Source organism: Larus michahellis, unplaced genomic scaffold, assembly GCF_964199755.1.
Source record: "Larus michahellis unplaced genomic scaffold, bLarMic1.1 SCAFFOLD_414, whole genome shotgun sequence".
In the NCBI taxonomy this organism is placed as follows: domain Eukaryota; kingdom Metazoa; phylum Chordata; class Aves; order Charadriiformes; family Laridae; genus Larus; species Larus michahellis.
Window position 1 is genome coordinate 1 of NW_027436430.1, and position 56118 is coordinate 56118.

Consider the following 56118-nt stretch of genomic DNA (forward strand, 5'->3'; position numbering starts at 1 on the left):
GGGGCGGGGGGGGCAGAAAGAGTTTGGGGGCTCCTGGCCCCATTTTTGGGGGGGCCCCTGAGGGTCTGGGGGGGCTGTCGTGACTTGGGGGGGGGGGGGGGGCAGGTCCCCGCTGGGGGGGTGCTCTCCAGCCCCCAAAGTAGGGGGGGGGGCAGTTTTGGGGGGCAGCAGCTCCTGTGTCCACCCCCCCGTCACCCCACGGCGGGTCCCCCCCCACCCCGTCACGACAGGACCCTCCCCCCCATCACGACAACATGACACCCCACCCCCCCCGCAACAAGACCCCCCCCCGCCCAAATCACACCAGCCCTTCCCAACACACTGACACCCCCCCCCCGAAATCACGACACCCCCCTCCTCTGTCACGACATGCCCCACCCCTATCCCCCCCCCCCCCCCGCTTTGTTCCCGCGGTGGCGGGAGCCGCGTGGCGGGGGCGGGGCCGACCCCCCCCCCACGTGGCCCCGCCGCCACGTGGCCCCACCCCCACGTGCGCGTGGGGCCGCCCCCATTCCCCCCCCCGGGACCCCCCCCAGCCCCATAGAGCCCCCCCCAGCCCCATAGAAACCCTCCCCCGCCCAGCCTCATTGTGGCCTCCCCAGCCCCCCCCCCAGCCCCACTACAGGCCCCCCAGAGGCCCCCCCAGCCCCATTACGACCCCCCGAGCCCCCCCCAGGCGCAGTACGGCCCCCCCCCCCGACACCATTATAAGCCCCCCCAGCCCCACTATTTGCCTCTCAGAGTCTCCCCCCCCCGCCCAGCCCCGTTAGAGACCCCAAGAGCCCCCCGGGGCCCTCAGAGTCCCCCCGGCCCCATTAAAGCCCCCTCAGAGCCCCCCCAGCGCTCCCCCCCCGCCCCCGGCGCCATTATAAACCCCCAAAAGCCCCCCGGCCCCACTACGCGACCCCCCCCCCCTTTAATTCACCGACCCCCGGCCCATTTCAGGCTCCTCAAAGCCCCCCCAGCCCCATTAACCGACCCCCAGCCCCCCCCCGGCCCCATTACGGGCCCCTCAGAGGCCCCCAGGCCCCATTGTAGCCCCCCAGAGCCCCCCCCGTCCCCCTCAGGCGCCATTACAGCCCCCCCGGGCCCCTCAGAGCCCCCCCGGTCCCCATCACTGCCCCCCCGGGCCCCATTACAGGCCCCTCAGACGCAATTACAGCCCCTCCAGGGCCCCTTCAGAGCCCCCCGGGCCCCATCACGGCCCCCCCCAGCCCCATTACGGGCCCCTCAGAGGCCCCCAGGCCCCATCGTAACGCCCCCAGTGGCCCCCCGCGGCGCCATTACCGCCCCCCCGGGCCTCTCTGAGCACCCCCAGGGCCCATCACGGCCCCCCCCAGCCCCATTACGGGCCCCTCAGACCCCCCCGGGGCCCCTCGGAGCCCCATGGCCCCATCACGGCCCCCCCCAGCCCCGTTATGGGCCCCTCAGAGGCCCCCAGGCCCCATTGTAGCCCCCCAGAGCCCCCCCGTCCCCCTCAGGCGCCATTACAGCCCCCGCCGGACCCCTCAGGGCCCCCCCGGCCCCATTCAGGCCCCCCAGGCCCCCCCCCCGGCGCCGCTCACCTCCATGATGCAGTTCGCCGCCTCCGCCATCTTGTGAGCGCCAGGAGCGGCCCCCGCCCCGCCGCCCGCAGCCTTTTATAGCGGGGGCGAGGCGGCGCGCGCCCCCCGCGCTCCCCCATTGGCGCCGCTCGCCGGCGGCGCGGTCCATTGGGCGGCGCTCCCGCCCGTCACCGCCCGTCACCGCCCGCCCCGCGCGGCGCCGCGAAGGGGGCGGGCCCGCCGGGCTGCCATTGGGCGGCGGCAACGTCAGTCATGCGGGGGGAAAAGCCACGCCCACCCTGAGGTAAAGCCCCGCCCACGGGGCGTGCTGATAGGCGGGGAGAGGCGCCCGTCACCGCGGGACACGCCCACCGGAGGCTCCGCCCCCGCGTAGCGGGACCCATAGAGGACCCAGGCGTCCGCGCCCCATAGAGGCCCCAATTCAGGCCCCATAGAGAGACCAATTCGGGCCCCACAGCGGACCCAGGCGTCCAGGCCCATAGAGAACCTGGTTTAAACCCCATAGAGGACCCACTTTGGGCCCCACAGCGGCCCCAGGTGTCTGGGCCCCATAGAGAGCCCAGTCCAGGCCCCATAGAAGACCCAGCTGTCTGGGCCCCACATTGCCCCATAGAGGACCCAGGTGTCTGGGCCCTACATTGACCTATAGAGGCCCCAATTCAGGCCCCATAGAGGACCCAGGTGTCTGGGCCCCATAGAGAGCCCAGTCCGGGCCCCATAGAGGCCCCAATTCAGGCCCCATAGAGGACCCAGGTGTCCGGGCCCCACATTGCCCCATAGAGAGCCCAGTCCAGGCCCCATAGAAGACCCAGGTGTCTGGGCCCCACATTGCCCCATAGAGAGCCCAGTCCAGGCCCCATAGAGGCCCCAATTCAGGCCCCCATAGAGGCCCCAGGTGTCTGGGCCCCACATTGCCCCATAGAGAGCCCAGTCCAGGCCCCATAGAGGCCCCAATTCAGGCCCCATAGAAGCCCCAGTCCGGGCCCCACAGGGGACCCACAGCGCCCCAGGCGTCCGCGCCCCACGGCGTCCCCAAACCTCCGCGTTCACGGACTTTATTGACGTAGAAAAGCCCCCGAAACGGCCCGAACGGCCCCAACCCGGGGGGGGGCAGCCCCAGGCGTCGGGGTGTCGTGTGTCCCCCCCCCCGTCCCCCCGTCACCAGCTGGGGGGCCCGAACCGCGCCAGGAGCCCCCCCTGCGCCTCCAGGTCCTTCTGCACCTTCCGCCGCATGTAGAAGATGGGGCAGTCGCGGCTGGGGGGAGACGGGGACGGGGTTGGGGACGTCGGGGACGTCGGGGACAGCGTGGGGGGGCACGGGGACGGGGTTGGGGACGTTGGGGACACTGGGGACACCGTGGGGGGACGGCGTGGGGGGCACGGGGACAGGGTTGGGGACGTTGGGGACATTGGGGACACCGTGGGAATGTTGGGGACAGTGTGGGGGGGCACGGGGATGGTCTTGGTGACGTTGGGGACATTGGGGACACTGTGGGGATGTTGGGGACAGCGTGGGGGGGCACGGGGACGGTGTTGGGGACATTGGGGACAGCATGGGGGGACAGTGTGGGGGGGCATGGGGATGGTGTTGGGGACGTTGGGGACATTGGGGACAGTGTGGGGGGGCACGGGGACGGGGTTGGGGACATCGGGGACGTTGGGGACAGTGTGGGGGGACAGCGTGGGGGGGCACGGGGATGGTGTTGGTGACATTGGGGACATTGGGGACAGCATGGGGGGGCACGGGGACAGGGTTGGGGACATCGGGGACGTTGGGGACAGTGTGGGGGAGCACGGGGACGGTGTTGGGGACATTGGGGACAGCATGGGGGGACAGCGTGGGGGGGCATGGGGATGGTATTGGGGACGTCAGGGACGTTGGGGGACACCGTGGGAATGTTGGGGACAGTGTGGGGGGGGCACGGGGACGGGGTTGGGGACGTTGGGGACAGTGTGGGGGGGACAGCGTGGGGGAGCACGGGGATGGTGTTGGTGACATTGGGGACACTGGGGACAGCGTGGGGGGCACGGGGACGGTGTTGGGGACATTGGGGACAGCATGGGGGGACAGCGTGGGGGGGCACGGGGATGGTATTGGGGACGTCAGGGACGTTGGGGACACCGTGGGAATGTTGGGGACAGTGTGGGGGGGCACGGGGACGGGGTTGGGGACATCGGGGACGTTGGGGACAGTGTGGGGGGACAGCGTGGGGGGGCACGGGATGGTGTTGGTGACATTGGGGACATTGGGGACAGCATGGGGGGGCACAGGGACAGGGTTGGGGACGTCGGGGACGTTGGGGACACCGTGGGAATGTTTGGGACAGTGTGGGGGGGCACGGGGACAGGGTTGGGGACATTGGGGACATTGGGGACACTGTGGGGATGTTTGGGACAGCGTGGGGGGGGCACGGGGACGGTGTTGGGGACGTTGGGGACATTGGGGACAGCGTGGGGGGGCACGGGGACAGGGTTGGGGACATTGGGAACATTGGGGACAGCGTGGGGGGGCACGGGGATGGTATTGGGGACGTCAGGGACGTTGGGGACACCGTGGGAATGTTGGGGACAGTGTGGGGGGGCACGGGGACGGGGTTGGGGACATCGGGGACGTTGGGGACAGTGTGGGGGGACAGCGTGGGGGGGCACGGGGATGGTGTTGGTGACATTGGGGACATTGGGGACAGCATGGGGGGGCACAGGGACAGGGTTGGGGACGTCGGGGACGTTGGGGACACCGTGGGAATGTTTGGGACAGTGTGGGGGGGCACGGGGACAGGGTTGGGGACATTGGGACATTGGGGACACTGTGGGGATGTTTGGGGACAGCGTGGGGGGGGCACGGGGACGGTGTTGGGACGTTGGGGACATTGGGGACAGCGTGGGGGGGGACAGGGTTGGGGACATTGGGAACATTGGGGACAGCGTGGGGGGACGGTGTGGGGGGGCACGGGGACGGTGTTGGGGACATTGGGGACATTGGGGACAGCATGGGGACGTTGGGGACAGCGTGGGGGGATGGCGTGGGGGGGCACGGGGACAGTGTTGGGGACGTTGGGGACACTGGGGACAGCGTGGGGGGGCACGGGGACGGCGTTGGGGACGTGGCGGGGACAGGGGGTGGGGGCCCCTCGACAAGGGGATGGGAGGGGACCCGGGGGGGGGGGTGACAAGGGGGTGACAGAGGTGACAGGGGGGTGATGGGGGGGGTCAGGGGGTGACCCGGGGGGTGGCACAGGGGGGTGACAGGGGGTGACCCAGGGGGGTGATGGGGTGACAGGGGGGTGACAGAGGGGGGTGATGAGGTCGGGGGTGTCAGGGGGGGTGTTGGGGGGGTTGTGGGGGGTTGTGGGGGATGACAGGGGGGGTTGTGGGGGGTTGTGGGGGGTGTTGGGGGGTTGTGGGGGGTTGTGGGGGTTGTGGGGGGTGTTGGGGGGGTTATGGGGGGTTATGGGGGTTGTGGGGGGTGTTGGGGGGGTTATGGGGGGTTGTGGGGGGTTGTGGGGGGTGTTGGGGGGGTTATGGGGGGTTATGGGGGGTTGTGGGGGGTTGTGGGGGGTGTTGGGGGGGTTATGGGGGGTTGTGGGGTGTTGGGGGGGTTTGTGGGGGGTGTTGGGGGGGTTATGGGGGGTTGTGGGGGGTGTGGGGGTGCGGGGGGTTATGGGGGGTTGTGGGGGGTTATGGGGGGTTGTGGGGGGTTGTGGGGGTTGTGGGGGGTTGTGGAGGGTGTTGGGTGTTGGGGGGTTGTGGGGGGTTGTGGGGGTTATGGGGGGTTGTGGGGGGTTGTGGGGGGTGTTGGGGGGGTTATGGGGGGTTGTGGGGTGTTGTGGGGGTTGTGGGGGGTTGTGGGGGTTATGGGGGGTTGTGGGGTGTTGTGGGGGGTTGTGGGGGGTGCCGGGGGTGCCGGGGGGGCCGTGGGGGTGTCACCTGGTGCAGAGCACGTCCTCGTGCAGGGAGCCCTGGCAGCGCTGGCACTGGCTCCACAGCTGGGAGAAACGGCGCTCCAGGGCCCACAGGTGGCTCACCTGGGGGGCAGGGGGACCCACGGCCTGACCCACGGACACGCAGACCCACGGACAGACCCACACACCCACGGACAGACCCACGGACCGACCCACAGACACACAGACCCACGGACAGACCCACGGACACGCAGACCCACGGACAGACCCACGGACCCACGGCCTGACCCACAGACCCACGGACAGACCCACGGACAGACCCACACACCCACGGCCTGACCCACGGACACGCAGACCCACGGACAGACCCACGGACCCACGGCCTGACCCACAGACCCACGGACAGACCCACACACCCACGGACTGACCCACGGACCGACCCACGGACACACAGACCCATGGACTGACCCACGGACACGCAGACCCACAGACAGACCCACGGACCCACGGCCTGACCCACAGACACACAGACCCACGGACACACAAACCCACGGACACACAGGCCCCACGGACCGACCCACAGACACACAGACAGACCCACGGACACACAGATGGACCCACAGACACACGGACAGACCCATGGACCCATGGACTGACCCACGGATCCGCCCACAGACTGACCCACGGACACACAGACCCACGGACACACAGACCCACAGCCTGACCCACAGACACACAGACCCACGGACAGACCCACGGACTGACCCACACACCCATGGCCTGACCCACGGACACACAGACCCACGGATAGACCCACAGACCCATGGCCTGACCCACGGACACACAGACCCACGGACACACGGACCAACCCAGGACCCACAGACAGACCCATGGAGGGACCCACAGACCGACCCAGGACCCACAGACAGACCCACAGACCAACCCACGGACGGACCCACAGAGGGGACCCACAGACCCAGGACCCACACGTCCCCAGGGGACCCAGGCGACCCGGGACCCACAGACAGACCCCGGTGTCCAGGACCCACATAAAGCAGACCCCAGCATTTGGGACCCACATCTATAGGGCACACAGGTGTCCACCCCACGTCTATAGGGCACCCAGGCGTTCGGGACCCACATAAAAGCAGACCCAGGCATCCACCCCACATCTATAGGGACTCGGGCATCCGGGACCCACATAAAAGCAGATCTTGGTGTCCGCCCCACATCTATAGGGCACCCAGGTATTTGAGACCCACATCTATAGGGCACCCAGGCATCCGCCCCACATCTATAGGGGACCCATGTGTTTGAGACCCACATCTATAGGGCACCCAGGCATCCTCCCCACATCTATAGGGGACCCAGGCATCCTCCCCACATCTATAGGGCACCCAGGTGTTTGAGACCCACATCTATAGGGCACCCCAGCGCCCGCCCCACATCTATAGGGCACCCAGGTGTTTGAGACCCACATCTATAGGGCACCCAGGCATCCTCCCCACATCTATAGGGCACCCAGGTGTTTGAGACCCACATCTATAGGGCACCCCAGCGCCTGCCCCACATCTATAGGGCACCCAGGTGTTTGAGACCCACATCTATACGGCACACAGGTGTCCACCCCACATCTATAGGGCACACAGGCGTCCACCCCACATCTATAGGGCACCCAGGCATCCTCCCCACATCTATAGGGCACCCAGGTGTTTGAGACCCACATCTATAGGGCACCCCAGCGCCCGCCCCACACCTATAGGGCACCCCGGCGCCGGCCCCCCACCTCCTTCTGGTAGATCTCGGACTCCCGCTGCCGGCAGAAATCACACACCGCACCTTTTGGCGGGGGGGGGGGGGGAAGAGAAAAACGGGGGGGGGGGGCAATTAGGGCCCGATCCCACCCTGCCGTGGGGCGGGGGGGGCGGTTGGGGGGGGGGGTTGGACTCACCGCTGTGGGGCAGGACGGCCCGGCACCCCACGCAGGTGCTGCGCTTGGTGGCGAAGGCCATCAGCCCCCCCACCTTGGCCGTCAGCACCGTCTTGCAGCGCGTGTGCTCCCCCCCTGGGGGGGCAGGAACAAAGCCGGGGGGGGGCGAGGTCAGCGGGGGGGGGTGGCCCCAAATCCCCCCAACGGACCCCCACAAATTCCCCAGGGATAGCCCCCGGGGGGGTCCCCTAAGGGGGGGGGCTTGGGAGGGTTTTTTGGGGGGAGGCTGGGGGTTTGGGGGGGGGGTTTGGGGGGTCCTAGAGGGGTTTTGGGGGGGGCCCGGAGGAGTCAGGGGGGGCAGAGGGGTTTTGGGGGGGCCCGGAAGGATTTGGGAGGGGCCCAGAAGGGTTTGGGGGGGGCCCAGAGGAGTCGGGGGGGGGGGCAGAGGGGTTTTGGGGGGGCCCAGAAGGGTTTCGGGGGGGCCCGGAGGAGTCGGGGGGGGGGCAGAGGGGTTTTGGGGGGGCCCGGAAGGATTTGGGAGGGGCCCAGAGGGGTTTGGGGGGGGCCCAGAGGGGTCGGGGGGGCAGAGGGGTTTGGGGGGCCCAGAAGGATTTGGGGGGGCCCAGAGGGGTTTGGGGGGGGCCCAGAGGAGTCGGGGGGGGCAGAGGGTTTTGGGGGGGCCCAGAAGGATTTTGGGGGGGGCCCAGAGGAGTCGGGGGGGGGGCAGAGGGGTTTTGGGGGGGCCCAGAAGGATTTTGGGGGGGCCCAGAGGAGTCGGGGGGGGGCAGAGGGGTTTTGGGGGGGCCCCGAAGGATTTTGGGGGGGGCCCAGAGGAGTCGGGGGGGGGCAGAGGGGTTTTGGGGGGGCCCAGAAGGATTTGGGAGGGGCACAGAGGGGTTTGGGGGGGGGGCAGAGGAATTTGGGGGGGGCTCGTAAGGATTTTGGGGAGCCCCAGGGGGATTTGGGGGGGCTCAGAAGGAGTTTGGGGGGGGGCATTGGGATTTTGGGATGCGAGGGGGGTTTTGGGGTCCCGGGGTGGGGGGGGTCCCGGGGTGGGGGGGTCCCGTGGGGGGGTGTATTTTCGGGGTGTCTCAGGCAGGAGGACGCCCTCGGCCAGGCTGGGACCGAGGGGTCTGGGGGCATTTTGGGGGTCTCTGGATGGACTTTTGGGGTCCCAAGGGGGGTTTTGGGGAGCGAGGGTGGATTTTGGGGTCCCGGGGGGGTCCCGGGGTGGGGGGGGGTCCCGGGGGGGTGTATTTTTGGGGTGTCTCAGGCAGGACGCTGCCCTCGGCCAGGCTGGGACCAAGGGCTCTGGGGGGGATTCAGGTGGCTGTGGGCGCGTTTTGGGGGTCTCTGGGTGGGTTTTGGGGGTCCCAGGGGGGGTTTTAGGGTCCCAGGGGGGGTCCCGGAGTGGGGGGGTCCCGGGGGGGTGTATTTTCGGGGTGTCTCAGTCAGGAGGACGCTGCCCTCGGCCAGGCTGGGACCGAGGGCTCTGGGGGCATTTTGGGGGTCTCTGGGTGGGTTTTGGGGGTCCCAGGGTGGATTATGGGGAGCAAGGGGGGGTTTTGGGGTCCCAGGGGGGGTCCCGGGGTGGGGGGGTCCTGGGGGGGGTGTATTTTCGGGGTATCTCAGGCAGGAGGACGCCCTCGGCCAGGCTGGGACTGAGGGCTCTGGGGGCATTTTGGGGGTCTCTGGGTGGGTTTTTGGGGTCCCAGGGTGGATTTTGGGGTCCCAGGGGGGGTCCCGGGGTGGGGGGGTTCCGGGGGGGTGTATTTTTGGGGTGTCTCAGGCAGGAGGACGCTGCCCTCGGCCAGGCTGGGACCAAGGGCTCTGGGGGGATTCAGGTGGCTGTGGGCGCGTTTTGGGGGTCTCTGGGTGGGTTTTGGGGTCCCAGGGGGGGATTTTGGGGAGCGAGGGGGGGTTTTGGGGTCCCGGGGAGGGTCCCGGGGTGGGGGGGTCCCGGGGGGGGTGTATTTTTGGGGTGTCTCAGGCAGGAGGACGCCCTCGGCCAGGCTGGGACCGAGGGCTCTGGGGGCATTTTGGGGGTCTCTGGGTGGGTTTTTGGGGTCCCAGGGGGGGTTTTAGGGTCCCAGGGGGGGTCCCGGGGTGGGGGGGTTCCCGGGGGGGGGCGGGTTTTCGGGGTAACTCACTCAGGAGGACGCTCTCGGCCCGGCCCTCGCCCAGGATGGGCTCGAAGATGCGCAGCAGGGGCCGCGCCAGCTGCTGCTCCAGGTAGTAGCGGGTGTCGATGGGCAGGTCGTGCTCCAGCGCGTAGATGGGGTCCTGGGGACACCCCCGGCACCCCCCCGGCACCGTCACCCCCCCGGCACCCCCCCGGCACCTCCCCCCCCCCCCGGCACCCCCCCTGCCCCGCTGCCACCCCCTGCCGTCCCCCCATCGCCCCCCGCCACCCCCGGCACACCGCCCCCCATCGCTCCCCCGGCACCCCCCTGGCACCCCCCAAACCCCCCCCCCCCAACTGTCACCCCCTGAACCCCCCCCGGCACCCCCCTGTCACCCCCAAACCCCCCCCCAACTGTCACCCCCTGTCACCCCCAAACCCCCCCCAGCTGTCACCCCCTGAACCCCCCCTGTCACCCCCCTGTCACCCTCCAAACCCCCCCCAACTGTCACCCCCTGTCACCCCCCTGTCACCCCCAAACCCCCCCCAACTGTCACCCCCTGAAGCCCCCCTGTCACCCCCCTGGCACCCCCAAACCCTCCCCCAACTGTCACCCCCTGAAGCCCCCCTGTCACCCCCCTGTCACCCCCAAACCCCCACCCTCACCGCCACCCCCTGAACCCCCCCTGTCACCCCCCAAACCCCCCCCAACTGTCACCCCCTGAACCCCCCCTGTCACCCCCCTAGCAGCCCCCAAACCCTCCCCCCACCAACTGTCACCCCCTGAACCCCCCCCATCACCCCCCCGTCACCCCCCCCCCCACCCCCACTGCCACCCCCCTGCCATCCCCCCATCGCCCCCCGTCACCCCCCTGTCACCCCCCAAACCCCCCCCCAACTGTCACCCCCTGAACCTCCCCCGGCACCCCCCTGTCACCCCCCAAACCCCCACCCCCACTGCCACCCCCGTCACACCCCCCCCATCGGCTCCCCTGTCACCCCCCCATCACCCCCCCCACCACTGTCACCCCCTGCCACCGCTGTCACCCCCCATCACCCCCTTGTCACCCCCCGCTGTCACCCCCTGGCACCGCTGTCACCCCCCTGTCACCCCCCAGCACCCCTCTGTCACCCCCCCCATCACTCCCCCCCCCACTGTCACCCCCCTGTCACCCCCTCCATCACCCCCCCCCACTGTCACCCCCCCGTCGTCACCCTGTCACCTCCTGAACCCCCCCTGTGACCCCTGTCAAGGCGTCCCCCACCCCGAGGCCCCCCCCGTGTCCCCACAGCCCCGTGTCACCCCAGCGTCCCCCCCCCCCTTGTCCCCCACACCCCAAGGTCCCCTCGGGTCCCCCTGTGTCCCCCCCATGTCCCCCCCACTGTCCCCCACCCCCACCCCAAGGTCCCCTTGTGCCCCCCCCCATGTCCCCACAGCCCCACGTCCCCCACTGTCCCCCCAGTGTCCCCCCCCCTTGTCCCCCACCCCCATGTCCCCCCCGTGTCCCCCCACCCCAAGGTCCCCTTGTGCCCCCCCCATGTCCCCATAGCCCCGATGTCCCCCCATGTCCCCCACCCCAAGGTGCCCCCGTGCCCCCCCCATGTCCCCACAGCCCCACGTCCCCCAGTGTCCCCTCCATGTCCCCATGTCCCCCCAGTGTCCTCCCCACTTGTCCCCCACCCCAATGTCCCCCCATGTCCCCCCCGTGTCCCCTCACCCCAGGGTGCCCCCGTGCCCCCCCCATTTCCCCATAGCCCCGATGTCACCCCAGCGTCCCCCCCTTGTCCCCACCCCAATGTCCCCCCCGTGTCCCCCCCCCAAAAGGTGCCCCCATGCCCCACCCCCGTCCCCATCTCCCCGATGTCCCCCCGTGTCCCCCCATGTCCCCATAGCCCGAATGTCCCCCCCGTGTCCCCCCACCCCAAGGTCCCCTTGTGTCCCCCCCATGTCCCCATAGCCCCGATGTCCCCCCAGTGTCCCACCCCAATGTCCCCCCCGTGTCCCCCCCCCAAAAGGTGCCCCCATGCCCCCCCCCCCGTCCCCATCTCCCCGATGTCCCCCCGTGTCCCCCCATGTCCCCATAGCCCGAATGTCCCCCCTGTGTCCCCCCACCCCAAGGTCCCCTTGTGTCCCCCCCATGTCCCCATAGCCCCGATGTCCCCCCAGTGTCCCACCCCAATGTCCCCCCCGTGTCCCCCCCCACAAGGTGCCCCCGTGCCCCCCCCCGTCCCCATCTCCCCGATGTCCCCCCGTGTCCCCCCATGTCCCCATAGCCCGAATGTCCCCCCCGTGTCCCCCCACCCCAAGGTCCCCTTGTGCCCCCCCATGTCCCCATAGCCCGAATGTCCCCCCAGTGTCCCACCCCAATGTCCCCCCCGTGCCCCCCCCCCCAAGGTGCCCCCGTGCCCCCCCCCCGTCCCCATCTCCCCGATGTCCCCCCGTGTCCCCCCATGTCCCCATAGCCCGAATGTCCCCGTGCCCCCCCCCCCAAGGTGCCCCCGTGCCCCCCCCCCGTCCCCATCTCCCCGATGTCCCCCCCCCGTGTCCCCACCTCGGACTTGGTGTACGCGGCCGCCCCCTTGGTGCCGGTGACGATGACGTAGGGGACGCGGTCGCCCAGGGCGGGGGCGCTGCCGGGGTCCCGCTGCCGCATCCTGGGGGGGGGGGGACACCGTGGGGGGGGGGGCACCCGGCGACCCCCCGCTTTGGGGGGGGGGCACTCGGGGTCCCAAGGGGGTCCCCAACCCCCCCGGACACCCCACTTTGGGGACACCCCCCGGGTTTGGGGACACCCAGCACCTCAATGGGGTCCCCAACCCCCCCTTTGGGGACACCCCCCGGCGGGGGGGGGGGCACCCGGGGTCCCAACGGGGTCCCCGACCCCCCCGGACACCCCACTTTGGGGACACCCCCGGGGGGGGGGGGGGGGCACCCGGGGTCCCAAAGGGGTCCCCGACCCCCCCGGACACCCCCCCTTGGGGACACCCGTGGGAGGACCCATTGCCGGAAGGGGGGGGGGGGGGGCAGTTTTGGGGCCCCATTTTTGGACCCCCCCCCCCCCGTTTGGGGGTCCCCCTTTTGGGGGTCCCGCTTTTGGGGGTCCCTGTTTGGGGGTGCGGGGGGGGGGCCCACGGGGGGGGGGGGTGTCCTGGTTTTTGGGGTCCCCATTTTGGGGTGCCCTGGGGGGCTGCCCACGGGGGGGTCCTGTTTCGGGGTGCGGGGGGGTCCCCGTTTTGGGGTGCCCGGGGGGTGCTCACGGGGGGGGGTCCCTGTTTCGGGGTTCGGGGGGGTCCCCATTTTGGGGTCCCAGTTTCGGGGTGCGGGGGGGAGGTGCCCACGGGGGGGGGGCCCGGTTTTGGGGTGCGGGGGTGCCCATGGGGGGGGCGCCCCATTTCGGGGTCCTGGTTTGGGGGTGCCCACGGGGGGGGTCCCGGTTTCGGGGTGCCCATTTTGGGGGGGGGTGTCCCGGCTTCAGGGTGCGGGGGTGGGGGGGGGTGTCCTCATTTTGGGGTCCCGGTTTTGGGGTGCAGGGGGGGTCCCCGTTTCGGGGTGCCCACGGGGGGGGGGTGCCCACCGGGGGTGCCGGTTTCGGGGTGGCCATTGGGGGGGTCCCCATTTTGGGGTCCCAGTTTCAGGGTGGGGGGGGTATGTGCCCACGGGGGGGGGCCGGTTTCGGGGTGTGGGGGTGGTCCCCATTTTGGGGTGCCCACGGGGGGGGGGGGTGCCCACGGGGGGGTGCCAGTTTCGGGGTGCGGGGGGGGTCCCTATTTTGGGGTCCCAGTTTCGGGGTGCAGGGTGGGGGGTGCCCACAGGGGGGGGTGCCAGTTTCGGGGTGCCCATTTTGGGGGGGGTTCCCAGTTTCAGGGTGGGGGGGTGGGGGGGTGTGTCCTCATTTTGGGGTCCCGGTTTTGGGGTGCAGGGGGGGGTCCCCATTTCGGGGTCCCAGTTTCGGGGTGCAGGGTGGGGGGTGCCCATGGAGGGGGGGTCCGAGTTTCAGGGTGCCCATTTTGGGGGGGGGTTCCCAGTTTCAGGGTGGGGGGGTGGGGGGGGTGTCCTCATTTTGGGGTCCCCGTTTCAGGGTGCCCACGGGGGGGGGGGGTACCCACCGGGGGGTGCCAGTTTCGGGGTGCCCATTTTGGGGGAGGGGGTCCCGGCTTCAGGGTGCGGGGGTGGGGGGTGTGTTCTCATTTTGGGGTCCCTGTTTTGGGGTGCGGGGAGGGGAGGGGGGGGGGTTCCCGGGGGGGGGGCCCCCACCTCTGGGCCAGCTGGACGTGGGCCTGGGGGGCGGCGTAGGCGGAGGCCGCCCTCGTCAGCTCCTTGGTGATGACGAGCTGGGAGATGTCGACGCGGTCGCAGAGCAGGTCCGAGATCACCTCCTGCGCGTGCGCCACCGCCCCCGCCGGGTCCCTGGGGGGGGGAAATGGGGGTCAGGGACCCACACGTCGCCCCACATCACCCCACGTCGCCCCACGGGGTCTCTAGGGGGGGAAAAGGGGGGACATTGGGACCCCCAAACTGCCCCAGGAGGTCCCAGATCACCTCCTGCGCATGTGCCACTGCCCCCGCCAGGTCCCTGGGGGGGGCAAAATGGGGGTCAGGGACCCACACCTCGCCCCACGTCGCCCCACATCACCCCACAGGGTCTCTAGGGGGGGAAAAGGGGGGACATTGGGACCCCCAAACCGCCCCAGGAGGTCCCAGATCACCTCCTGCGCATGTGCCACTGCGCCCCCCGGGTCCCTGGGGGGGGAAATGGGGGTCAGGGACCCACACGTCGCCCCACATCACCCCACGTCACCCCACATCACCCCACGGGGTCTCTAGCGGGGGAAAAGGGGGGACATTGGGACCCCCAAACCGCCCCAGGAGGTCCCAGATCACCTCCTGCGCGTGCGCCACCGCCCCCCCCGGGTCCCTGGGGGGGCAAAATGGGGGTCAGGGACCCACACGTCACCCCACGTCGCCCCACATCACCCCACAGGGTCTCTAGGGGGGGAAAAGGGGGGACACTGGGACCCCCAAACCGCCCCAGGAGGTCCCAGATCACCTCCTGCGCGTGCACCACCGCCCCCGCCGGGTCCCTGGGGGGGGCAAAATGGGGGTCAGGGACCCACATGTCGCCCCACATCACCCCACGTCGCCCCACATCACCCCACGGGGTCTCTAGCGGGGGAAAAGGGGGACATTGGGACCCCCAAACCGCCCCAGGAGGTCCCAGATCACCTCCTGCGCGTGCGCCACTGTGCCCCCCGGGTCCCTGGCGGGGGGAAATGGGGGTCAGGGACCCACACGTTGCCCCACCTCGCCCCACCTCGCCCCACATCACCCCACAGGGTCTCTAGGGGGGGAAAAGGGGGGACATTGGGACCCCCAAACCGCCCCAGGAGGTCCCAGATCACCTCCTGCGCATGTGCCACTGCCCCACCCGGGTCCCTGGGGGGGGCAAAATGGGGGTCAGGGACCCACACGTCACCCCACGTCGCCCCACATCACCCCACAGGGTCTCTAGGGGGGGAAAAGGGGGGACATTGGGACCCCCAAACCGCCCCAGGAGGTCCCAGATCACCTCCTGCGCGTGCGCCACCGCCCCCGCCGGGTCCCTGGGGGGGGCAAAATGGGGGTCAGGGACCCACACGTCACCCCACATCACCCCACGTCGCCCCACGGGGTCTCTAGGGGGGAAAAGGGGGGACACTGGGACCCCCAAACCACCCCAGGAGGTCCCAGATCACCTCCTGCGCATGTGCCACTGCCCCCGCCGGGTCCCTGGGGGGGGCAAAATGGGGGTCAGGGACCCACACGTCACCCCACGTCGCCCCACATCACCCCACAGGGTCTCTAGGGGGGGAAAAGGGGGGACATTGGGACCCCCAAACCGCCCCAGGAGGTCCCAGATCACCTCCTGCGCATGTGCCACTGCGCCCCCCCGGGTCCCTGGGGGGGGCAAAATGGGGGTCAGGGACCCACACGTCACCCCACATCACCCCACGTCGCCCCACATCACCCCACGGGGTCCCTGGGGGGGGTAAAAGGGGGGGCTGGGGGACCCTGACATCACCCCTTGGGGTCCCCGGGGGGGAAAATGGGGGTCAGGGACCCACACGTCGCCCCACATGGTCCCCGGGGGGGACACGGGGGGGCCATCGGGACCCCCCAAACCGCCCCAGGGTGTCCCCGGGGGGGGGGGGACGGGGGGGTCACAGAGGGACCCCCCCACACACCCCAGGGTGTCCCCGGAGGGGACGGTGTGTCCCCATCCCCCCCAAAGCCCCTCCAAAACCCCCTAAAACCCCCCAAAACCCCACCCAAACCCCCCCCAGGGAGCCTGGCCCCCCCCCCCCGCGCCCCCCCCGCGCTGTCCCCCCCCACCGGTGCAGCAAGAGGCAGCGCAGGCAGAAGGTGACACCCCGGGGTGTCCCCATGCCCCCCAAAACCCCCTCCAAAACCCCGTCCAAAACCCCCTAAAACCCCCCAAAACCCCCCCCAGGGAACCTGGCCCCCCCCCCCCGTGCCCCCCCCGTGCCCCCCCCACGCTGTCCCCCCCCCCCGGTGCAGCAGGAGGCGGCGCAGGCAGGCGGTGACACCCCGGGGTGTCCCCATGCCCCCCAAAACCCCCTCCAAAACCCCGTCCAAAACCCCCTAAAACCCCCCAAAACCCCCCCGAGGGAACCTGGCCCCCCCCCCCCGTGCCCCCCCCGTGCCCCCCCTGCGCTGTGCCCCCCCCACCGGTGCAGCAGGAGGCGGCGCAGGCAGGCGGTGACACCCCGGGGTGTCCCCATGCCCCCCAAAACCCCCTCCAAAACCCCCTCAAACCCCCTAAAACCCCCCCCCAGGGAACCTGGGCCCCCCCCCCGTGCCCCCCCGGTGCCCCCCCGCGCTGTGCCCCCCCACCGGTGCAGCAGGAGGCGGCGCAGGCAGGCGGTGACACCCTGGGGTGTCCCCATCCCCCCCAAAAGCCCCTCCAGAGCCCCCCAAAACCCCCTAAAACCCCCCAAAGCCCCCCCAGGGAGCCTGAGGACCCCCCCAGAGCCCCCCCCCAGCGTCCCCTCTGGTGTCCCCCCCCCAATCGGTGCAGCAGGAGGCGGCGCAGGCAGGAGGTGACACCCCGGGGTGTCCCCAGAGGGGACAGCGTGTCCCCATCCCCCCAAAGCCCCTCCAAAATCCCCTAAAACCCCCCAAACCCCCCCCCGGGAGCCTGGGGTACCCCCCCGTGCCCCCCCGTGCTGTTCCCCCCCCCCGGTGCAGCAGGAGGCGGCGCAGGCAGGAGGTGACACCCCGGGGTGTCCCCATGCCCCCCAAAACCCCCTCCAAAACCCCCTAAAACCCCCCCAAACCCCCCCCAGGGAACTTGGGCCCCCCCCCCCCCGTGCCCCCCCCGTGCCCCCCCCGCGCTGTGCCCCCCCCCCGGTGCAGCAGGAGGCGGCGCAGGCAGGAGGTGACACCCCGGGGTGTCCCCATGCCCCCCAAAAGCCCCTCCAGAGCCCCCCAAAACCCCCTAAAACCCCCCAAAGCCCCCCCAGGGAGCCTGAGGACCCCCCCAGAGCCCCCCCCAGCGTCCCCTCTGGTGTCCCCCCCCCGATCGGTGCAGCAGGAGGCAGCGCAGGCAGAAGGTGACACCCCGGGCTGTCCCCATGCCCCCCCAAACCCCCTCCAAAACCCCCCTCCAAAACCCCCTAAAACCCCCAAAAATCCCCCTCAGGGAACCTGGGGCCCCCCCCCGTGCCCCCCCCGTGCCCCCCCCCACCCTGTCCCCCCCCCCCGGTGCAGCAGGAGGCGGCGCAGGCAGGAGGTGACACCCCAGGCTGTCCCCATGCCCCCCCAAACCCCCTCCAAAACCCCCTCCAAAACCCCCTAAAACCCCCAAAAATCCCCCTCAGGGAACCTGGGCCCCCCCCCCGTGCCCCCCCCGCGCTGTGCCCCCCCCACCGGTGCAGCAGGAGGCGGCGCAGGCAGGCGGTGACCAGGTTGGCGGCCAGGGGACAGTTGTCGCGTCTGACGGCCTCCAGCCCTTGCAGTCCAGGCCGTCGGGGGCCTCGGGGCGCGAGGAGAAGCAGAGCCCCGCGTAGCGCTTCTTGCTGATCAGCAGGTAGGGCCAGTACACCTGGGGGGGGGCCACCTGGGCTGGGACCCCCCCCCGGCACGGGGGACGCCCCCAGGGACCCCCCCGGGACAGGGGACACCCCCCCTTGGGGACAGGGGGACACCCCCGGGGACGTGGGGACCCCCCCAAGGACAGCCCTGGGGAGGGAGCAGTGCCCTAAGGGACGCCTGGGGGGGGGCACTTCGGCTGGGACCCCCCCCCGAGACAGGGGATGCCCCCAGGGACCCCCCCGGGATGGGGGACACCCCCTTTGGGGACAGGGGGACACCCCCGGGGACGTGGGGACCACCCCAAGGACAGCCCTGGGGAGGGAGCAGTGCCCTAAGGGACGCCTGGGGGGGGCACCTCGGCTGGGACCCCCCCCCCCGACACGGGGGACGCCCCAGGGACCCCCCCGGGACAGGGGACACCCCCCTTGGGGACAGGGGGACACCCCCGGGTACATGGGGACCCCCCCAAGGACAGCCCTGGGAGGGAGCAGTGCCCTAAGGGACACTTGGGGGGGGCACCTGGGCTGGGACCCCCCCCCCGGCACGGGGGATGCCCCCAGGGACCCCCCCGGGATGGGGGACACCCCCCTTGGGGACAGGGGGACACCCCCGGGGACGTGGGGACCCCCCCAAGGACAGCCCTGGGGAGGGAGCAGTGCCCTAAGGGACGCCTGGGGGGGGGCACCTCGGCTGGGACCCCCCCCCGAGATGGGGGACACCCCCAGGGACCCCCCCGGGACGGGGGACACCCCCCTTGGGGACAGGGGGACACCCCCGGAGACGTGGGGACCCCCCCAAGGACAGCCCTGGGGAGGGAGCAGTGCCCTAAGGGACGCCTGGGGGGGGCACCTCGGCTGGGACCCCCCCCCCCGAGACAGGGGACACCCCCAGGGACCCCCCCGGGACGGGGGACACCCCCCTTGGGGACAGGGGGACACCCCCGGGGACGTGGGGACCACCCCAAGGACAGCCCTGGGGAGGGAGCAGTGCCCTAAGGGACGCCTGGGGGGGGCACCTCGGCTGGGACCCCCCCCCGAGATGGGGGACACCCCCAGGGACCCCCCCGGGACGGGGGACACCCCCCTTGGGGACAGGGGGACACCCCCGGAGACGTGGGGACCCCCCCAAGGACAGCCCTGGGGAGGGAGCAGTGCCCTAAGGGACGCCTGGGGGGGGCACCTCGGCTGGGACCCCCCCCCGAGATGGGGGACACCCCCAGGGACCCCCCCGGGACGGGGGACACCCCCCTTGGGGACAGGGGGACACCCCCGGAGACGTGGGGACCCCCCCAAGGACAGCCCTGGGGAGGGAGCAGTGCCCTAAGGGACGCCTGGGGGGGGCACCTCGGCTGGGACCCCCCCCCGAGACAGGGGACACCCCCAGGGACCCCCCCGGGACGGGGGACACCCCCCTTGGGGACAGGGGGACACCCCTGGGGACGTGGGGACCACCCCAGGGAGAGCCCTGGGGACACAGGGACCCCCCCGGGACAATGGGACCCCCCCAGGGACCCCCTTGGAGACACATACCCCCCCCCTTGGGGACATGGGACCCCCCTGGGGACACCCTTGGGGACACTGGGGCCCCCCCGGGGCAATGGGACCCCCCCAGGGACACCCTTGGAGACATGAACCCCCCCCCCTTGGGGACACGGGACCCCCCCAGGGACACTCTTGGGGACATGTTCCCCCCCCTTGGGGACACTGGGGCCCCCCCCGGGGCAATGGGACCCCCCCAGGGACACCCTTGGGGACACCAGGACCCCCCCGGGGCAATGGGACCCCCCCAGGGACACCCTTGGGGATGTGTCACCCCCTCCCTTGAGGACATGGGACCCCCCTGGGGACATGGGGACCCCCCCGGGGCAATGGGACCCCCCCAGGGACACCCTTGGGGACACTGGGGCCCCCCCGGGGCAATGGGACCCCCCCAGGGACACCCTTGGAGACATGAACCCCCCCCTTGGGGACACGGGACCCCCCCAGGGACACTCTTGGGGACATGTTCCCCCCCCTTGGGGACATGGGACCCCCCCCGGGGCAATGGGACCCCCCCTGGGGACATGGGGACCCCCCCGGGGACCCCCTTGGGGACATGGGACCCCCCCGGGGACGCGTGTCGTGTCGTGTCGTGTCGTGTCCCCCCCCCCGCGGCCCCCCCACCTTCTCGAACTCCAGGCGGATGGGGGGGGGGAAGTGGCCCGAGACCCAGGCGGCCGCTTCCCGGCCCAGGGCCATGGCCTCGGCCACCGAGGGCACCCCCAGGCGGCACATCACCGAGTCCGTGTCCCCGTACACCACCTGGGGGGGGGCAGCGGGTCACACCCCCCCGGGACCCCCAACACCCCCCCCGGGACCCCCAGATCCCCCCCCGGGACCCCCAACACCCCCTGGGACCCCCAACATCCCCCCCGGGACCCGCAAATCCCCCCCCGGGACATCACCGAGTCCGTGTCCCCGTACACCACCTGGGGGGGGCACAACGGGTCACACCCCCCCGGGACCCCCAACACCCCCCCCCGGGACCCCCAACACCCCCTGGGACCCCCAACACCCCCCCCCGGGACCCCCAGATCCCCCCCCGGGACCCCCAACACCCCCCCGGGACATCACCGAGTCCGTGTCCCCGTACACCACCTGGGGGGGGGCAGCGGGTCACACCCCCCCGGGACCCCCAACACCCCCCCGGGACCTCCCCAACCCCCCCCCCGAAACTTCCCTGGGACCCCCAAACTCTCCTGGGGACCCCTCTGAGACCCCCCAGGACCCCCCAAAACCCCTCTGAGACCCCCCAGGACCCCCCCAGCCCCTTGTGACCCCACCCCCCCCGGACCCCCAAACCCCCCTGGGGACCCCCTGCGGGATCCCCCCCCAGACCCCCCTGGGGACCCCCCCCCCAGACCCCCCCAGGATCCCCAAAGCCCCTAAAACCCCCCTGCGAGCCCCAAACCCCCCAGCCCAGGCAGCGTCTGCTGGATCGGGCTCCCCCAGGGACCCCCAAAACCCCCTGGGGACCCCCCCCGGGACCCCCCCCGAGACCCCCAGGACCCCCCAGACCCCCCCGTGTCCCCCCCACCTTGGCGTCGGCGGGGAAGCCCTGGGCCAGGCAGTATTTGCTCTCCACCAGCTGCTTCGTCCGCTCGATCATCTGCCGCCCGAAGGCCGTCACGCTCTGGGGGGACACGGCGTGTGGGGCAGGGGCGTGGGGCAGGGGAGGCACAGGACCACGGGGGACGCCATGGGGCAGGAGGGGGATGTGGGGCAGGGGGGGACGTGGGGACACAGCCATGGGGCGCCACGGGGCAGCCGTGAGGCTCACCTGGGAGATCTCGAGGCAGGACTGACACCCTGCTGCCCCACAGCACTCTGGGGCCATGCCACGGGGCAACACCATGGGGTGCTGTGGGGCGCTGTGGGGTGCCATGGGGCGCTATGGGGCAGCCGTGGGGCTCACCTGGGAGATCTCGAGGCAGGGCAGGCGCCCTGCTGCCCCACAGCACTGTGGGGCCATGCCACAGGGCAACACCATGGGGTGCTGTGGGGTGCCGTGGGGTGCCGTGGGGCGCTGTGGGGTGCCGTGGGGCGCTATGGGGCAGCCGTGGGGCTCACCTGGGAGATCTCGAGGCAGGACTGACACCCTGCTGCCCCACAGCACTCTGGGGCCATGCCACAGGGCAACACCATGGGGTGCTGTGGGGCGCTGTGGGGTGCCATGGGGCGCTATGGGGCAGCCGTGGGGCTCACCTGGGAGATCTCGAGGCAGGGCAGGCGCCCTGCTGCCCCACAGCACTGTGGGGCCATGCCACAGGGCAACACCATGGGGTGCTGTGGGGTGCCGTGGGGTGCCGTGGGGCGCTGTGGGGTGCCGTGGGGCGCTATGGGGCAGCCGTGGGGCTCACCTGGGAGATCTCGAGGCAGGACTGACACCCTGCTGCCCCACAGCACTGTGGGGCCATGCCACGGCCACGGGGCAACACCATGGGATGCTGTGGGGTGCCGTGGGGTGCCGTGGGGCGCTATGGGGCAGCCATGGGGCTCACCTGGGAGGTCTCGAGGCAGGACTGACACCCTGCTGCCCCACAGCACTGTGGGGCCATGCCACGGGGCAACACCATGGGGTGCTGTGGGGTGCCGTGGGGCGCCGTGGGGCGCCGTGGGGCGCTATGGGGCAGCCGTGGGGCTCACCTGGGAGATCTCGAGGCAGGGCAGGCGCCCTGCTGCCCCACAGCACTGTGGGGCCATGCCACGGCCACGGGGCAACACCATGGGATGCTGTGGGGTGCCGTGGGGTGCCGTGGGGCACTATGGGGCAGCCGTGGGGCAGCTGTGGGGCTCACCTGAGAGATCTCGAGGCAGGACTGACACCCTGCTGCCCCACAGCACTCTGGGGCCATGCCACGGGGCAACACCATGGGGTGCTGTGGGGTGCCGTAGGGTGCCGTGGGGCGCTGTGGGGTGCCGTGGGGCACTATGGGGCAGCCGTGGGGCAGCTGTGGGGCTCACCTGAGAGATCTCGAGGCAGGACTGACACCCTGCTGCCCCACAGCACTCTGGGGCCATGCCACAGGGCAACACCATGGGGTGCCGTGGGGCGCTGTGGGGTGCCGTGGGGCGCTATGGGGCAGCCGTGGGGCTCACCTGGGAGATCTCGAGGCAGGACTGACACTCTGCTGCCCCACAGCACTCTGGGGCCATGCCACAGGGCAACACTATGGGATGCTGTGGGGTGCCGTGGGGCGCTGTGGGGTGCCGTGGGGCGCTATGGGGCAGCTGTGGGGCTCACCTGGGAGATCTCGAGGCAGGACTGACACCCTGCTGCCCCACAGCCCTGTGGGGCCATGCCACAGGGCAACACCATGGGGTGCTGTGGGGCGCTGTGGGGTGCCATGGGGCGCTATGGGGCAGCCGTGGGGCTCACCTGGGAGATCTCAAGGCAGGGCAGGCGCCCTGCTGCCCCACAGCACTGTGGGGCCATGCCACGGGGCAACACCATGGGGTGCTGTGGGATGCCGTGGGGCGCTATGGGGCAGCCGTGGGGCTCACCTGGGAGATCTCAAGGCAGGGCAGGCGCCCTGCTGCCCCACAGCACTCTGGGGCCATGCCACGGGGCAACACCATGGGGTGCTGTGGGGTGCCGTGGGGTGCCGTGGGGCGCTATGGGGCAGCCGTGGGGCTCACCTGGGAGATCTCGAGGCAGGACTGACACCCTGCTGCCCCACAGCACTGTGGGGCCATGCCACGGGGCAACACCATGGGATGCTGTGGGGTGCCGTGGGGTGCCGTGGGGCGCTGTGGGGTGCCGTGGGGCGCTATGGGGCAGCTGTGGGGCTCACCTGGGAGATCTCGAGGCAGGACTGACACCCTGCTGCCCCACAGCACTCTGGGGCCATGCCACAGGGCAACACCATGGGGTGCTGTGGGGTGCCATGGGGTGCCGTGGGGCGCTATGGGGCAGCCGTGGGGCTCACCTGGGAGATCTCGAGGCAGGACTGACACCCTGCTGCCCCACAGCACTGTGGGGCCATGCCACGGGGCAACACCATGGGGTGCTGTGGGGTGCCGTGGGGTGCCGTGGGGCGCCGTGGGGTGCCGTGGGGCGCTATGGGGCAGCCGTGGGGCTCACCTGGGAGATCTCGAGGCAGGACTGACACTCTGCTGCCCCACAGCACTCTGGGGCCATGCCACGGGGCAACACCATGGGATGCTGTGGGGTGCCGTGGGGCGCTATGGGGCAGCCGTGGGGCAGCCGTGGGGCTCACCTGGGAGATCTCGAGGCAGGACTGACACCCTGCTGCCCCACAGCACTCTGGGGCCATGCCACGGGGCAACACCATGGGGTGCTGTGGGGTGCCGTGGGGTGCCGTGGGGCGCCGTGGGGTGCCGTGGGGCGCTATGGGGCAGCCGTGGGGCTCACCTGGGAGATCTCGAGGCAGGGCAGGCGCCCGGCCTGGGCCCCGGTGAAGCCGTACACGGAGTTTGCGCTGACCTTCAGCGCCAGCTGCCGCCCGTTCAGGACCTGCCTCCGGAACTCGTCCTGCTCCTGCGCCAGCTCCTCCTTCACCCTGCGCGACCCACAGCGACCCATAGCGACCCACAGCGACCCATAGCGCCCCACGCCCGCCCCACGCCCGCCCCTGCTTCCCCACTGCCCGTGGGGCAGCCCCGTCCCCGTGGCGCCCCGCTCCTGCGCCAGCTCCTCCTTCACCCTGCGCGACCCACAGCGACCCACGGCCGCCCCATAGCCCCAGCCCCACGGGACCCTGCTCCCCACAGGGAACGTGGTCCCCCCCCATGTCCCCCCCTGCTGCCCCCCATCTGCCCCCTCTGTGTCCCTCCGTGTCCCCCCCGCGTCCCTGTGTCCCCCCCATGGCCCCCGGCCCCATTTTCCCCCTCGTGTCCCTCCCTGTCCCCATGTCCCCCCCTCCGTGTCCCCCCGTGTCCCCTCCCGTCCCTGTCTCCCCCCTGTCCCCGTGCCCCCCCAGTGTCCCCCCCATCCGCGTGTCCCCCCCGTCACTGTGCCCCCCAATGTCCCCCCCATCCCCAGTGTCCCCCTGTCCCCAGTGTCCCCCCCGTCCCTGTGTCCCCCCCCGTGTCCCCCCAGTGTCCCCCCCCGTCCCCAGCGTCCCCCTGTCCCCAGTGATCCCCTCCCCTGTTCCCAGTGTCCCCCCCCGTCCCCAGTGTCCCCCCTGTCCCCAGTGTCCCCCCCATCCCCGTGTCCCCCCTGTCCCCATGTCCCCCCCCACGTCCCTGTCCGTGTCCCCCCCCCGTGTCTCCCCGTATTCCCTCCCATCCCCGTGTCCCCCCGTCCCCATGTCCCCCCAGTGTCCCCCCCATCCCCGTGTCCCCCCAGTGTCCCCCCGTCCCCAGCGTCCCTCCCGTCCCCATGTCCCCCCCATCCCCGTGTCCCCCCAATGTCCCCCTGTCCCCAGTGTCCCCCCCCGTCCCCAGTGTCCCCCCCCGTTCCCAGTGTCCCCCCCCATCCCCGTGTCCCCCCTGTCCCCATGTCCCCCCCCATGTCCCTGTCCGTGTGTTCCCCCCCCGTGTCTCCCCGTGTTCCCTCCCGTCCCTGTGTCCCCCCCTGTCCCCATGTCCCCCCAGTGTCCCCATGTCCCCCCAGTGTCCCTCTGTCCCTGTGTCCCCCCAGTGTCCCCCCGTCCCCAGTGTCCCTCCCGTCCCCATGTCCCCCCCATCCCCGTGTCCCCCCAGTGTCCCCCTGTCCCCAGTGTCCCCCCCTTGTCCCCAGTGTCCCCCCAGTGTCCCCCCGTCCCCGTGTCCCCCCCGTCCCCGTGTCCCCCCAGTGTCCCTCCCGTCCCCATGTCCCCCCCATCCCCGTGTCCCCCCAGTGTCCCCCTGTCCCCAGTGTCCCCCCCTTGTCCCCAGTGTCCCCCCAGTGTCCCCCCGTCCCCGTGTCCCCCCCGTCCCCGTGTCCCCCCAGTGTCCCTCCCGTCCCCATGTCCCCCCCATCCCCGTGTCCCCCCAGTGTCCCCCTGTCCCCAGTGTCCCCCCCTTGTCCCCAGTGTCCCCCCAGTGTCCCTCCCGTCCCCATGTCCCCCCCATCCCCGTGTCCCCCCAATGTCCCCCTGTCCCCAGTGTCCCCCCCTTGTCCCCATGTCCCCCCAGTGTCCCCCCGGCCCCGTGTCCCCCCCGGCCCCACCTGCTCCGTGCCGCCAGCAGCCCCCGCAGCACCCGGGGGAGCAGCCCCGCCCGCACGCGGGGGGTGACGAAGAGCTGCCCCGAGGGGGTGCGGGTGACGTCATCGGGGCCCAGCCTGGGGGGGGAGGGGGGGGTCACTGGGGGGAGGGGCTGGACCCACGGCCGCCCCACGGCCCCCCGTCCTGCCCCACAGACCCCAGTTCCTCCCCGTGCCCCCCTGGTGTCCCCCCACCCCTCCCACCCCCTCCCAGTCCCCCCCAGTGTCCCCCCCATCCTCTCCCAGTCCCCCCCAGTGCCCCCCAGTGCCCCCCCATCCCCTCCCAGTGCCCCCCCATCCTCTCCCAGTCCCCCCCAGTGCCCCCACAGCTCCCCCCAGTGCCCCCCATCCCCTCCCAGTCCCCCCCAGTGCCCCCCCAGTGTCCCCCCATCCTCTCCCAGTCCCCCCCAGTGCCCCCCAGTGCCCCCCATCCCCTCCCAGTCCCCCCCAGTGCCCCCCCAGTGTCCCCCCATCCTCTCCCAGTCCCCCCCAGTGCCCCCCAGTGCCCCCCATCCCCTCCCAGTCCCCTCCAGTGCCCCCCCAGTGTCCCCCCATCCTCTCCCAGTCCCCCCCAGTGCCCCCCAGTGCCCCCCCATCCCCTCCCAGTGCCCCCCCATCCTCTCCCAGTCCCCCCCAGTGCCTCCCCATCCCCCCCCCAGTACCCCCCCATCCCCCCCAGTGCCCCCCCCATCCCCTCCCAGTCTCCCCCCATGGCCCCCCAGTGCCCCCCATCCCCTCCCAGTCCCCCCCAGTGCCCCCACAGCTCCCCCCAGTGCCCCCCATCCCCTCCCAGTCCCCCCCAGTGCCTCCCCATCCCCCCCCAATTCCCCCCAGTGCCCCCTCTCCCCCCCCAGTGCTCTCCATCTCCTCCCAGTTCCCCCATCCCCTCCCAGTCCCCTCCAGTGCCCCCCCAGTGGCTCCCCATCCCCCCCCAGTTCCCCCCAGTGCCCCCCATCCTCTCCCAGTGCCCTCCATCCCCTCCCATCCCCCCCCCAGTTCCCCCCAGTGCCTCCCCATCCCCTCCCAGTCCCCTCCAGTGCCTCCCCATCCCCCCCAGTGCCTCCCCATCCCCTCCCAGTCCCCTCTAGTGCCCCCTCAGTGCCTCCCCATCCCCCCCCAGTTCCCCCCAGTGCCCCCCATCCCCTCCCAGTGCCCCCCCAGTGCCCCCCAATTCCCCCGCAGTTCCCCCCAGTGCCCCCCATCCCCTCCCAGTGCCCCCCTAGTGCCCCCCCATCCCCACCCAGTTCCCCCCAGTGCCCCCCATCCCCCCCCAGTGCCCCCCCAGTACCTCCCCATCCCCCCCAGTTCCCCCCAGCCCCCCCCAGTGCCTCCCCATCCCCTCCCAGTATCCCCCCAGTTCCCCCCCATCCCCTCTCAGTCCCCTCCAGTGCCCCCCCAGTGCCTCCCCATCCCCTCCCAGTTCCCCCCAGTGCCCCAACATCCCCTCCCAGTCCCCCCCAGTTCCCTCCCATCCCCTCCAGTCCCCCCCAGTGCCCCCCATCCCCTCACAGTCCCCCCCCCGTGCCCCCCCATCCCCTCCTAGTCCCCCCAGTTCCCCCCCAGTTCCCTCCCATCCCCTCCCAGTCCCCCCCAGTTCCCCTCCAGTTCCCTCCCATCCCCTCCCAGTCCCCCCCAGTTCCCCCCCAGTTCCCTCCCATCCCCTCCCAGTGCCCCCAGTGCCCCCCCCGTGCCCCCGCGCACCCGAGGCGGGGGGCGGCGCCGGGGGGCAGCAGGGTGGTGTAGCAGAGGTTGTGGGCCATCATGATGGAGGGGTAGAGGGAGGAGAAATCCAGCGTCACGATGGGCACGTCGTAGTACCTGCGGGGGGGCGGGGGGGTCACACGGGGCGCGGGGGGGTCACACAGGGCGCGGGGGGGGGCACACAGGGCACAGGGGGCACGGGGGGGTCACACAGGGCACGGGGGGGTCACACAGGGCACGAGGGGGTCACACAGGGCGCAGGGGGGGGTCACACAGGGCGCGGGGGGGGTCACACAGGGCGCGGGGGGGTCACACAGGGCACGGGGGGGGTCACACAGGGCACGGGGGGGGCACACAGGGCATGGGGGGGGGGCACACAGGGCACAGGGGGGGGTCACACAGGGCACAGGGGGGTCACACAGGGCGCGGGGGGGGGCACACAGGGCACAGGGGGGTCACACAGGGCACGGGGGGGGCACACAGGGCATGGGGGGGGTCACACAGGGTGTGAGGGGGTCACACAGGGCACAGGGGGGTCACACAGGGCGCAGGGGGGGTCACACAGGGCACGGGGGGGGGCACACAGGGCACGGGGGGGTCACACAGGGCACGGGGGGGGCACACAGGGCACGGGGGGGGCACACAGGGCGCAGGGGGGTCACACAGGGCACGGGGGGGTCACACAGGGCACAGGGGGGTCACACAGGGCATGGGGGGGGTCACACAGGGCACGGGGGGGTCACACAGGGCATGGGGGGGGTCACACAGGGCACGTGGGGGTCACACAGGGCGCGGGGGGGGGCACACAGGGCACAGGGGGGGTCACACAGGGCATGGGGGGGTCACACAGGGCACAGGGGGCACGGGGGGGTCACACAGGGCACAGGGGGGAGTCACACAGGGCGCGGGGGGGTCACACAGGGCGCGGGGGGGTCACACAGGGCACGAGGGGGTCACACAGGGCGCGGGGGGGTCACACAGGGCACAGGGGGGGCACACAGGGCACGGGGGGGTCACACAGGGCGCGGGGGGAGTCACACAGGGCACAGGGGGGGTCACACAGGGCACGGGGGGGTCACACAGGGCACAGGGGGGTCACACAGGGCACGGGGGGGTCACACAGGGCGCGGGGGGGGGCACACAGGGCACAGGGGGCACCGAGGCCGGGGGGGCACGGGGCCTCTGAGGGTCACAGGGGTCACGGGGGGGCAGGGGGTCACAGGGGTCACGGGGGGTCACAGGGGTCATAAGGGGGATCACAGGGGTGACGAGGGGTCACAGGGCCACGGGGGTCACAGGGGTCATGAGGAGTCAGGGGGGTCACGGGGGGTCACAGGGGTCATGGGGGTCACAGGGGGTCACGGGGGTCATGGAGGGTCACAGGGGTCATAAGGGGGGTCACAGGGCCACAGGGGTCACAGGGGTCATGAGGAGTCAGGGGGGTCACGGGGGGTCACAGGGGTCGTGGAGGGTCACAGGGGTCATAAGGGGGGGTCACAGGGGTGACAAGGGGTCACAGGGGTCATGAGGAGTCAGGGGGGTCACAGGGGTCACGGAGGGCCAGGGGGGTCACAGGGTTTATGAGGGTCACAGGGAGTCACGGGGGTCACAGGGGGTCATGGAAGGTCACAGGGGGTCACAGGGGTCATGGAGGGTCACTGGGGGTCACAAGGGGGGGTCACAGAGGGGTGACGAGAGGTCACAGGGGGTCAGTGAGGTCAGGGGGGTCACAGGGTTTATGAGGGTCACAGGGGTCACGGAAGGTCACAGGGGTCATGGAGGGTCACAGGGGTCATGGAAGGTCACTGGGGGTCACAGAGGGGTGATGAGGGGTCACAGGGTCCTGGGGGTCACGGGGTCATGGGGTCACAGGGGTCGTGGAGGGTCAGCGAGGTCAGGGGGGTCACAGGGCTTATGAGGGTCACAGGGGTCATGGAAGGTCACTGGGGTCATAAGGGGGGTCAAAGAGGGGTGACGAGGGGTCACAGGGGTCACGGAGGGTCAGGGAGGTCACGGGGCCCATGAGGGTCACAGGGAGCCACAGGGGTCACAGGGTCACAAAGGGGTCACAAAGGGGTCACAAGAGGTCAAGGGACTACAAGGGGTCATGAGGGGTCACAGGGGGGTCAAGGGGGGTCATGGGGGTCACCAGGATCATGGGGGGGGTCACAGGGGGGGTCACGAGGGGTCACAGGGGGCATCATGGGGGCCAAAATTGGGGGGGGGGGGTGTCAGGGGGACCATGAGGGGTCACAGGGGGGTCACGAGGGGTCACAGGGGGGTCCCGGGGGGGGGCAGGGCAGGTGCTGACCCCTTGAGGGGCTCGATGACGGTGGCCCCCTCGTAGTCCTCCCCCCCCTCGGCCTTCACCACCGGCATCAGCAGGTCCTCGTGCATGGCCTGGCACGGGGGGGACAGCGGGGACACCCCCGGTGTGGCACCCGGCGTCACCCCCGGCGGCGTCACCCCCCCCCACGTCCCCCCCCGGCAGCCACACGGACCCCCCCCAGGGCCCTCACGGTGGCCACATCCCCGCGTCCCTCGGCCAGGGCCCTCCTGGTGGCCCCGTGTCCCCCCACGTGTCCCCCCCCCGCGTCCCCCTGTCCCCATCCCTGTGCCCCATGTCCCCCCCATGTCCCTCCTGGTGGTCCCTGTCCCCACCCCCGTGTCCCTTGATGGCCCCCTGTCCCCACCCCTGTGTCCCTTGTCCCCCCTGGTGGCCCCCTGTCCCCATCCCCGTGTCCCCTGTCCCTCCTGGTGGCCCCATGTCCCCCCCATGTCCCCCCTGGTGGCCCCTGTCCCCATCCCCATGTCCCCTGTCCCTCCTGGTGGCCCCATGTCCCCCCCATGTCCCTCCTGGTGGCCCCTGTCCCCACCCCCATGTCCCTTGATTGCCCCCTGTCCCCACCCCTGTGTCCCTTGTCCCCCCTGGTGGTCCCTGTCCCCATCCCCGTGTCCCCTGTCCCTCCTGGTGGCCCCCTGTCCCCATCCCTGTGTCCCTTGATGGCCCAGTGTCCCCATCCCTGTGTCCCCTGTCCCTCCCTGTGTCCCTCCCGGTGGCCCCCTGTCCCCATCCCTGAGTCCCTTGTCCCCCCCCCATCCCTCCCGGTGTCCCCCCGTCCCCTCTGACCTGCCGCAGGAGCTGGGACACCACCTTGACCTGTTGTCCCCGGGCCAGCAGGTAGCTGAGGGGGACGCCGGTGACACGGGCCATCTCCACCTGCGTCACCACCACCATCAGCTTCTCCAGCAGCCGCAGCGGCAGGAAGGCGTCCTTCAGGCAGTACACGGCCAGGCGGCGGCGCGTCTGCTCCGACCCGTTCTGGGGACAGCGGGGACACGTTGGGGACACTGGGGACACCTTGGGGACATTGGGGACATGGGGACATGGGGACACAGGGCTGGGACGGGGGGCACACGGGGACACACGGGGGGACAGTGTCCTTCAGGCAGTACACGGCCAGGCGGCGGCGCGTCTGCTCCGACCCGTTCTGGGGACAGCGGGGACATCGGGGACATTGGGGACACCTTGGGGACATTGGGGACATTGGGGACATTGGGGACATGGGGACGTGGGGACACAGGGCTGGGACAGGGGACACATGGGGACACACGGGGGGACAGTGTCCTTCAGGCAGTACACGGCCAGGCGGCAGCGCGTCTGCTCCAACCCGTTCTGGGGACAGCGGGGACACGTTGGGGACATTGGGGACACCTTGGGGACATTGGGGACATTGGGGACATGGGGACGTGGGGACACAGGGCTGGGACAGGGGGGACACGGGGACACACGGGGGGACAGTGTCCTTCAGGCAGTACACGGCCAGGCGGCGGCGCGTCTGCTCCGACCCGTTCTGGGGACAGCGGGGACACGTTGGGGACATTGGGGACATGGGGACATGGGGACACAGGGCTGGGACAGGGGACACATGGGGACACACGGGGGGACAGTGTCCTTCAGGCAGTACACGGCCAGGCGGCGGCGCGTCTGCTCCGACCCGTTCTGGGGACAGCGGGGACATTGGGGACATTGGGGACACCTTGGGGACATTGGGGACATGGGGACATGGGGACACAGGGCTGGGACAGGGGACACATGGGGACACACGGGGGGACAGTGTCCTTCAGGCAGGCGGTGCCACGTCTGCTCCGACCCGTTCTGGGGACATTGGGGACACTGGGGACACCTTGGGGACATGGGGGGGACACGGGGGGGACACGGAGGGGACACGGGGACACAGGGCAGGGACGTGGGGGGGGCACAGGGGGACACGAGGGGACTTCGGGGACAGGGGGGGACATTGGGGGGAGCACATGGGGGCCACGGCAGGAGACACAGCCCCCCAGGACCCCCCCGGCCCCACACCTGGGGGTCGGTGACGATGCCGTGGGGCACCCCCGGCCCCCCGGGACCCCCCCGGCCCCACACCTGGAGGTCGGTGATGATGCCGTGGGGCACCCCCGGCCCCCCGGGACCCCCCGGCCCCACACCTGGAGGTCGGTGACGATGCCGTGGGGCACCCCCGGCCCCCCGGGACCCCCCGGCCCCACACCTGGAGGTCGGTGATGATGCCGTGGGGCGCCCCCGGCCCCCCGGGACCCCCCGGCCCCACACCTGGAGGTCGGTGATGATGCCGTGGGGCGCCCCCGGCCCCCCGGGACCCCCCGGCCCCACACCTGGAGGTCGGTGATGATGCCGTGGGGCGCCCCCGGCCCCCCGGGACCCCCCGGCCCCACACCTGGAGGTCGGTGATGATGCCGTGGGGCGCCCCCGGCCCCCCGGGACCCCCCGGCCCCACACCTGGAGGTCGGTGATGATGCCGTGGGGCGCCCCCGGCCCCCCGGGACCCCCCGGCCCCACACCTGGGGGTCGGTGATGATGCCGTGGGGCGCCCCCGGCCCCTCGGGACCCCCCCGGCCCCACACCTGGAGGTCGGTGATGATGCCGTGGGGCGCCCCCGGCCCCCCGGGACCCCCCGGCCCCACACCTGGAGGTCGGTGATGATGCCGTGGGGCGCCCCCGGCCCCCCGGGACCCCCCGGCCCCACACCTGGAGGTCGGTGATGATGCCGTGGGGCGCCCCCGGCCCCCCGGGACCCCCCGGCCCCACACCTGGAGGTCGGTGATGATGCCGTGGGGCGCCCCCGGCCCCCCGGGACCCCCCGGCCCCACACCTGGAGGTCGGTGATGATGCCGTGGGGCGCCCCCGGCCCCCCGGGACCCCCCGGCCCCACACCTGGAGGTCGGTGATGATGCCGTGGGGCGCCCCCGGCCCCCCGGGACCCCCCGGCCCCACACCTGGAGGTCGGTGATGATGCCGTGGGGCACGTCCTCCTTCTGCTCGTGCAGGAAGTGGGCGCTGACGGCGTTGAGGGTGTAGGAGCGGAGCTTGTGCTCCCGCAGCAGCACCTGCCCCCCCGCGACCCCCGTCAGGCACCGACCCCCCCCCGGGACCCCAACACTCCCCCCCCGAGACCCCCCATCAGGCACCGACCCCCCCCGGGACCCCAACACTCCCCCCCTGAGACCCCCCATCAGGCACCGACCCCCCCCGGGACCCCAACACTCCCCCCCGAGACCCCCCGTCAGGCACCGACCCCCCCCCGGGACCCCAACACCCCCCCCCGCGACCCCCGTCAGGCACCGACCCCCCCTGGGACCCCAACAACCCCCCCCGAGACCCCCCTTCAGGCACCGACCCCCCCCGGGACCCCAACACCCCCTCACAGCCCAAACATCTCCCCAGAGCCCCCCCCCAGGACCCCCATGGACCCCCCCCACAGACCCCACAGCCCCCCAAGACCCCCATAGCCCCCCATGGACTCCCCCAGGACCCCCCCACGGACCCCACAGCCCCCCCAGGACCCCCACCACCCCCCATGGCACCCCATAGACCCCCCCATGGCACCCCCAGGACCCCCCCACCACTCCCCATGGACCCCACAGCCCCCCATGGACTCGCCCAGGACCCCCCCCACCCTCTATGGACCCCACAGCCCCCCCCAGGACCCCCATAGTCCCCCCCCCAGGACCCCCCGCCCCCCTCCATGGACCCCACAGCCCCCCAGGACCCCCATAGCCCCCCATGGACTCACCCAGGACCCCCCCCCCCACCCTCCATGGACCCCACAGCCCCCCAGGACCCCCCCACAGACCCCCCAAGGACCCCCAGGAACCCCCCCCGCCCCGTGGCCCCCCCGTACCTGCAGCAGGTCCAGCGTCACCCTGCCCTCGGTGGCCACCACCTTGCTCTCCCGCCGGCCCAGCTGCCGGGACTGGAAGGCCGAGTCCCGAACCACCGTGCGCCGGCCCCGGATGCGGCCCAGGAAGGGGAAGGAGTCCACCTGGGGGGCAGGGGGGAGTTGTGGGGCTGGGGGTCAACGTGGGGACGTGTGGGGCTGAGGGGACAATGGGGGAGTTGGGGGGCTGGGGGGCCATGGGGGGAGTGTGGGGCTGGAGAGCAACGTGGGGACGTGTGGGGCTGAGGGGACAATGGGGGAGTTGGGGGGCTGGGGGGCCATGGGGGGAGTGTGGGGCTGGGGAGCAACGTGGGGACGTGTGGGGCTGAGGGGACAATGGGGGAGTTGGGGGGCTGGGGGGCCATGGGGGGAGTGTGGGGCTGGGGGTCAACGTGGGGACGTGTGGGGCTGAGGGGACAATGGGGGAGTTGGGGGGCTGGGGGGCCATGGGGGGAGTGTGGGGCTGGGGAGCAACGTGGGGACGTGTGGGGCTGAGGGGACAATGGGGGAGTTGGGGGGCTGGGGGGCCATGGGGGGAGTGTGGGGCTGGGGGTCAACGTGGGGACGTGTGGGGCTGAGGGGACAATGGGGGAGTTGGGGGGCTGGGGGGCCATGGGGGGAGTGTGGGGCTGGGGAGCAACGTGGGGACGTGTGGGGCTGAGGGGACAATGGGGGAGTTGGGGGGCTGGGGGGCCATGGGGGGAGTGTGGGGCTGGAGAGCAACGTGGGGACGTGTGGGGCTGAGGGGACAATGGGGGAGTTGGGGAGCTGGGGGGCCATGGGGGGAGTGTGGGGCTGGGGAGCAACGTGGGGACGTGTGGGGCTGAGGGGACAATGGGGGAGCTGGGGGGCTGGGGGGCCATGGGGGGAGTGTGGGGCTGGGGAGCAATGTGGGGACTTGGGGGGCTGAGGGGACAACGGGGGAGTTGGGGTCTGGAGCAGCATGGGATGGGTTGGGGGTCCATGGGGCAGGTTGAGGGTCTGGCTGTGGCTCCATGGGGCAGGTTGGGGGTCTGTGGGGTGGGCCGTGGGTCCTTGGGGTGGGCCGTGGGTCAGGCTGCGGGGGTCCGTGGGACAGGCTGTGGGTCTGTGGGACAGCCTGTGGGTCTGTGGGGCGGGTTGGGGGTCTGTGGGTCCGTGGGGCAGGTTGTGGGTCTGTGGGGCGGGCTGTGGGTCTGTGGGGCGGGTTGGGGGTCTGTGGGGCGGGCTATAGGTCTGTCTGGAGGTCCGTGGGGTAGGCTGTGGGTCTGGCCATGGGTCTGCGGGGCACCGTGGGGCTGGCTGGGGGTCTGTGGGGCGGGCTATAGGTCTGTCTGGGGGTCCATGGGGCAGGCTGTGGGTCTGGCCGTGGGTCTGCAGGGCACCGTGGGGCTGGCTGGGGGTCTGTGGGGCGGGCTATAGGTCTGTCTGGGGGTCCGTGGGGCAGGTTGTGGGTCTGTGGGGCGGGTTGGGGGTCTGTGGGGCGGGCTGTAGGTCTGTGGGGCGGGTTGGGGGTCTGTGGGACAGGCTGTGGGTCTGTGGGGCACTGTGGGGCTGGCTGGGGGTCTGTGGGGCGGGCTATAGGTCTGTCTGGGGGTCCGTGGGGCAGGTTGTGGGTCTGTGGGGCGGGTTGGGGGTCTGTGGGGCGGGCTGTAGGTCTGTGGGGCGGGTTGGGGGTCTGTGGGACAGGCCGTGGGTCTGCGGGGCACATGGGGCTGGCTGGGGGTCCTGTGGGGCGGGCTATAGGTCTGTCTGGGGGTCTGTGGGGCAGGTTGTGGTCTGGCCGTGGGTCTGCGGGGCACCGTGGGCCTGGCCATGGGGCCTGTGGGGTGGGTTGGGGGTCCGTGGGGCGGGCTGGGGGTTGGGCCGTGGGCGGGGCCGTGGGGCGCCGTGGGGCAGACCTTGAGGACGTGGGCGCGTGCAGCAGGTAGGGCAGGTCGAAGTTCTGGATGTTGTAGCCCGTCACGATGTCGGGGTCCACGACCCGCACGAACTCCGCCCACGACTGGGGGGGGGGGGGGGGGACACACACGGGGGGGGGTCGGGGGGGGGCCCAAAGCCCCATATAACCCCCCCCCCAGGACCCCCAAACCCCCAAGGCCCCCCCAGCCCCCTAAGAGCCCTCTAAGACCCTCCCCAGAGCCCTTAAAGTCCCCCCTGGACCCCCTTACAGCCCTCCAGGCCCACCCCCAGGACCCCTCGTGACACCCCAGCCCCCCCGTCCTCCCATAACCCCCCACGGCACCCCCAGCCCCCCCCCCCGGGACCCCCTGTGCCCCCCCACCTGCAGCAGCTGCTCCTCGGGGGGGGGAAGCTGAGGATGCGCCCCCACCTCCGGGACCCCCCACCCCCCCATGGCGCCCCCCCCAGGACCCCCCCAGCCCCCCCACCTGCAGCCAGCTGCTCCTCGGGGGGGGGAAGCTGAGGATGCGCCCCCTCTCCGGGACCCCCGGCCCCCCCCATGGCACCCTCCCAGGACCCCCCTGTCCCCCCCGGCCCCCCACCTGCAGCAGCTGCTCCTTGGGGGGGAAGCTGAGCACGCGCCCCCTCTCCCGGACCCCCAGCCCCGCCATGGTGCCCCCCCAGGACCCCCCCTGTCCCCCCCCGGCCCCCCCACCTGCAGCAGCTGCCTCCTCGGGGGGAAGCTGAGGATGCGCCCCCCCTCTGGGAACCCTGGCCCCCCCATGGCGCCCCCCCAGAACCCCCACCTGCAGCAGCTGCTCTTCAGGGGGGGGAAGCTGAGGATGCGCCCCCCCTCTGGGACCCCCCGGCCCCCCCATGGCACCCCCCCCCGTGCCCCCACCTGCAGCAGCTGCTCCTCGGGGGGAGGAAGCTGAGGATGCGCCCCCCCTCTGGGACCCCCGGCCCCCCCATGGCACCCCCCCCCGTGCCCCCCACCTGCAGCAGCTGCTCCTCGGGGGGGGAAGCTGAGGACATGCCCCCCTTCCCGGGACCCCCGGCCCCCCCAGGACCCCCCCGGCCCCCCCACCTGCAGCAGCTGCTCCTTGGGGGGGAAGCTGAGGATGCGGCCCCCCCTCTGGGAACCCTGGCCCCCCCATGGCGCCCCCCCAGAACCCCCACCTGCAGCAGCTGCTCTTCAGGGGGGGGAAGCTGAGGATGCGCCCCCCCTCTGGGACCACTGTCCACCCATGGCACCCCCCCCCCGTGCCCCCCACCCTGCAGCAGCTGCTCCTCGGGGGGGGGAAGCTGAGGACATGCCTCCCTTCCGGGACCCCCGCCCCCCATGGCACCCTCCCAGGACCCCCCCCGGCCCCCCCGGCCCCCCCACCTGCAGCAGCCTGCTCCTCGGGGGGGGGAAGCTGAGGATGCGCCCCCCCTCCGGGACCCCCGCCCCCCATGGCACCCTCCCAGGACCCCCCCGGCCCCCCCACCTGCAGCAGCTGCTCCTTGGGGGGGAAGCTGAGGATGCGCCCCCCCTCTGGGAACCCCGGCCCCCCCAGGACCCCCCCCGGCCCCCCCACCTGCAGCAGCTGCTCCTCGGGGGTGGAAGCTGAGGATGCGCCCCCCCTCTGGGAACCCCGGCCCCCCCAGGACCCCCCACCTGCAGCAGCTGCTCCTCGGGGGGAAGCTGAGGATGCGCCCCACCTCCGGTACCCCCCGCCCCCCCATGGCGCCCCCCCCAGGACCCCCCCAGCCTCCCCACCTGCAGCAGCTGCTCCTCGGGGGGGAAGCTGAGGATGCGCCCCCCCTCTGGGACCCCCGGCCCGCCCATGGTGCCCCCCCAGGACCCCCCCCGCCCCCCACCTGCAGCCGCTGCTCCTGGGGGGGGAAGCTGAGGATGCGCCCCCCCTCTGGGACCCCTGTCCACCCCATGGCCACCCCCCCCGTGCCCCCCACCTGCAGCAGCTGCTCCTCGGGGGGGGGGAAGCTGAGGACATGCCCCCCTTCCGGGACCCCCGGCCCCCCCCGGACCCCCCCCCGGCCCCCCCACCTGCAGCAGCTGCTCCTCGGGGGGGGAAGCTGAGGATGTGCCCCCCTCTGGGACCCCCGCCCTCCCCATGGCGCCCCCCCTGTCCCCCCCCAAGGACCCCCCCCGCCCCCCCCCCGGCCCCCCCACCTGCAGCAGCTGCTCCTCGCGGGGAAGCTGAGGACGCGGCAGCCCAGGATGGGGGCGCAGGGCAGGAGGGTGAAGACGGCGCGGAGGAAGGGCTCGCGCTCGCCCTGGCGCTGCACCACCCCCGCCACCGTGATCACCGGGTCCTGCTCCGCCTCGGGGAACACCCCTGGGGGGGGGACACACAGCCGTGACACCCCCGCACCCCCCCGCGGGACAGGGACACCCCCCGGGGCACCCACACACCCCCCCGGGGCACCCACACGCCCCCTGCGGGACAGGGACACCCCCCTGTGGCACCCACACACCCCCTGTGGCACCCCAAAATGCCCCCATGGCACCCACAACCCCCCCAGCACCCCAAAGCCCCCCATGGCACCCACACACCCCCACATGGCACCCCCACACCCCCCCGTGGCACCCACACACCCCCTGGGGCACCCCAAAATGCCCCCATGGCACCCACAACCCCCCCAGCACCCCAAAGCCCCCCCATGGCACCCACACACCCCCACATGGCCACCCACACACCCCCCCCGTGGCACCCACACACCCCCTGGGGCACCCCAAAATGCCCCCATGGCACCCACAACCCCCCCCGGCACCCCAAAGCCCCCCCATGGCACCCCAAAGCCCCCCATGGCACCCACACACCCCCACATGGTACCCACACCCCTCCGTGGCACCCCAAAACCCCCCTGGCACCCACACCCCCCCCCCGTGGCACCCACACACCCCCTGCGGGACAGGGACACCCCCCCACACACCCCCCCATGGCACCCACACACCCCCCGTGGGACAAGGACACCCCCCCGTGGCACCCACACACCCCCCCCATGGCACCCACACCCCTCCGTGGCACCCCAAACCCCCCCAGCACCCACACACCCCCCCCAGCACCCCAAAACCCCCCCGGGGCACCCACACCCCCCCATGGGACAGGGACACCCCCCCCATGTGGCACCCTGACACCCACCCGCCCCCGCACCCCACGGTCACCTCTGTGCCCCGACGTCCCCGCGTCCCCCCCCGCCCCCAGTGTCCCCCAACGTCCCCCTGCCCCCCCTGCCCCCCCATGTCCCTCTGCCCCCCCCGTGTCCCTTGTCCCTCCTGCCCCCCCAATGTCCCTTCTGTCCCCCGATGTCCCCAACGTCCCCGTGTCCCTCCTGCCCCCCGTGTCCCCCCCAATGTCCCTGTGTCCCTTCCGTGCCCCCATCTCCCCCTGCGCCCCACGTCCCCCATCCCTCCTGCCCCCCCGATGTCCCTTCTGTCCCCGCCATGTCCCCAACGTCCCTGTGTCCCTCTGCCCCCCCATGTCCCCCCTGTCCCCCCAATGTCCCGACGTCCCCCCGACGTCCCCCTGACCCCCCCATGTCCCCATGTCCCTTCTGTACCCCCCAATGTCCCCATGTCCCCCCATGTTCCCCTGCCCCCTCGATGTCCCCTTTCCCCCGACGTTCCTGTGCCCCCCATGTCCCCCGATGTCCCTGTGTCCCCCTGCCCCCCAATGCCCCCCCATGTCCCCATGTCCCTTGTCCCTCCTGCCCCCCCAATGTCCCTTCTGTCCCCCTGATGTCCCCCAACGTCCCTGTGTCCCTCTACCCCCCCATGTCCCCATGTCCCCCAATGTCCCATGTCCTCCCCGTGTCCCCCTGTCCCCCCCATGGCCCCCCGTGTCCCCCTGTCCCCCAATGTCCCATGTCCTCCCCGTGTCCCTCTGTCCCCCCGTCCCCCCCCGTCCCCCTCCATGTCCCCGTGTCCCCCAATGTCCCATGTCCTCTCCGTGTCCCCCTGTCCCCCCCGTGTCCCGTCCCCCAATGTCCCATGTCCTCCCCGTGTCCCCCCGTCCCCCATCCCTCCTCCCCCTTAATGGTCCCCTTGTGTCCCCCCGTCCCCCTGATGTCCCCCATCCCTCCTCCCCCCGATGTCGTCCCCCCCCCCTCCTGCCCCCCCAGTGATGTCCCCCAAAGTCCCCGTGTCCCTCGTCCCTCCTGCCCCCCCCCGCGCCCCTCACCCTTGCGGCCGGCGCACTCGATGTCGAAGCTGAGGATGCGGAGGGGGGGCAGCCCCAGCCAGGGCCCCTCGGGGGGGTGACTGCGCAGCCCCCCCCAGCTCACGTCCGCCTCCAGCTGGCACAGGGAGGCCGGGGGGGGCCCGGGGGGGGCGCCGGGGTGGGCCCCCCGCAGCCGGTACTGGCTCTTCTCCACCTCCACCCAGCAGCACCCCACCAGCCCCGTGTCCACCATGAACCTGGGGGGGGCCACAGGGTGTGAGGGGGGGGGGACGAAGGAGAGGGGGGCAGTTTGGGGGCCCTGGGGGGGAGCGGAGACCCCGGGGCGGGGGGGGGGAATGAGGGCCCTGAGGGGGGAGATGGGGCCTGGGGGGGCAAATGGGGGACCCCACAGAGGAGACGGGGACCCTGGGGGGGGGGCAAAATGGGGGTCCCAGTGGGAGACGAGCCCCCGGGGGGGGGGGGCAGTTTGGGGTCACGGAGGGACCCCAAGGGCCACTCTGGGGACAGGAGAGGACCCCGGGGGGGGGCAGTTTGGGGTCACGGAGGGACCCCAAGGGCCACTCTGGGGACAGGAGAGGACCCGGGGGGGGGGCAGTTTGGGCACCCCAGGGGATTGGGGGGGGGGGGGGACACGGACGCACCCCAGGGGCCAGTTTGGGACCCTGGGGGGGCAATTTTGGGGGCCGCAGGGCCCAGTTTGGGGATGGGGGGGACCCCGGGGGGGGGGGGGGCGCATTTTGGGACTGGGGGGTGGGGGGGGGGTCCCCACCTGATCTCGAAGTCGATGTTGGCCTCGAAGGGGGGGGCGGGGTGCACGCCCAGCCCCCCCCAGCGCAGCCCCTGCTCCAGCAGCCGGCGGGCGGGGGCCACCAGGCGGGGGAGGGCCAGCACCACCCGCACGAAGAGGGAGCGCTGGGAGCCCTGGTAGCCCAGCATGCCTGGGGGGGGCCAGGGAGGGGGGGGGGGGGGTCAGCAGCACCCCCAACCCCCCCCCCCCCCAACGCTTGGGGGGCTGCACAGCCCGGTGGGGGGGGGGTCCCCACACGAGGGATGGGCCCAAATGTCTGTTACCCCCCTCCCAGGAGGCACTTGGTTGGGGGGGGGGACACTGGGAGGGACTGGGAGGGGCTGGGAAGGGATAGGGGGAACTGGGGGGGGGGGCTGGGGGTCACTGGCAAGAAACTGGGAGACATTGGGAGGGACTGGGGGGCACTGGGAGGCACTGCAGTATGGCAGGGGGTGCACTGGGAGGGAACTGGGAGGCACTGGGAAGGAGCTGGGGTGGGTTGGGGACCACTGGGAAGAGTTGGGAGGGATGGGGGCAGGACTGGGGGGGCACAGCACGCCCCCCGCCCCCCCCAGGACACCCCATCATCTGGGGGTGCCCAACCCTCGTACAAGCCACTTGAGAATCCCCACATGCGGCTGGGGTTGGGGGGGGGCTCAGGGGGTTCGGGGGGGTTCGGGGGGGCCTGGGGGGTCCGGGGGGGCCCCAGGGAGGCACAGCACCCCCCAGGACACCCCAGGGAGGCACAGCACCCCCCGGACACCCCATGACCCAGGGGTGCCCAACCCTCCTACGAGCCACCAGAGAATCCCCACATGCGGCTGGGGTTGGGGGGGGCCTCAGGGGGTTTGGGGGGGCCTGGGGGGGTCCGGGGGGGTCCCAGGGAGGCACAGCACCCCCCAGGACACCCCAGGGAGGCACAGCACCCCCCGGACACCCCATGACCCAGGGGTGCCCAACCCTCCTACGAGCCACCAGAGAATCCCCACATGCGGCTGGGGTTGGGGGGGGCCTCAGGGGGTTTGGGGGGGCCTGGGGGGGTCCGGGGGGGTCCCAGGGAGGCACAGCACCCCCCAGGACACCCCAGGGAGGCACAGCACCCCCCGGACACCCCATGACCCAGGGGTGCCCAACCCTCCTACGAGCCACCAGAGAATCCCCACGTGCGGCTGGGGTTGGGGGGGGCCTCAGGGGGTTTGGGGGGGCCTGGGGGGTCCGGGGGGGTCCCAGGGAGGCACAGCACCCCCCAGGACACCCCAGGGAGGCACAGCACCCCCCGGACACCCCATGACCCAGGGGTGCCCAACCCTCCTACGAGCCACCAGAGAATCCCCACATGCGGCTGGGGTTGGGGGGGGTGCTCAGGGGTTCTGGGGGGGTCCGGGGGGGTCCCGGGGGGGCGCGGGGGGGCGCTCACTCTGCTTGCGGCACAGCTCCAGCTCCAGCACGGCCCGGCTCAGCCCCTCCCTGTTGCCCCGCAGCTCCCGCAGCAGCGCCGCGTCCAGCTCCCGCTGCAGCTCCCCCAGGTGCTGCGCCTCCAGGCCTGCCGGGGGGGGCAAAAGCGGGGGGGTCACGGGGGGGTTCGGCCCCCCCCCGGGGTGGGGGGGACGACAGGGAGGGGCGGGTAGGGGGGGATTGATATCCCGCCCCCCCGCCCCAATGCCAGGGGAGCACAACCCCTGTACGAGCCAGCAGAGAATCCCCACATACAGATTGGGGGGGGGGGATTTTAGCGGGCACTGGGGGGGGCCACGGGGGGGGTGTGGGGGCGTTTGGGCGTCCCCAAGGGGTTTGGGGGGGGGGGAATCCCTGGGGGGGTTTAAGGGTCCCCGCGGGGGGGTCCAGGGGGGTTTGGGGGTCCCCGGGGGGGGTGTTTGGGGGGCCCAAGGGGAGTTGGGGGGTTTGGGTGCCCAGGGGGGGGGGATTGGGGGTGCCCGTGGGGGGGGTTGGGGGCCCCCGGGGGGTCTTTGGGGTCCCCAAGGGAGTTGGGGGGGGGGTTGGGGGTCCCAGGGGGGGTTTTGGGGTCTTGGGGGGAGTTGGGTGCCCGGGGGGGGGTCTTTGGGGGTCCCCGAGGGAAGTTGGGGGGTTTGGGGGGCCCCCGGGGGGTCTTTGGGGGTCCCCAAGGGGAGTTGGGGGTGGGTTGGGGGTCCCGGGGGGTTTGGGGTCCTGGGGGGGTTTTGAGGGCCCCCGGGGGGGCTTTGGGGGTCTCCAAGGGGAGTTGGGGGGGCTCTGGGGGGTGGCCGGGGGGGGGGCTTTGGGGGTCCCCAAGGGGAGTTGGGGGGGGGGGTTGGGGGTCCCGGGGGGGTTTTGGGGTCCAGGGGGGGTTTGAGGGCCCCGGGGGGGCTTTGGGGGTCCCCAAGGGGAGTTGGGGGGGGGTTGGGGGTCCCGGGGGGGGTTTTGGGGTCTTGGGGGGGAGTTGGGTGCCCATGGGGGGGTTTGGGGGTCCCCGAGGGGAGTCGGGGGGGATCTGGGGGTGCCCGGGGGGGGGGTGTCTCACCGGGGGGGCCCAGGACGTAGAAGTAGGGGGCGAAGCCGTGGACGTGGAGGCAGACGCTGTGCCCCCCCCCCGTCACCCCGAAGAGGCGCAGGATGGGGACGGGGCCCTGGGTGGCCCCGGCATCCCGGGGAGGGGGGACCCTGCGGGGGGAAAGGTGTGGGGGGGGGGGGGGGCACAGCCGTGTCACCCCCCCCCTCGGGTGATGCAGGCGGTCGGATGCCCCCCCCCAGAGGGTCCCCGGGGTGCTGGGGGGACCCGTTCATGCCCCCCCCCCCCCGGCTCCAAGAGACAGGGGTCTGGGTGCCCCCCCCAGGGACAGAGGGGTGCTGGGGGGGTCCCGTGGGGGGGGGGGGGGTGGGGGTGGGTGTCCCAGGGGTTCTGGGGGGGGGGGGGAAACCCATGGGTGGGGGCTTCGAGGGGTGGGGGGGGTCCTGGGAGTGTGGGGGGGTCCCAAGTGTGCTGGGGGCACCCATGGGTGGGGGTCCTGTGTCTGGGGGGGGGTCCCATGGGTGGGGGTCCCGGGAGTGGGGAGGGTCCCAGAGTGGGGGGGGGGGGGGGGGTCCCATGGGTGGGGGTCCCGGGAGTTGGGGGCGGGGGGGTCCCAGGGGTGGGGGGTCCCAGGGGTGGGGGGTCCCAGGGGTGGGGGGTCCCAGGGGTGGGGGGGGTCCCGCGGGTGGGGGTCCCTGGGTGCTGGGGGGGCACCCAGGGGTGGGGGGAGGGGGGTACTGTGGGTGGGGTTCCGGGGGGGGTTCGGGGGGGGGGGGGGGGTCCCAGGAGGGTCCCATGGGTGGGGGGGGTCCCACGGGGGGGTCCCGGGGGGGTCTCTGACCGACGTAGTGGTCGATGTCGAGCTGCAGGAAGCTGAGGGGGTCGGGGGGCTGCGGGGGCAGGGCCGGGCGCCGCCACTTGGGGTCCACCTCCCCCACGAACAGGCTCCCTGGGGGGCACAGACCCGCCTGACCCACGGCCTGACCCACGGCCTGACCCACGGCGCCCCATAGGACCCACAACCTCACCCACGGCGCCCCACAGCACCCACAGCCTGATTGATCCACGGCACCCCATAGGACCCCATAGCACCCCCCAGCCCCCCCATCCTGCCCCATAGCATCCCCAGCCCCCCACTCCTGCCCCACAGCCCCCCCCGCCCCATAGCACCCCCACCCTGCCCCATAGCACCCCCCAGCCCTCCTGTACTGCCCCATAGCACCCCCCAGCCCCCCCGTCCTGACCCATAGCACCCTCTAGCACACCTGTCCTGCCCCATAGCACCCCCCAGCCCCCCCGTCCTGCCCCATAGCTCCCCCCAGCCTCCCTGTCCTGCTCCATAGCACCCTCCAACATACCTGTCCTGCCCCATAGCTCCCCCCAGCCTCCCTGTCCTGCCCCCCAGCCCCCTTGGCCTGCCCCACAGCACCCCCATCTTGCCCCATAGCATCCCCCAGCCCCCCCCATCCTGCCCCATAGCATCCCCCAGCCCTCCTGTACTGCCCCATAGCAACCCCCAGCCGCCCATCCTCCCCCATAGCACCCTCTAGCACACCTGTCCTGCCCCATGGCTCCCCCCAGCCTCCCTGTCCTGCCCCCCAGCCCCCTTGGCCTGCCCCACAGCACCCCCATCCTGCCCCATACTATCCCCAGCCCCCCCCATCCTGCCCCATAGCAACCCCCAGCCCCCCATCCTCCCCCATAGCACCCTCTAGCACACCTGTCCTGCCCCATAGCTCCCCCCAGCCTCCCTGTCCTGCCCCCCAGCCCCCTTGGCCTGCCCCACAGCACCCCCATCTTGCCCCATAGCATCCCCCAGCCCCCCTGCCCTGCCCATCGCGCCCCTACCCTGCCCCATAGCAGCACCCCCAGCCGCACTCACCCAGGGGGTGGCTCTCGGGGGCCGGGGGGGTCTCCTCGGCCGCCCTCTCTGCCGCCAGCTCGGCCTCCATCTCCTCCAGCTGCGCCAGCTCCTCCTCGAACTGGGAGGGGGCCTCGGCCCCCCCCGCCGCCCCCCGCAGGCGCTTCGCCCGGGGGGGGGCGACCCCCAGCGCCCCCGGCCGCTTCCCCTCCATCCTGCAGAGAAAAAGTGTGGGGGGGGGGTGTCATGGGGAGGGGCTTATGGGGATGCATCGCCCCCCCCACACACATCTCCCAACGACCCCTCAGGGACCCCCAAACCACGAGGACCCCCCCAGGGAGCCCCCCCCCCCCCCCCCCGCGGACCCCTCAGAAACCCCCCGGGACAGCGGGGACCCCCACAAGCCCCCCCCCCCCCCAACCCCTCAGAGCCCCCCTCTGGATGGTGGGGACACCCCCAGGGACCCCCAACCCCCCCCCCCCAAGACCTCACGGACACCCCCCCCGGACGGCGGGGACGCCCCCAGCCCCATTTGTCCCCTCAGGGACCCCCACCCCCCCCCGGAGGCCCCTTCAACCCCCCCCCCAGCACCCCAGAGCCCCCCTCAGCCCCTCTCGACCCCTCTGATGCCCCCCAGGCTGCGGGCTCCCCACGGACCCCCCCCCAGACGGTGGGGACACCCCCATAGACCCCCCCCCCCCAGCCGCTCTTATCCCCTCGGGGACCCCCCCAACCCCTCTCATCCCCTCAGAACCCCCCCCCCCAAACGTCCCTCAGACCCCCAGAGCCCCCCCAACCCCCCCCCCCCAGACGCTGGGGACACCCCCACAGACCCTCCCGGTCCCTCAGGGCCCCCCCGGCCCCGCTTTTCCCCTCAGAGAAAACCGACCCCCTCAGAGATATCCCCTCCCCGGCCGCGGACCCCCCCTCAAGGGCCCTCCGGACCCCCCAACCCCTCCGGGCCCCCCCAAACCCCCCCTAGAGGGTAGGGACACCCCCATAGACACCCCCTCGACCCCAAAATCCCACACGGGACCCCCCCGGCCCCTCAGGACCCCCCCAAAACCGGCACCCCCCCTCTACCCGCGCTCACCCCGCGGTGGCCGCGTTCTCCCGCCAACTGCCGGGGGGGGCGGAGCCGGCCGGCGGCTCCTCCCTCTCCTCGGCGCCGCGCGCTGATTGGTCAGCGCCGCCACACGTGACGCCGGGCTTCCGGTCGCCATCTTAAGAGTGGCGCAGCGGCCCCGCATGGCGGGGGGGGGAGGGCGTGTGGGTGCCGCCATCTTGAGTGTGGCGGGGCGGCCCCAAATGGCGGGGGCGGGAAAAAGGGGCTGCCCCCCCCCCCACAACGTTGTGGGGGGAGCTCCAAAAACCCCCAAAATTAGGGACACCCCCCCAAAAATCCCTTCCGGAGGAACCCACGGGCCCCCCCCAAAAAAAAACCATTGAGAACCCCACTTTTTGGACACTCCCCCCCCCAAACCGAGGGGTCTGGACCCCCCCCCCAAAAACCCTCAAGGTTGGGGGGCTCCCAAACCCCCCAAAATTGGGGCTCCCCCCCATAAAGAAAACACCCTGAGGAACCCCAGTGTCTGCCCCCCCCCCGAAACCCCAGGATTGGGGACCCCCCCAAAGGTCGAGGGGTCCTAAAACCCCCAAAATTGGGGACCCCCCCCCAATAAAAATCATTGAGGATCCCAGGGGTCTTCCCCCCCCCCCCCCCAAACAAGGGGTCTGGACCCCCCCACAGTCGGGGGAGGCGGGGGGGAAGGAAATCCCAAGAACCCCAAAATTGGGGACTCCCCCCCAAATAACTCTGCAGAACCCCAGCGTCTGCCCCCCCCAAACCCAAAATTGGGGACCCCCCCCAAAAAAAAACCTGTTGATGATCCCAGGGGTCTTCCCCCCCCCCAAAAAAAAGGGATTGGGAGCCCCCAAACCCCCCAAGATTGGGGACTCCCCCTCCCCCCCCCGAAAGAAGGGTCTAGACCCCCCCAAAGTCGGGGGGGTGGGGCTCCCAAGACCCCCGAGACTGGGGACCCCCCCCCAAAAAAAGCCCTGAAGGACCCCAGTGTCTGCCCCCCCCCAAACCCTGGGGTCACCCCCCCCCAAAAGCCCAAAATTAGGGACCCCCCCCCAAAAAAAACCCATTGAGGACCCCAGGGGTCTTCCACCCCCCCCCCAAATAAGGGGTTGCGACCCCCCAAAGTCGGGGGGGGGCTCCCAAAACCCCTCAAATTGGAGACACACCATCCCCCCCCCAAAAGCCCAAAATTAGGGACCCCCCCCCAAAAAAACCCATTGAGGACCCCAGGGGTCTTCCACACCCCCCCCGAAATAAAGGGTTGCGACCCCCCAAAGTCGGGGGGGGGGGGGGCTCCCAAAACCCCCCAAATTGGAGACACACCATCCCCTCCCCCCCCCCCAAAAAAAGCCCTGAGGAACCCCAGTGTCTGCCCCCCCCCCGCCCCAGGTCAGCCCCCCCCCTCCCCAAAACCCCACAAATTGGGGACCCCCCCGCAAAAAAAACCCCACAGACACCCCCATGGGACGACTCTGTTTATTGTCACTGACCCCCCCCCCGGGGGGAACTGCGGCGTCCGGGGGCACCTGGGGAAAAACGGGGGGGTTTAGTCGGGGGGGGGGGGGGACGGACGACGACACACACACGCACCCCCCCTCCACAAAATCCACTCCCCCCCCCCCGGGGGCCCCCTCAGACCCCCCCGGGGTGTCAATGGCCCCGGGGGGGGCACAGGCATCGTCAGGGGGTTCAGCGCCCAGTGCTGCCATCATGGGGGGCCCAACACCCCCCCCCCACCCCGAAGAGAAACCAGCGGCCCCCCCCCCACCCCCCCCTCCAATTAGCTCAAAGCCCCCAATTCCTGACACCCCCCCCCAAGAAAACAGCACCCCAAACCCTCCCCATTCCCCCCTGAACCCCCCCAAAAAACTTACCCCCCCCCCCAAAAGTCCCGTTTTCCCCAATTTGACCATTTCCCCCCCCTGTTTTTTCCCCTTTCCCCCCCCCATTTCCTCCTGTTCCCCCCCCTCCCCCAAAAAATCCTGAATTTCCCCCAAATCCCCCCAAAAAAATCCACTCAGAGTTTGGGGGGGGGGGGGAGGGGGCCTCAGTCCTCCTTCTCCTGGTCCCCCCCAGCATCCCCGACCCCCCCTAAAACCCCCACTGCCCCCCCCAGTGCTCACCGGGGGGGGGGGGGCTCAGCCCTTCTCAGCCCAACGCCCCCCCCCCCCACGCCCCCAACCCCCCAAAACCTCCGTTAACACCCCCAAAACCCACCCCACCCCCCCAAAAAAGCCCTGAACCCCCCCCACGCTCACTTTGGGGGGGGGGGGGGCTCAGTCCTCATCCTCACACCCCCGCTTGCGCCCCCCTGACCCCCCCCAACCCCTGTCACACCCCCCCCCCCCCCAAAAAAAAACCCTGAATGGCCCCAAAATCCCCTGAGAAAAAACCCAGACACCCCCCTCTTCCCACCCCCCCTCGGTGCTCACTGTGTGCGGGGGGCGGCTCAGTCCTCCTCCTTGTCCTCGCCCCCCCCCGTGCCCCCTGAGCCCCCCAAAACCCCTGTTACCCCCCCCCCAAAAAAGAACCCTGAATGACCCCAAAACCCCCTGAGAAAAAACCCAGACCCCCCCCTCTTCCCGCCCCCCCCCCCCCCCCCCCAATCCCGGCGCTCACCGTGTGCGGGGGGGGCTCAGTCCTCCTCCTCGTCCTCGCCCCCCCCCGCGCCCCCCTGCCCCTTCTTGGCGTTTTTCCTCTTGACGCGGCCGGGGCGGCCCCCCCCGTAGGGCGAGCGCAGGGAGAAGTCGATGTGCTTCTGCGAGTCCAGGCGCACGATGAAGGACGGGATGTTCACCACCTGCTTCCGCACCCTGCCGGGGGGGGGACACCCCAAAAAATTGAGGGGGGGGGGGTCAGCACCCCCTAAAAAAACCCCTCGATACCCCCCCCCCCACCCCCTGTGGGGAGACCCTGCCCTGGGGACGGCGACTAAATGGGGAAGGGGGGGGTCTGTGATGGGTGTGCCCCCCCAAAAAAGGGGGGGGGGCGCAAATATTTTAAAGGGGGGGGGCCCCAAAAATAGGGGGGTCAGCGCCCCAAAATACCCCCCCAGGACCCCCAGCCCACTGCGGGGAGACCCTGCCCTGGGGACGGTGACTAAATGGGGAAGGGGGGGGGGGGGGGGTCTGTGATGGGTGTACCCCCCCCAAAAAAGGGGGGGGGGGGGGCAAATATTTTAAAGGGGGGGCCCAAAAATAGGGGGGTCAGCGCCCCAAAATACCCCCCCAGGACCCCCAGCCCACTGCGGGGAGACCCTGCCCTGGGGACGGCGACTAAATGGGGAAGGGGGGGGGGGTCTGTGATGGGTGTGCCCCCCCAAAAAAGGGGGGGCGCAAATATTTTAAGGGGGGGGTCGCAAAAAATAGGGGGGTCAGCACCCCAAAAGTAGACACCCCCCCCGGTAGCCCCAGCCCCAGGGATGCCATCTAAATGGGGAGGGGGGGGTCTGTGATGGGTGTAACCCCCCCAAAAAAGGGGGGGGCAATAGTTAAGGGGGGGTCATATATTTTAAGGGGGGCCCCCAAAAACAGGGGGGGTCAGCACCCCAAAATACCCCCCCCGGGACCCCCAGCCCACTGCGGGGAGACCCTGCCCTGGGGACAGCGACTAAATGGGGAGGGGGGGGTTTGTGATGGGTGTAACCCCCCCAAAAAAGGGGGGGGGCAATAGTTAAGGGGGGGGTCATATATTTTAAGGGGGGCCCCCAAAAACAGGGGGGTCAGCGCCCCCAAAATAGCCCCCCCCCCAGTATCCCCAGCGATGCCATCTAAATGGGATGGGGGGGGGGTCTGTGATGGGTGTGCCCCACCCAAAGAAGAGGGGGGCAAACATTTTAAGGGGGGGCCCCCAAAATAGGGGGGTTGGCAGTGTGTGGGTCCGTCCCCCCCCCCCCAAAGATTTGAGGGGGGTCACGTGGGTGTGGACCCCAGCCCCTTTGCAGGTGAGACTTGGGGGGGGGGGGGGGGACAGGACGAAATGGGGATGATAAATTAAAATGTGGGGGCGCAGCCCCCAATGTGCCCCCCCCACAAATTTTGAGGGGGGGTCTGGCAGCACATGGCCCCCCCCCCCCCCCGATTTGAGGGGGGGGTGGGGGGGGTGTCACCCGGGTGTGGACCCCAGCCCTTTTGTGGGGTGTCTGCAGTGAGACTTGGGGGGGGGGGCAGAGAATAGGGGGGGGGGATAGAGAAAAAGGTGGGGGTGCAGACCCCAATATCCCCCCCCCAATTTTGAGGGGGGGGTCTGGCAGTGCGTGCCCCCCCCCCAAGATTTGAAAGGGGGGGGTGTTACCTGTGCTCAGCCCCCGTCCCCTTCGCAAGGTGTACGGCGGCGCCGCAGTGAGCCTTGCCGACCTCGCCGGGGGGGTCTCACGGTGCCGGGGGGGGGCAGGGGGGGGTCCCGGGGGGCGGGGGGGGCCACCCACCGTATGTGGCGCTGGCGGATGAGGACGCGGGCGTGGTGGATGGACTTGGCCAGGCCCAGCTTGAAGACCTGGGTCTGGAGGCGCCGCTCCAGGAAATCCTCGATCTTGAGCCCCAGGATGTAATCGAGCTTCATCTTCCCCTCGTCCAGCACCCCGATGCGCACCAGCCGCCGCAGCAGCGCGTTCCCTGCGCCCCGCCGCCGGGGAAACGGGAAAGCAACGGTGAGAAACGGCGGGGAAACGGGAAAAAACACCCGGAAAGAAACAGGAAAAAACACCCGGAAAGAAAGAAACGCGAGGAAAAAACACCCGGAAAGAAAGAAACGGGGCAAAAAAAACACGGGAAGAAAGAAACGGGGGAAAAAAACACGGGAAGAAAGAAACGGGGCAAAAAAACACCCGGAAAGAAAGAAACGGGGGAAAAAAACACCCGGAAAGAAAGAAACGGGGCAAAAAAACACCCGGAAAGAAAGAAACGGGGGAAAAAAACACCCGGAAAGAAAGAAACGGGGGAAAAAAAACACCCGGAAAGAAAGAAACGGGGGAAAAAAACACCCGGAAAGAAAGAAACGGGGGAAAAAAACACAGAAAGAAAGAAACGGGGGAAAAAAACACCCGGAAAGAAAGAAACGGGGGAAAAAAACACCCGGAAAGAAAGAAACGGGGGAAAAAAACAGGGAAAGAAAGAAACGGGGGGAAAAAAACACGGAAAGAAAGAAACGGGGGGAAAAAACACCCGGAAAGAAAGAAACGGGGGGAAAAAACACGGGAAGAAAGAAACGGGGGGAAAAAAACACGGAAAGAAAGAAACGGGGGGAAAAAAACACGGAAAGAAAGAAACGGGGGGAAAAAAACACGGAAAGAAAGAAACGGGGGGAAAAAAACACGGAAAGAAAGAAACGGGGGAAAAAAACACGGAAAGAAAGAAACGGGGGAAAAAAACACGGAAAGAAAGAAACGGGGGGAAAAAACACGGAAAGAAAGAAACGGGGGAAAAAAAACACCCAGAAAGAAACGGGAGGAAAAAAAAACCCAGAAAGAAACGGGGAAAAAAACACAGAAAGAAACGGTGAGAAACAGGGGAAACAGGGGAAAACCGGGGAAAATGGGAAGAAGGGGGGAAAAAACAAGGGGAAATGGGGGGGAAACCGGGGAGAAACGGGGGGTAAAGGGGGAAACAGGGGAAGAAGGGGAGAAAAACAGGGAAATGGTGGAAAATGGGGGGAAATGGGGAAAAACAGTGGGGGAAATGGGGAAACGGGGTGAGAAACAGGAGGTAAAAGGGGAAATAGGAAGAAGGGGGGGAAAAACGGGGGGAAATGGTGGAAAACAGAGAAAAACAGCAGGGGAAATGGGGAAAAAATGGTGGGAAATGGGAAAAAAACAGGGAAAAAACAGGGGGAAACAAGAAAAAGTGGTGGGGGAAATAGGGAAAAATGGGGAAAAACAAGGGAAAACGGGGGGAAATGGGGGGGAAATGGGAAAAATGGGGGGGAAATGGGAAAAAAGGGAGTGGGAACAGGGTAAAATGGGGAAAACGGGGGTAGGAAATGGGAAGAAAAGGGAAAAAATGAGGGGCAAATGGAAAAAAAAACAGGGAAAATGGGAAAAATAGGAAAAACGGGAGGGAAATGGGAAAAAAGGGAGAAACGGAAGGGAAGTGGGGTAAACGGGAGGAAAAGGCGGGGAAAACGGGGGAGAAAGGGGAAAAGAGGAAAAAATAGGGGAAAAAAGGGGGGAAACGGGGAAAAATGGGGAACATGGGGGAAATGGGAAAAAACGGGGAGAAAACAAAGAAAAACAGGGGAAAAAACAGGCGGGAAACAGAAAAAAAAACGGGAGAACGCGGGGGAAAAACGGGAGGAGCAAAAAGGGGTTAGAAACGGGGAGTAAAACGCGTGGAAAAAAAGGATGAAAACAGAGAAAAAAAGGGAATAAGGAAAGAAAAATGAGGGTGAGGAAAGGCAGGAGGAAAAAGGGGGTTCAGGGAGGAAAAGGGGGTGTCCGTGTGTGTGTCCCCCCCCCAAATTACCCTCGAAGAGGCGGCGGGGGTCCTTCTCGTCCAGCGTCAGCAGCTCCCGCGCCGCCTTCCGGATCTTGGCCAGGGTGAACTTCACCCTCCAAACCTCCCGCTTGTTCCGCAGCCCGTATTCCCCTGGGAAAGAGGGAAATGAGGTGGGGGGGGGGTCCCCAAAGCTTTCAGTGTCGTGTGTCCCCCCCCGCCCCCTCCCCGCAAACTCACCGATGAGCTTGAGCTCCTGGTCGAGGCGGGATTTCTCGAAGGGGCGCCGGGGGGTGACGTAGGTTTTGCGACAAACCCAGCTCCGGGCGACCGGCATGGTGGGCTGCGGGGGGGGGGGGGAATGGATTTGGGGGGGGGGGCTGACGTTGGGACACCCCCCCTCAAAAAAAAGGGGGTTGGAGACAACAAACAGCCACCCCGAGGAGGAATTGCGGACCCCCCCCCGAAGTTACAGACTCCCCCCCCCCTCCACTTTTGCGCTGGAAGCTGCTGCCCCACAACTAAGGGCCCCCCCACATTTATTTTGGGGGGTCTGTTGTGGCCCTTACTGGGGGAGGGGTAGTTTTTGGGGGGGCTGTAAGGCTTCAGCCCCCCCAAAAACGAGGAGAGGGCAGGATCACCCCCTTATTGGGCCCTCACAGCGATGTCGTGGGTGGGACGCCCCCCCCAAAAGACACACCACACACCCCCCCCCCCAAAAAAAAAACCCCCTCGGATAACATCACAAGGGGAGACCCCCCCCAGAGGCTTTAGAGGGTATCAAGGGCACCCCAAAAAAGAGCCCAGGCCCCCCCCAGCTCCATGCTGTGAACAGGGAAACCCCCCCCGGGGACCCAGGGGACCCCCCCAAAACACCCCCTGGGGTGGGGTCACGGGCTGGGAACCCCCCCCCGGGTCCGAAATGAGCCCAGGACACCCCCCACCCCATCGCTGCTGTGGCCTGGGAGCCCCCCCCGAGCCCTCCTGGGGTCCTCGGCACCCCCAAGCCCCCCCCCCGACCACTGTCACAGGCTGGGCCCCCCCCGCCCCAAAATGAGCCCCCCAAGACAACACGTGTCGCCCCCTCCGCTCTGCGCATGCGCGGTGCGGCCCAGGCGCATGCGCCCTGCCGGCCCCGCTACGGGCCCCGCGCATGCCCAGAGCGCTCCGAGGCCTCGCCCGAGGCTGCGGCCCGGCCCGGGTCCCGCCGCCGCACCACCCCGGCCCCGGTTCGACCGGGGGGGAACCGGGGGTAACCGGGCCCAGCCCCAGCCCGGCCCCGGCAGCGTCACCGCTCGGTCCGGCCCTGCCTCACCTCAGCTCCGCGGCGTCCGCGGCGGCGGAAAGGAGGGGGCCGGACGCCAGCGCCGCTTTATATAGGCGGGCGGGGGAGAGCCACGCCCCCACGCGCGGCACCAGCCAATGGGGAGGCGCGTCGCGAGCGTCCCCTCTGCCAATGGCTGAGCGCGGCTGGGGAGCACCGAGAGGGGGAGCGGCCCCGGCTGAGCGCCGCCATGTTGGCGGGAGGGCGGGGGGAGCGCGGGGTCCGCCAAGGGGGGGGGTGGGGGGCGGCGCGTAGGGGGGGACCCCACGAGGGGCCCGCGTCACGTGGGGGTGTCACGTGTCACCCGGGGCGTCACGTGTGTCACACCTGTGTCGTCGCGTGTCCAGGTACACGTCACACACGTGTCATCGCGTGTCATCGCGTGTCCAGGTACACGTCACACGCGTGTCGTCACGTGTCGTCGCGTGTCACGGGGTCCGGACACGTGTCACACGCGTGTCACCGCGTGTCCAGGCGTGTCACCAGGCCCAGACGTGTCATTCCGGTGTCACCAGGTGTCCACGTGTGTCACCCCCCACCTGGACACACGTCACGTGTGTGTCATTGCGTGTCCACGTGTGTCACTGGGTCTGGGCACGTGTCACCCGTGTGTCCCCAGGTGTCCACGCGTGTCATTGCGCGTCCGGATACACGTCACCCCCATGTCATCGTATGTCCACACGTGTCATCGCGTGTCCATGCGCGTCACCAGGCCCAGACACGTGTCACTCAGGTGTCATCATGTCTCCACATGCGTCACTGCGTGTCTACACGTGTCACCGGGCCCGCACGTGTGTCACACGTGTGTCACCATGTGTCCATGCGTGTCATCGGGTGTCCAGATACACGTCACCTGTGTGTCATCGCGTGTCCACATGTGTCATGGGGTCCGGACACCCATCACTTGTGTGTCATCACGTGTCCACGCGTGTCACCAGGCCCAGACACGTGTCACCCGTGTGTCACCGCGTGTCCACGCGTGTCACCATGCGTCTACGTGCGCGTCCACACGTGTTACCACGCCTGGACAGGTCACACATGTGTCACCACGCGTGTCACCGGGCCTGGACACGTGTCACTCGCGTGTCACCGTGTGGCCACACGTGTCACCGTGCCCAGACACACGTCACCTGTGTGTCCCTGCAGGTCCACGGGCGTCACTGTGTCTGGACACGTGTCCCCCTGTGTCACTCGCGTGTCACCGCGTGTCCGCAGGTGTCACCGGGCCGCGACACGTGTCACCCCCGTGTCCCCAGGTGCCCACACGTGTCACCACGGAGGGGCCTCGATGGGACGCCCAACCTGGGGACAACAGCGGGGGGGGGGACATGGGGGGCCACCGAGGCCACCACGAGCCCCCGCGGTGTCACCGGGGGGAGGTGGCACCGTGTCCCCTCGTGTCCCCTCCACGTCCCCCCCCCGTGTCCCTCCGTGTCCCCCGTGTCCCCCCCGTGTCACCCCGTGTCCCCTCCCCGTCACCTCGGTGCCCCCCCATGTCCCCCCCTTGTCCCCTGTGTCCCCTCCATGTCCCTCCCGTGTCCCCCCTGCCCCCCCGGGTCCCCCTGGGTCCCCCCCCGGTCCCCCCCCGTGTCCCCCACGGTCCCCCCCCCGTGTCCCCCCATGTCCCCCTTGTCCCCCGTGTCCCGTGTCCCCCCCCATGTCCCCTCCCTGTCCCCCCCCCGGGTCCCCCCTGTGACTCCCATGCGTGTGTCCGTCCCCCCCCGTCCCTCGGGTCCCCCCATCTCCCCCCCATGTCCCCCCCCCCGTGTCACCCATGTGTCACCCCCCCCGTCTCCCCCTGTCCCTCGAGTCCCCCCCATCTCCCCCCGTGTCCCCCCCCATGTCCCCTCTGTCCCCCGTGTCGTCCCCCCCCCATTGTCCCCTCCCCGGCCCCCCCTATCTCCCCCCCCCGTCCCCCCCCCGTGTCACCCATGTGTCACCCCCCGTCTCCCCCTGTCCCTCGAGTCCCCCCCCATCTCCCCCCGTGTCCCCCCCACCCCGTCTCCCCTCCCTGTCCCCCCCCCGGCCCCCCCTATCACTCCCCCGTCTCCCCCGTGTCCCCCCCCCGTGTCCCCCTCCATCTCCCCCCCTGTCCCCTGTGTCGCCCCCCCGTATTGTCCCCTCCCCGGCGCCCCCCGGCCCCCCTATCTCCCCCCCCCGTCCCCCCGTGTCCCCCCATCTCCCCCCCCATGTCCCCCCCCCGTGTCACCCATGTGTCACCCCCCCCGTCTCCCCCTGCCCCTCGAGTCCCCCCCATCTCCCCCCGTGTCCCCCCCCATCTCCCCCCCCGCCCCCCGCGGTACCCAGCCCCGTCTCCATGGCAACCGCCTGCATCCCGCGCCCCGCCCCCGCGCTGACGGGCACCTGCGGCGGCCAATGGGAGGCGGCGCCGGGTGGGCGGGGCCGGGGCGGGAGGGGGGGGGGGAGCGCCGCGGGGGGGGCGGGGGGGGGCAGGATCGCTCGGGCTCGGCCGAGCCGGCGGCTCCTCGCCCGCCTCCGCCGCCCCGACCCCCCCCCACCCGGCCCCGCTGCGGCCCCCGGCGCCCCCCCCACCCACCGACCCCCCCTTCACTGCTCCCCCGCCCCCCCCCCAGCGCCCCCCCGCCCCATTTACCGGCCCCCCCATTGTCCCCCATCCGCGCTCCTGCCCCCCCTTTGGCCCCCCCAACCCCTCTTCTACCCCCCCCATTGTCCCCCCACCCCTCCTAGAGCCCCCCCCCCACCCCCTTTAGAGCCCCCCCACCCCTCCTAGAGCCCCCCCATCCCCTCTAGGGCCCCCCCATCCCCTTTAAAGCCCCCCCCACCTTTCCTAGAGACCCCCCCCATCCCCTCTAAAGCCCC

General features: G+C 71.0%; 2 protein-coding genes and 1 non-coding gene across 4 annotated transcripts; all 3 read right to left on the reverse strand.

The window, feature by feature from the left end:
• Window positions 1-2591: 2591 nt before the first annotated feature.
• POLD1 (DNA polymerase delta 1, catalytic subunit) lies at window positions 2592-45584 on the reverse strand. Its single transcript, XM_074572125.1, is given in 30 exon segments — window positions 2592-2820; window positions 5493-5590; window positions 7254-7306; window positions 7419-7532; window positions 9548-9680; window positions 12072-12174; window positions 13775-13927; window positions 17447-17525; window positions 17528-17621; window positions 19774-19911; window positions 20687-20782; window positions 23525-23672; window positions 25265-25378; window positions 27002-27118; window positions 29313-29401; window positions 30132-30323; window positions 32300-32410; window positions 33205-33345; window positions 35121-35140; window positions 35143-35224; window positions 37298-37320; window positions 37323-37463; window positions 39309-39544; window positions 40078-40246; window positions 41513-41638; window positions 42593-42706; window positions 42709-42732; window positions 43422-43529; window positions 44463-44656; window positions 45535-45584. Coding segments are annotated over 29 exon segments (3306 nt in total). The 5' UTR covers window position 44656; window positions 45535-45584; the 3' UTR covers window positions 2592-2723.
• A 1401-nt stretch (window positions 45585-46985) lies between these two features.
• Window positions 46986-53322, reverse strand: RPS9 (ribosomal protein S9). Of its 2 annotated transcripts, XM_074572126.1 has the most exons (6): window positions 53269-53321; window positions 52194-52296; window positions 51984-52106; window positions 49952-50138; window positions 48145-48338; window positions 46986-47051 (listed from the first exon to the last, which is right to left on the reverse strand). In XM_074572126.1, exons 2-5 carry the CDS (start codon window positions 52288-52290, stop codon window positions 48161-48163), a joined length of 585 nt encoding a protein of 194 aa, XP_074428227.1. In that variant the 5' UTR covers window positions 52291-52296; window positions 53269-53321; the 3' UTR covers window positions 46986-47051; window positions 48145-48160. The 2 variants fall into 2 exon arrangements, with proteins under 2 accessions (XP_074428227.1, XP_074428228.1); XM_074572127.1 differs by lacking the exon at window positions 46986-47051 and having other exon boundaries at window positions 48201-48338; window positions 49819-50138; window positions 53269-53322.
• LOC141737434 (small nucleolar RNA SNORD88) lies at window positions 47151-47245 on the reverse strand. Its single transcript, XR_012585178.1, has one exon. It is a non-coding gene; the product is annotated as a small nucleolar RNA SNORD88 (small nucleolar RNA).
• Window positions 53323-56118: the final 2796 nt, after the last annotated feature.

Bases quoted from the DNA above. Each gene is read 5' to 3' on its own strand.
- RPS9 (XM_074572126.1), bottom strand. From the start codon at position 52,290: ATGCCGGTCGCCCGGAGCTGGGTTTGTCGCAAAACCTACGTCACCCCC. The intron at 52,107-52,193 runs GTGAGTTTGCGG...CCTCTTTCCCAG, and splicing joins CCAGGAGCTCAAGCTCATCG to GGGAATACGGGCTGCGGAAC. The intron at 48,339-49,951 runs GTGGGTGGCCCC...CCCCCCCGGCAG, and splicing joins ATCCGCCAGCGCCACATACG to GGTGCGGAAGCAGGTGGTGA.